This window comes from Primulina tabacum, chromosome 1 (assembly GCF_025594145.1).
Source record: "Primulina tabacum isolate GXHZ01 chromosome 1, ASM2559414v2, whole genome shotgun sequence".
Lineage (NCBI taxonomy): Eukaryota > Viridiplantae > Streptophyta > Magnoliopsida > Lamiales > Gesneriaceae > Primulina > Primulina tabacum.
In genome coordinates this window covers 20,303,192-20,375,280 of record NC_134550.1, presented here as the reverse complement: position 1 = coordinate 20,375,280, position 72,089 = coordinate 20,303,192, and the positions used below count along the sequence as shown (strand labels likewise).

At 39.7% G+C, this 72,089-nt stretch overlaps 1 protein-coding gene and 1 non-coding gene across 4 annotated transcripts; both read left to right on the top strand.

Annotated features, from left to right (window-relative positions):
• Positions 1 to 27,421: 27,421 nt before the first annotated feature.
• On the top strand, positions 27,422 to 65,516 carry LOC142542842 (uncharacterized). 3 transcript variants are annotated; one of them, XM_075649690.1, is made up of 8 exons: positions 62,355 to 62,416; positions 62,509 to 62,829; positions 62,906 to 63,119; positions 63,820 to 63,886; positions 64,046 to 64,153; positions 64,237 to 64,500; positions 64,895 to 65,011; positions 65,101 to 65,516. In XM_075649690.1, exons 5-8 carry the CDS (start codon positions 64,151 to 64,153, stop codon positions 65,287 to 65,289), a joined length of 573 nt encoding a protein of 190 aa, XP_075505805.1. In that variant the 5' UTR covers positions 62,355 to 62,416; positions 62,509 to 62,829; positions 62,906 to 63,119; positions 63,820 to 63,886; positions 64,046 to 64,150; the 3' UTR covers positions 65,290 to 65,516. The 3 variants fall into 3 exon arrangements, 2 of the variants coding, with proteins under 2 accessions (XP_075505815.1, XP_075505805.1); XM_075649700.1 differs by lacking the exons at positions 62,355 to 62,416; positions 62,509 to 62,829; positions 62,906 to 63,119 and adding an exon at positions 55,953 to 56,154; XR_012819593.1 differs by lacking the exons at positions 62,355 to 62,416; positions 62,509 to 62,829; positions 62,906 to 63,119; ... (1 more) ...; positions 64,046 to 64,153; positions 64,237 to 64,500 and adding an exon at positions 27,422 to 27,558.
• On the top strand, positions 47,873 to 47,979 carry LOC142521246 (small nucleolar RNA R71). Its single transcript, XR_012814110.1, has one exon. It is a non-coding gene; the product is annotated as a small nucleolar RNA R71 (small nucleolar RNA).
• Positions 65,517 to 72,089: the final 6,573 nt, after the last annotated feature.

Sequence of the window (72,089 nt, the reverse complement as noted above, 5' to 3'; positions counted from 1 at the left end):
TTTTGAAGTGGTCCGCCTATAATCACATCAATTCATAATCAATAATCGCAGATTAACAAAATAAAAATCTCTGGCATTACACCAGTTCAGCATCATCTACCATCAAGCACTTGATTTTCTCTTCATCATCACTTGAGCTTCTTGGGCTTTCTGATTCTGACTCATCATTGTCAGTTTCAGCCCACTTCGATTTTCTTTCCTTAGCCAGGAGAATTTCATGCTTCTTTTTGGATAATCTCTTGTCATCCTTAGTCTTTCTCCTGTGATCATATGGCTTCTTTGCTTTTTCAATTGATCCTCGACTGTCCTTCTTGGGCTTAGGACAGTCTGCTATGTAATGACTTGATTTGCCACAGTTGTAGCAAACATATGATTCTTCTTTGGGTTGGTTCTTCTGGTATTGTTTTTGGAAGTTTCCTTGATTCTTCCTCATGAATCTTCCAAATTTTTTGACAAACAATGACATGGCATCATTGCTAAGTTGATCAGCAGATCTTTCAGCTGAACCAGTTAGTTCCTGTCTGACAGCAGTTAACGCCGTTGTGGCAGCTGGTGTAGAAGGTTCCCCTTCTCTTGTTTATAGCTCAAATTCATATGCTTTTAGATCGGCAAATAGATCATGTAGTTCGACTTTATTGAGATCTTTCGATTCACGCATAGCCATGGTCTTGACATCCCACTCTTTGGGACGACCACTTACTACCTTTAGTGCCACTTCTTTATTTGAGTACACTTTTCCAAGTGCATTCAATTCGTTGATGATGCAGCTGACTCTTTCATCATACTCGTCCATAGACTCTCCTGCTTTCATCTTGATATTATCAAATTTTTGAACAGCAACAGACAGCTTGTTCTCCTTGGTTTGTTCATTTCCTTCACATACCTGAATAAGTTTTTCCCATATTTCTTTGGCTGTTTTGCACATCTTGATTTTGCTGAACGTGACTTTGTCCAGCGTTTTGTATAAGATGTCATTGGCCACATTATCCAAGTTTGCTTTTCTTTTGTCTTCAGTTGTCCACTCATCTCTGGGCTTTTCTATTCGTTGGGGTGCCCCGTCAGTGATGGCAACTGCAGTGTTTGTTTTCCATATCTTCATTGGACCATCAGTGATGACATACCACATGTCATCATGTTGTGCAGCTAGATGAGCCTGCATTCTTATTTTTCAATCATCAAAGTCTTCTCTGGAAAACATAGGTATTATTTTGAAAGAAAACATATCGAACAATTGTAAGTGAGAATATTCCGAGACAAGATTCAATTGAGCTCTGATACCACTTGATAGGATTGAATAATAGGTAGAAACGTGTTTAGAAAGGGGGGTTGAATAAACACTCACGATGTTTATAACCTTCTTGGAATGAAGTATAAGTTTTGTAATAAACTTAAACTTAAGAATCTTGTTAGTCGATGACAATCAGTTTAACTAGGTATAGTTGCAGAAATAAAACTGACTGAAAGATAGAATAAATGACTGAAATAATAATGCAAGGATTTATGGATATTGGAAGATTTGAATAACTTCTACGTCACTCCTTCTATCACAAGGATAGAATATGCACTAAAAGACTTTGATCAGTACAAAATTTATACAGACCCACTTCAGTTTGGACTTAACACTGCCAAGACTGAAACTCTTAGTTAACAACAATTTTCCCAGTTCTTCGACTGGATTTTAGCACGACTGATATAAGTAATACAGAGGTTTGTGCTAATAAGCTCAAAAATTAGGCTCAAATGCTAAGAATATTTGTAATAAGTGTGAGCTTTTTGAATCTCAAATGAGAGTGATAAATTTAGCAGAATAACAGCAAGCTAAAGAGAATGGATGAATCGTATATTTCAGCTCTCTTATCTCATCTGCTCTTCTTGCTTATTTATAGGCTTTCTTCCAACGGTAATAATAAATAAAATTGGAATCTTTTGTATCCGTTGATTGCCACGTCAACATTCTTCTGATCTTCGTACACTGTATTCTCTGAAACGCGGCATCCCACTACAAGTTACAGTCTGCTTTGTACTATTGTCGGTTGAATGTCCTTTTCAACTGATGATGTGTTCAGCTGAATTGTAGAGCCCGTAAATCAGACTACGTATAAGTCATGCATAATTTCTAGTATTTAGATTAAAATGATTTTTATTGCATGAGTATTTAAATTCTTTTTCTTTTAAATTTAATTATTTTATGCAGTAGTTTAATTGTACCTTTTAGTTAAATAAGTGAGGCCGTACTGGAGTTAAGGTTTTGAGATAAAATTTAATATTAAGAAAACATTCCTAGAATTTATTTAAGATAAATAATAAGTTAATTTAATGTAAAAGAATGTTTAAGGAATTTATTTAAATAATTTGAGTTAAGTAGTAAATAAAGTTCAATAATTAATTTCTTAATTCACTAAAATATTTAATGAGTAGATAAAATACTAAAGATTTAAAATACAATATTTAAGAAATATTTCCCCCTCCATTTTATTCAAATTTTTGGCCACCCCATTTCTAGAAGATTTAGTTTTTTGATTTGCAACTCAACTTTGATTCCTTTCCATATCCACTTAATGTTAGATAATCCCATAATTTTAAACCCTCATTTAATTAAAAATTAAGCAATTTCATACCCTACTTTATCTAATAAAAATCGGCCACCCCATTAGGATATTTAAAAATATTGTCAACTCTCCATCTTTAATTCTTTCCCCAACCTTTTCTTGGGAGATAATTCCCTCACCATTTAATCACCAAAAAATAATTAATTAATCAATATTTCTCCATTGTTCCTAGACCTAAATATCGACCAAGTGCACCATAGAATTTTCCCTCAAAATCTTTTGATATCAAACCATTTCCTTATCTCACAAACTAGAAGATAGAAAGATTATTTCCTTCCTTTATCTTGCAACCTTTCCTTCATCTCTTAGACTCATTTTTTCTCTCACTTTCACCGAAATTCAGAGCAATATCAGAGGAAAAATCGTGAGAAAAATCGAGAGTAAAAAAGAGAAAATTTGTGAGAAAAGAAAAGAGAAAACAAGAAAGCGAAGCACTCCGCCTCCTCCGCGCCGCGTCGTCGTAATCGTTTGTTTTATTTTCAAAACAAATTTCCAGGCATGTTTATATTTCCCTTTACTCTTCAATCAAGCCATATTAATATTTTAAACCATCACACTCATGATTTATTTAAGCAAGAACCGAATTTTCATGACAGCAACTTTCGAAAATGTACAGATTTATTTCGGCCCCTCTTGTTCTTTCACGGTTTGGCTTGTTTCTGTTGTTGCAGGGTTTGGCTCGGGTCCAGGCTCCCAAGACTGTACCTAGGCACGTATAGGGTGCGTCAAGATCACGTTGGTCCATTAGTTCAATCCCTATGCATGCTAGATTTGAGAAAATGACAGCAACACCTCCCTAGTGTCACTTTTCATTTCGTTTTTTCTGTTTTGCTGTCAAAGGAGAAGGTTTCTGATCTTGGCTGCCCTAGGGGCTATAGCCATGATTAAAACCCCCCCTTGGTAGGTCTAAGATGAGACCAAATCGTCCTTTCAAGGCTTGGTCCATGGCTGCATCGGTTTTTCAAACAAAACAAGACAAGCCCCCCCTTCGATCCCCTCATTGTTGCATGTATATGTTTCGAATTTCAGAGGTGGTGTGTATCTTGGTTGGCTTTTTAGCCCATAGCCATGGTTCATACCATACCTCTTGAGGTCTAGATCATTCCATGGCCAATCAAATGGCCACTAGAATGGTCCGTGAGAGCAAGAATGAGAAAGGCACCCGCACGCGCAGATTTGGCTCTCGGGTGGAACGTGTGGCTGGTTTCGGTTGTTTCTTGGATTGTGGTTGGCCTAAGGCCCTTAGCCATGGTCCAATACACACCTTATGATGTTGGTAAGAGGCTCTGGTTCGTGGTTCATGCCCCAATGGCCATTAGCCTCGCAAACAACGCAAAGTAACGCAAGCGCTGCTGCTGTATTTTTGTGACAGCAAGTTGTGCTTCGGTTCAGAGGCTCGTTTGAGTTCTTGGTTGGCATTTAGCCTATGGCCTCGGACTGGACAGTGCCTCATTGAGTTAGTAAGGTCATGTTCTTAGCCGTTTGTGATTTGGTCAAGTTTAGAGGTCGTACAAGAAATTTCGGTGCAATGTGCCAAAGTGACTCACGAAAAAGCGTTTCATTTTTGGCCTCCATTCACCAAAATTTCGAGGTACTGAAATTTTAGAAGCAATATTTCATCATTTTAGGTGTATTTTAATCATGACTAAATGATAGTTTGGTGTTGGTTCGGGTTGGCACGGAGTCATGATTAAATAATAAGTCATTGGGCGTAATTGTCTCGTTTTGGGTTCGATTACAAAGTTGTGGTCAAGTTAAACCATTTGCATATTTTTCATGTTAAATTTAGGTCGCAGCGAGCCTGGGAATGATCCCACCCATTCGATAAAATAATACAGGAATTATAATCATATTACGTGCATAAAAATATAAAAAAATTCATTTTTGAGATTTATGCGATATTACTTGTGGTCACTTCATTATCATGGGATTATTACTTCACTCGGTGGTCACTGACCGGTTCATGTTCATTTATTGGTACGAATATCCAGTCCAAGGGCTGTGATGATCTCTACGCCCGGTATACTGTGGTTTAGTCTGATCAGGCGATCCAGTTCAGTTCAGTTCAGGGGCCACTTGCGTAGAACATATTCTCAACATAAAAATTATGACATGCTATTTCATGACAGGGCTCTATCGAGCAACATTTCACTTATGATTCTCAGTTCAGTTATGCACGTATTATAATTATTCATGACATGATATTTTTACATTGCGCCAGAATCAGGATATTTTTACCATGCATGCAATTTTATTATTATTACTTGTTATTTATGATATATGCATGCTGAGTCTTTAGACTCACTAGAATTTATTGTTGTAGGTACTGATGAGGACGGGACTGAGGGCGGGGACCAGTGAGTCATCTTGGGTCGGCAGTAGTAGGAACCCGAGGACCTCATTTTCAGCATTTACTATTTTAATTCAAACTCAGTTTTTATCTGTTGTTGAATTATTTTAAATTATTATTTTACGAACAATAATTACTTTCGATGTGCTATTTTGAACATTAAACTCTATTTATCTGTTTATTTTACGAATGAGGCATATTACTTATTTTAAAAGAAAATTTTAAATTTTTCCGCAAATTTTCAAGTACGAAATTTGGGCCTCTACAGCTGGTATCAGAGCCTATGTTCTTATAGAGGGTTGTACTACTACTGACCTCGAGAAGCTCACGAAGTCACGTCTTCGGTTTGTAAGTTTTACGTTTACGCACTTTGTTTAAAGCATGAAATATTTTAACAGCATGTTCTCATGAAATATTTTAACAGCATGTTATGATTACGCAGTATTTATTTAAATTTAAAGAAATAATAGAGATTATGCATGTTAGTTACGTATGGGTTATGTATGGAACAATATGCCCCTAGACGCATTCTTGAGCGTACGAGAGATGATGAGCCTCGCCAGGAGGACAGGGAGGATCAGAGACAGGAGAGGAACAGACCTCCACCCCCTCCACCTGACATGAATGCCCAGATTCTAGCAGGGATGATTCAGTTCTTCGCACAGTTTGCGGGGAACGATGATGTGGCAGCCAGGCCAACAGGGCCCAAGGATACTTATGAGCGGTTTATGAGGATGCGTCCGAAGGAATTTTTAGGGACGTCTGATCCCATGATTGCTGAGGGCTGGATTAAGTCTCTCGAGGTTATCTTCGAGTTCATGGAGCTTGGAGATGCAGACAGAGTTCGTTGTGCCACCTATCTATTCGGAGCAGATGCACGCCTATGGTGGGAAGATGCATCAGTAGCTTCGAACTTGGCTACACTGAGTTGGACTGCGCTTCACGGGGGTATTCTACTCCAAATATTTTACTGATGAGGTGCGTTCCAGATTGACCAGGAAGTTCATGACCCTGAGGCAGGGAGATATGACTATTACGGAGTTCATCTGTAAGTTTGAGAGGGGTTGCCACTTTGTGCCCCTAATCGCCAATGATGCTGGAGCCAAACTGAGGCATTTTATGGATGGTCAGCGGCCGATCTTGCGCCGCGATGTTAGCGTGGCTGGCCCTACTACTTATGATGTTGCCGTCTCCAGAGCTCTAGCTGCAGAGCAGGACCAGCATGACATTGAGAGGGATTGTTAGGGTAAGCGACCGGTTCCAGTACCACACCGTCCTCATCCTCCTTAGCAGCAGCATCAGAACAAGAGGCCTTTCCATGGCCCACCCAAGAACAGAGGACTGCGGCAGCAGCAGCAGGGACGTGCAGTCCCGAGGGCCTTTGAGCACCCAGTCTGTCCCAAGTACACGCGCCGCCATCCTGGAGCATGTACATATGGCTCAGGGAAGTGTTACAAGTGTGGTAGTCCAGATCACTTGCTACCGCAATGCCCACAGGGAACTCTGCCTACCCAAGGCAGAGTCTTTGCTCTCCATGCAGCGGAGACAAACCCGGAGACCATGCTTATGACAGGTATCTTACAGCTTTAAGTTTATATTTGAAATTCGATGTTTTGGGAATCTGGGTTAATATTTTGAACATAGAATTGACAATAGGATTGCATGATCTAATCAGTGTCATTTTTGGGAATTTGGTTTAGGAGAACTCTGGCCTTTGCATGTGTATAATTTAGTTCTTGTAACTATTGGGTTCAACTTAGAGTTCCGATCTTTCAGGGAGAATTTTTATAGCGCGCTTAGCTACGAAAGCCTTGATAGATTCAGGGGCTACTCACTCGTTTATTTCGGAGGTCTTTGCTAACTTCCTCAAGGTCAAGACCGTTGGGTTAGATGTGGCGTATTCATTAGTACTGCCTTCTGGAGAGGAGATGACAGCTACCAATGTGATCCGAGACATAGACCTCGAGCTTCATGGCAATCTTGTTTATGCGGATCTTATCGTACTGCCGATGCCAGAGTTTGACATAATTCTAGGGATGGACTGGCTATTGCGGAATAGAGTTTTGATTGACTTCCAGCGGAGATCTGTTCTAGTCCGACCGCCTAGGATGACGTAGTTCTTATTCGAGCCAGACAGGTACTTTCCTTTACAGCGCATTATACCTTGTGTCCAGGCTAGGAAGTTCATGCATAGAGGGTGTCGGGCGTTTTTAGCAACCTTTATATCTGTCCCCGAAGCACCCATTCAGTCAGCTTCAGATGTTCCGATTGTTAGAGACTTCTTAGACGTTTTTCCTGAGGAGTCTCTGGTATGCCACCCGAGAGAGTGGTGGAGTTTTCCATTGAGCTTATGCTAGGTACGGTTCCGATCTCAAAAGCACCGTACCGACTAGCACCGACAGAGATGGCAGAACTTAAGAAACTGATTCAGGAACTTCTGGACAAGGAGTTCATTTGCCCGAGTTTTTCTCCATATGGCGCACCAGTCTTGTTTGTGAAGAAGAAAGATGGTTCTATGAGGCTTTGCATTGATTACCGGGAGTTGAACCGGGTTACAGTGAAGAACAAGTACCCATTTCCGCGGATTGAGGATTTATTTGATCAGTTGCAGGGAGCTTCGATATTCTCCAAGATTGATCTTCGTTCCGGTTATCACCAGTTGAGGGTGAAAGACACTGATGTTTCCAAGACTGATTTTAGGACTCGATATGGCCACTACGAGTTCCTTGTGATGCCGTTCGGTTTGACGAATGCGCCAGCGATCTTCATGGATCTCATGTATTTCAGCCGTATCTTGACCAGTTTGTGATAGTGTTCATAGACAACATTATCCTCTACTCGAAGAATCAGGAGGATCACAGCAGACATCTGACCACAGTTTTGCAGACCTTGCAGAAGCATAAGTTATTCGCAAAGTTCAGAAAGTGCGAGTTCTGGCTAGAGAAGGTGGCGTTCTTAGGCCACATTGTTTCCAGCAGTGGTATTGAGGTAGACCCAGCGAAAGTTGCAGCAGTCGGAGATTGGGTTGCGCCGCAGAATGCATCAGAGATCTGTAGTTTTCTTGGGCTAGCAGGATACTATCGAAAGTTCATTTAGGGATTCTCCTCTATCGCAGTTCCACTCATATCGTTGAAAAAGAAGAATGTGAAATTTGTGTGGAGCGATGAGTGTCAGAAGAGCTTCGATACTTTGAAGCAAGCTCTTATCTCAGCACCAGTATTGGCCATGCCGTCAGGGCCCGACGAGTTTGTTCTGTATACCGATGCTTCGAAACTCGGTCTAGGCGCAGTATTGATGCAGCATGGGAAGGTGATAGCATATGCTTCTCGTCAGCTGAAAATCCATGTGAAGAATTACCCTACCCATGATCTAGAGTTGGCCGCCGTGGTATTTGCCTTGAAGATTTTGAGGCATTATTTGTATGGGGAGAAGTGCCAGATCTTCACCGACCACAAGAGCCTCAAGTACTTCTTTCTGCAGAAAGAGCTGAATATGCGCCAGAGGCGTTGGTTGGAGTTAGTGAAGGATTACGACTGTGACATTAGCTACCACCCGGGCAAAGCTAATGTAGTTGCGGATGCATTGAGCAGGAAGGTCACAGTGATGGCTCATTTGATGATTCAGAGACCTCTTCAGTCTGAGATGCAGAGGTTTGATCTAGAGACTTATCCTCGAGGTAGAGTTCCCCGTCTATCTACCTTGACTATTCAGTCCTCTTTTCTAGATCGTATTCGCAGTGGTCAGTCAGCAGATGAACAGTTGACAAAGTGGAAGCAGAGGGATGAGGCCAAGGGCAGTGTCTTGTATACAGTCAGCGACGGTATAGTGATATATCGCGACAGAATGTGGGTTCCTAATAGTGGTTCTATCCGAGCAGATATTCTATCAGAGGCCCATATGTCGCCGTACTCTATTCATCCTGGGAGTACGAAGATGTACAGAGACCTGCAGTTATTTTATTGGTGGCCTGGTATGAAGAAAGACATCAGACGGTTTGTAACCGAGTGCCTGACATGTCAACTTGTGAAAGCAGAGCATCAGAAACCAGCAGGTATGCTCAAGCCTCTTCCTATTCCCGAGTAGAAGTGGGAGAATGTTACCATGGACTTCGTGACCGGTTTGCCGAAGTCAGTCAGAGGATCAAATGCTATCTGGGTGATTGTTGATCGTCTTACCAAATCAGCGTACTTCTTGCCTATTAAGACGACTTTCACCATGATTCAGTATGCAGAGTTGTATATCCGAGAGATAGTCAGACTTCATGGTATTCCCATTTCTATAGTATCTGACAGAGACCCTAGATTCACTTCCATATTTTGGAAGAGTTTGCATTCAACTATGGGTACGAAGTTGTTGTTTAGCACAGCTTTCCACCCTTAGACAGATGGGAAGTCAGAGCGAGTTATTCAGATTTTGAAGGATCTCCTCCGTGCTTGTGTTATGGATTTCTCTGGGAGTTGGGAGTCGAACTTGCCGTTAGTAGAGTTCACCTATAACAACAGTTTCCACGCGTCTATAGGTATGGCTCCGTTTGAAGCACTGTATGGCCGTAAGTGTAGATATCCTGTTCATTGGGATGAAGTAGGGGAGAGATTAGAGTTGGGTCCGAAAATTATTCAGCAGGCTGCTGATGTAGTAGTCAAGATCCGTGATAGGATGTGGACTGCTCAGAGTCGACAGAAGAGTTATGCGGATCAGAAGAAGAGAGATTTAGAGTTTGCCGTGGGCGACCATGTCTTTGTGAAGATAGCACCTATGAAGGGTGTCATGCGATTTGGGAAGAAAGGGAAGCTCAGTCCGAGATTCATTGGACCATTTGAGATCCTCGACAGGGTTGGGACGTTAGCTTATCGTGTTACTCTTCTGCCGAAGCTGGCCGGAGTACACAATGTGTTCCACGTCTCTATGCTGAGGAAGTATATGGCAAATCCTTCGCATGTCCTGAACTTTGAGCCGTTGCAGCTTACCCCGAACCTGACTTATGAGGGGAGACAAGTGCAGATCTTAGACAGACAGGAGAAGAAGATTCGGAACAAACTGGTTAAGCGAGTGAAAGTCAAATGGCTTAACCATTCAGAGGAGGAAGCTACGTGGGAGTCCAAGCCAGATTTGAGGAGTCGGTATCCCGAGTTATTCCGTAAGTTTTAATTTCGAAGACGAAATTTCTTTTAAGGGGGGAGAGTTGTAGAACCCATAAATCAGATTACGTATAAGTCATGCATAATTTCTAGTATTTAAATTAAAATGATTTTTATTGCATGAGTATTTAAATTCTTTTTCTTTTAAATTTAATTATTTTATGCAGTAGTTTAATTGTATCTTTTTAGTTAAATAAGTGAGGCCGAACTGGAGTTGGGTTTTGAGATAAACTTTAATATTAAGAAAGCATTCCTATAATTTATTTAAGATAAATAATAAGTTAATTTTATGTAAAAGAATGTTTAAGGAATTTATTTAAATAATTTGAGTTAAGTAGTAAATAAAGTTCAATAATTAATTTCTTAATTCACTAAAATATTTAATGAGTAGATAAAACACTAAAATTTAAAATACAATATTTAAGAAATATTTCCCCCTCCATTTTATTCAAATTTTCGGCCACCCCATTTCTAGAAGATTTAGTTTTTTGATTTGCAACTCAACTTTGATTCCTTTCCATTTCCACTTCATGGTAGATAATCCCATAATTTTAAACCCTAATTTAATTAATAATTAAGTAATTTTCTACCCTACTTTATCTAATAAAAATCGGCCACCATATTAGGATATTTAAAGATATTGTCAACTCTCCATCTTTAATTCTTTCCCCAACCTTTTCTTGGGAGATAATTCCCTCACCATTTAATCACCAACAAATAATTAATAAACCAATATTTCTCCATTGTTCCTAGACATAAATATCGATCAAATGCACCCGAGAATTTTCCCTCAAAATTTTTTGATATCAAACCATTTCCTAATCTCACAAACTAGAAAATAGAAAGATTATTTCCTTCCTTTATCTTGAAACCTTTCCTTCATCTCCTAGACTCATTTCTTCTCTCCCTTTCACCGAAATTCAGAGCAATATCAGAGCAAAAATCGTGAGAAAAACCGAGAGTAAACAAGAGAAAATTTGTGAGAAAAGGAAAGAGAAAACGACAAAGCGAAGCACTCCGCCTCCTCCGCGCCGCGTCGTCGTAATCGTTTGTTTTATTTTCAAAACAAATTTCCAGGCATTTTTATATTTCTCTTTACTCTTCAATCAAACCATATTAATATTTTAAACCATCATACTCATGATTTATTTAAGCAAGAATCGAAATTTCATGACAGCAACTTTCGAAATTGTACAGATTTATTTCAGCCCCTCTTGTTCTTTCACGGTTTGGCTTGTTTCTGTTGTTGCAGGGTTTGGCTCGGCTCAAGGCTCCCAAGACAGCACCTAGGAACGTACGAGGGTGTGTCAAGATAACGTTGGTCCATTAGTTCAAGCCCCATGCATGCTAGATTAGAGAAAATGACAGCAACTCCTCCCTAGTGTCACTTTGCATTTCGTTTTTTCTGTTTTGCTGTCAAAGGAGAAGGTTTCTGATCTTGGCTGCCCTAGGGGCTATAGCCATGATTAAAACCCCTCCTTGGTAGGTCTAAGATGAGACCAAATCGTCCTCTCAAGGCTTGGTCCATGGCTACATCGGTTTTTCAAACAAAACAAGACAGGCCCCCCCTTCGATCCCCTCATTGTTTCATGTATATGTTTCGAATTTCAGAGGTGGTGTGGATCTTGGTTGGCTTTTTAGCCTTTATCCATGGTTCATACCATACCTCGTGAGGTCTAGAGCATGCCATGGTCAATCAAATGGCCATTGGAATGGTCCGCGACAGCAAGAACGAGCAAGGCACCCGCACGCACAGATTTGGCTCTCGGGTGGAACATGTGGCTGGTTTCGGTTGTTGCTTGGATTGTGGCTGTCCTAGGGCCCTTAGTCATGGTCCAAGCCATGCCTTAGGATATTGGTAAGAGGCTCTGGTTGGTGGTTCAAGCCACAATGGCCATTAGCCTTGCAAACAACGCAAAGGAACGCAAGCGCTGCTGCTGTATTTTTGTGACAGCAAGTTGTGCTTCGGTTCAGAGGCTCGTTTGAGTTCTTGGTTGGCATTTAGCCTATGGCCTCAGACTGGACAGTGCCTCATTGAGTTAGGAAGGTCATGTTTTTGGCCGTTTGTGATTTGGTCAAGTATATAGGTCGTACAAGAAATTTCGGTGCAATGTGCCAAAGTGACTCTCGAAAGAGCGTTTCAAGTTTTGGCCTCCATTCAACAAAATTTCAAGGTACTGAAATTTTAGAAGCATTATTTCATCATTTTAGGTGTATTTTAATCATGACTAAATGATAGTTCGGTGTTGGTTCGGGTTGGCACGGAGTCATTATTAAATAATAAGTCATTGGGCGTAATTGTCTCGTTTTGGGTTCGATTACAAAGTTGTGGTCAAGTAAAATCATTTGCATATTTTTCATGTTAAAGTTTGGTCGCAGCGAGCCTGGGAACGATCCCACCCATTCGGTAAAATAATACAGGAATTATAATCATATTACGTGCATAAAAATATAAAATAATTCATTTTTGAGATTTATGCGAAATTACTTGTGGCCACTTCATTATCATGGGATTATTACTTCACCCGGTGGTCACTGACCGGTTCATGTTCATTTATTGGTACGGATATCCAGTCCAAGGGCTGTGATGATCTCTACCGTCCGGTATACTATGGTTTAGTCTGATCAGGAGATCCAGTTCAGTTCAGTTCAGGGGCCACTTGCGTAGAACATATTCTCAACATAAAAATTATGACATGCTATTTCATGACAGGGCTCTATCGAGCAACATTTCACTTATGATTTTCAGTTCAGTTATGCACGTATTATAATTACACTTGACATGATATTTTTACGTTACGCCAGACTCATGATATTTTTACCATGCATGCAATTTTATTATTATTACTTTTTATTTATGATATATGCATGCTGAATCTTTAGACTCACTGACTTGATTGTTGTAGGTATTGATGAGGACGGGACTGAGGGCGGGGACCAGTGAGTCATCTTGAGTCGGTAGTAATAGGAACCCGAGGAACTCATTTTCAGCATTTACTATTTTATTTCAAACTCAGTTTTTATCTGTTGTTGAATTATTTTAAATTATTATTTTACGAACAATAATTACTTTCTCTGTGCTATTTTGAACATTAAACTCTATTTATCAGTTTATTTTACGAATGAGGCATATTACTTATTTTAAAAGAAAATTTTAAATTTTTCTGCAAATTTTCAAGTACAAATTTTGGGCCTCTACATGAATGATCAGCAGATAAGTAACCACACAACTGAGTATATCAACTGATCAGTAACCAACTGATCATTCAGTTGACAAAGTAGATTCAGTTCGGCTGATAACTTCAGTTTATCAATTCGTGTGTTCGTGATAAGTTAGTTTAACAGATTGATCTCTAATTTTGTCAAACCACCGAAATTAAGTTTCCAACAAATACATTTATGTTATTAAGAAGCAAACCGAATCTAATTTTCATGACTGTTTGGGAAATTGTTCTCAATTCGGAGAAAAAAATACACACTAATGTCAGTCCTGCTAAACTGACAAAGCATGCAAGATGGTAGGACCATAGTATGCAACCTAAAGTGTAACATGCTGGCTTTTATGTCAAATGAACTGTAGGGACGCTTTGAGGAAATTTTGAATGCTGCTGACATTCGAATGCACGTGCAAGAGTTGCATGGTGCATTAAACTCATACGATGATGCACACTACTTTCAAATAGCTCATGACTACACACATGCAAGATGGGGCTCTAGCCCATGAGCATGGTTTACATATTACTAGGCTTATTGAGAATGTGGTGGGCGTGAAATATGTGATTCATAACGAGTTAATTGATGACATCAAATTGTTGTCTTTTTTTTCCTCATTTGACTGGGTTATGGTGAACTTCAATTTGAATAAAATAAATGATAGCCTTGAACAACTAGTCAATACGCTTATCTTATGAGATCACCATAAAACAGAAAAGTGTTGTTTTTCTAATGGGCCTCTCGTCAGACGAAAAATGTACCACAAGGTAAGGGAAATAAATGTTTTGCCCCTCACAGGAAAAACAATCCCAATAAGAGGCAAACTTTAATGGAAACTTAAAGGTATTACAAAGCCCGATAAGTCCGAACATATTTATTTCACTGCTAGAAGTCCGGACATAAGAAATTGTATGCACCAGAAATGTTCTGGAAATGATGAGTGAATGTCCAAGTAAATACAATTTCAACGACAAACAAAAAGAAAGTTAGATGATCCAAATCCCGCACAAATATGGCATGCTAGACTACGTTACATTTCCCAAAGATGGATGCACAAACTAGTTGGAGAAGGCATGTTTGACTTGTCAGACATAAATTATCTACCTACTTTTAAGTCCTGTGTAAATGGAAAAATGACAAAGGCTCCATTCGATGGAAATGTGAAACGTGCGCATGGTCCACTAGATTTGATCCACACGGACGTTTGTGGCCCGCTAAGTGTTAGCACAAAATTTGGGCATTCCTACTTCATCACCTTTACTGATGACCATTCGAGGTATGGGTATGTTTATTTGATAAAACACAAATCTGAAGCATTTGAAAAGTTCAAAAAATTCAGATCTGAAGTAGAAAATCAGCTAGAATGAAGTATTAAGGAACTTAGATCTGATCGAGGTAAAGAATTCTTAAGTGCTGAATTTTCGGGTTATCTAAAAGAGAATGAGATTCTCTCACAGTGGACTCCACCAAGTACACCAAAATTGAATGATGTTTCTGAACGTTGATGCAAAGGCCCTCGAACTACTTGCTTGAAAATTTGCGGAAAATTAAAAATTTTCTTTTTTTTTTTTTATTAAAAGAACTTAATGGCCTCGCTCATAAAATCACTGGTGAAACAAGTTCAATATTTCAAAATAATTGCAGCGGAAGAAAATAAAGTTTTCCAAAAATCACAATTTAAAAATATCCATCAACTGATAAAAATTGTTTGCGGAAAAACATAACAACTGCTGCACTGAGGTCCTCGGGTGCCACTACTACCGACCCAAGCTGGCTCACTGGTCCCCGCCCTCGGCCCTGGCCTCATCAGTACCTACAACAATCAAGTCTAGTGAGCCTAAAGACTCAGCATGCATAAATCGCAGGTAACGAGTAAAACTCTGAATTTAAAATATGCATGAGTTAACATATCCTGTCCTGAGGCATACTGAAAATAATACGTACTGAGCAATTATAATACGTGCATAACTGAACTGGAAATCACTGTAAAAATATTTGCTCCTTGGAGCCTGTACTGAAATATCTGGTAAAATTTTCTGTTGAGATTATGTTTTACGCCTGTGGCCACTGCACTAAGCTGAACTGATCGGTAACTGGCTACCGGGGAGGCTGAAACTGAACTGAGCTGGCCGGTCACTGGCGACCGGGTGGTACCATACTAAACTGATCGGTCACTGGCGACCGTATAAAAATAACACTCCCACATAGTGAATGAACCACAAGCCATATCGCATAAATCTCAAAAATAATCATTTTCTATTTAATGCACGTAAAATAATTAACTGGCATAATGAAAATGTCCCGTAATTTTACCAACTGGATTGGATTGGATCGTTCCCAGGCTCGCTGCAACCTAACTGTGCCATTAAAATTATGCAATAGCTTAAACTTGACCAACTATGCAATTTACGTTCAAAAGATGCGACTATGACGCCTAATGACTTCGCATTTAATCATGACTCCGAGCCAACCTGAACCGACACTGAACCGACGTATAGTCATGATTAAAATACGCTGAAAAATCATAAAATAATGTTCCTAAAATGATAGGGTCGAAATCTAGGTGGAATGGAGGCCAAAACACGAAACGCTCTTTCGAGAGTCAATTTGGCACATTGCACCGTAAATTCTCGTACGACCTCAAAAATGATCCAAATGACGAACGGTCGAAAACATGACCTTCCTAACTCAATGAGGCACTGTCCAGTCCAAGTCCATGGGCTAAAAGCCAACCAAGAACTCGAACGAGCCTCTGAACCGACACAGCAACTTGCTGTAATTTCCAGCAGCTGCGACCTAGCTTGCATCGCGTCGTTTGCGAGACTTTTGGCCATTGGGGCTTGAACCACCGACCAAAGCCTCTCCACAACGTCCCAAGGAATGATTTGAACCATGGCTAAGGGCCCTAGGCCAGCCACAATTCGCCTCATTCCAGCAACCACCCGAAAGTTCTCACCGAGGGCCCTCATGCGTGCGTGTGTAGTGTTTATGCTATGATCGATGTCTTGCGTCGTTCCAGTGGCCATTTGATTGACCATGGCACGATCTAGACATCTAGGAGCATGATATGAACCATGGCTAAGGGCCATAGGCCAACCAAGATCCACACCAAGCCAACCAACTCGAAGTACATGTGCTGTCAAAACCAAAGGGGCCGAGAAGGGAGGGGGCTGTTTTCACGTTTTGATTAAAAACCGAGGGGCCATGGACCAAGCCACCAAAAGGGCAACTTAGTCACGTCTTAGACATGCTAGGGAAGTGATCCAACCATGGCTAAAGGCCCTTGGGGCAGCCAAGATCAGATCCTTCCTCCTTGACATCCAAACTGAATTTTCGAATCACATTTCTGCACTTATGGGGAACTTGCTGTCATTTCGGTTTTCCAGCAAGTATGGGGCTGGTTTGAATGGACCAACATGGTCCTAATGCATCCTACTACATGTATACAAGCCGCCTTGGGAGCCTGGAGTCGATCCAATACCTGAAACCATCAAAACTCAGAAAAACGTGAAGCTTGTCAAGGGAAGTCGAAAATTCTGCATGTGTGTTCCAAAATATTTTGACATGGATCTCGATTTTTGCTTGCTACAACATGATCATGTACTGAAAATAAATGATAATATGACTTGATTGAGGTTTGAAAGAAATCTAGACATGCCTGGTTTCGTTTCGAAAGAAAACGAACGAAACAACGACGACGCGGCACGGAGGAGGTGGAGCGCTTCTTGTCTACCTTCCTTGAACTCGATTTTCTTGCCTTTCTCCCTAGCTATGGCTCACGATTTTTACCTCTGAAAAGGGTCTTATTTTCACTCAGATTTCGAAAGAAAGGAGAGGGGGAAAAATGGTTAGGAGGGTGAGGGAAGTGGGTGCAAGATATAAGGAAGGATCAAGACCAAGTCCACTCCCTTTGAATTTGAATTTTGAATTATGGTTTGATATCAAATGAGTTGGTGGATGCTTCTAGGAGGTGGTGGCCGAAATTTATCTTGATTCTAGACTAGGATATGTCCATTTATTTAATTAAATTGTGCTCCCAAAAATCCTAGAATTATCCTACTAATTACATGCAAAGAATTGGTCAAAGTTGGTGAGTTGGAAAATGAATCTTCTAGCACTAAGGGTGGCCGAAAAATGCATGATAAAATAAAGGGAAATGTTGATTATCTAGTCAACTAATAATCCTTGAAACCCTTACTAATCCTTTAAATAATTTAGTGAGCTAACCCCTTAATTTAATAACTTAAATGAATTCATTTCTTAATCACCTCAAATAATTAAATTAAATCTTCAAACCTCCCTTTCTAACTTAAATGAACTTAGTTACTAGCTAAATTAACTTCTGGAAATATTTCTCGAATCTTAAATTCTATCTCAAAACTCCAACTCCGGTCCGGCCTCACTGAAAATACTGAAATGCTAAAAATCATACTATTGAACTGAAATAATAAATAATTAACTTCAAATAAATGCATTTAAAATAATCATGCAATGAAGTCAATTAAATTTAAAAAATCTAGAATTATGCATGGCTTATACGTCTACTGATTTACGGGTTCTACAATCCTTCCCCCCTTAAATAAATTTCGTCCTCGAAATTAGAACTCACCGAATAACTCAGGGTATCGACTCCTCATCTCCGACTCAGACTCCCACGTAGCTTCCTCCTCTGAATGGTTGAGCCATTTGACTTTGACTCGCTTAACCAACTTGTTCCGAAGTTTCTTCTCCTGTCTGTCTAGGATCTGCACGGGTCTCTCCTCATAAGATAAGTTCGGAGTAAGCTGCAACGGCTCTAAATTCAGCACATGCGAAGGATTTGCCATATACTTCCTCAGCATGGAGACGTGAAAGACATTGTGTACTCCGGCCAGATTCGGCGGAAGAGCCACACGATACGCTAGCGTCCCAACTCTGTCGAGGATCTCAAACGGTCCAATGAATCTCGGACTGAGCTTCCCTTTCTTGCCAAATCTCATGACACCCTTCATAGGTGCCACTTTCACGAAGACATGATCGCCCACTGCAAACTCTAACTCTCTCCTCCGCTGATCGGCATAACTCTTCTGTCGGCTCTGAGCAGTCCTCATCCTATCACGGATCTTGACTACTACATCTGCTGCCTGCTGAACAATCTCTGGACCCAACTCTGCTCTCTCTCCTACTTCATCCCAATGAACAGGAGATCTACACTTGCGACCATACAGCGCCTCATACGGAGCCATACCTATAGACGACTGGAAACTGTTGTTATAGGTGAACTCTACCAATGGTAAGTTCGACTCCCAACTCCCAGAGAAATCAATGACGCAAGCACGGAGAAGATCCTCTAAGATCTGAATAACTCGCTCCGACTGTCCATCTGTCTGCGGATGGAAAGCTGTGCTAAACAGCAACTTCGTACCCAAAGTCGAATGCAAACTCTCCCAAAATGAGGAAGTGAATCTGGGATCTCTGTCGGATACGATAGAAATTGGAATACCATGGAGTCGGACTATCTCTCGGATATACAGCTCTGCATACTGAACCATGGTGAAAGTCGTCTTAATAGGCAAGAAGTGCGCTGATTTGGTAAGACGATCTACAATCACCCAGATAGCATTCGATCCTCTGGCTGACCTCGGCAATCCGGTCACAAAGTCCATGGTAATGTTCTCCCACTTCCACTCGGGAATAGGAAGAGGCTTGAGCAAACCTGCTGGTCTCTGATGCTCGGCCTTCACTAACTGGCAAGTCAGGCACTCGGATACAAAACGCCTGATGTCCTTCTTCATCCCTGGCCACCAATACAATAGCTGCAGATCTTTGTACATCTTCGTACTCCCAGGGTGAATGGAGTACGGGGACGTATGGGCCTCTGATAAGATGTCTGCTCGGATAGAATCACTGCTAGGAACCCATATCCTATCTCGGTATCTCACAATACCGTCGCTGACTGTATACAAAACACTGCCCTTAGCTTCATCTCTCTTCTTCCACTGTGCCAACTGCTCATCTGCTGCCTGACCGCTGCGAATACGGTCAATAAGAGAGGACTGGATAGTCAAGGTAGATAAACGAGGAACTCTACCTCGAGGGTAAGTCTCAAGATCAAACCTCTGCATCTCGATCTGAAGAGGTTTCTGCATCGTCAAATGAGCCATCACTGCGACTTTCCTGCTCAAAGCATCCGCAACTACATTAGCTTTACCCGGGTGGTAGCTAATGTCACAATCGTAGTCTTTCACAAGCTCCAACCAACGCCTCTGACGCATGTTCAGCTCCTTCTGCGTAAAGAAATACTTGAGGCTCTTATGGTCGGTAAAGATCTGGCACTTCTCTCCATACAGATAGTGCCTCCAAATCTTCAAAGCAAAAACTACGGCCGCTAACTCCAGATCATGGGTGGGGTAGTTCTTCTCGTGGATTTTCAGCTGTCGAGAAGCATACGCTATCACTCTCCCATGCTGCATCAAAACTGCACCTAAACCAAGCTTCGAAGCATCAGTATAAAGGACAAACTCACCGGGCCCTGATGGCATGGCCAAAACTGGTGCTGAAATAAGAGCTTGCTTCAAAGTATCGAAGCTCTTCTGATACTCCTCGCTCCACACAAACTTCACATTTTTCTTTGTCAGTGCTGTGAGTGGAACGGCGATAGAGGAGAATCCCTGGATGAATTTTCTGTAATATCCTGCTAGTCCAAGGAAACTGCGGATCTCGGATGCATTCTGAGGCACAACCCAATCTCTAACTGCTACAACTTTTGCGGGGTCTACCTCAATACCACTGCTAGAAACAATGTGGCCCAAGAACGCCACCTTCTCTAACCAGAATTCGCACTTACTGAACTTTGCGAATAATTTGTGCTTCTGCAATGTCTGCAACACTGTGGTCAGATGCCTGCTGTGCTCCTCCCGATTCTTGGAGTAGACGAGAATGTCATCTATGAACACTATCACAAACTGGTCGAGGTACGGCTGAAATACGCGATTCATGAGATTCATGAAGATCGCTGGCGCATTCGTCAGACCGAACGGCATCACAAGGAACTCGTAGTGACCATAACGAGTCCTGAAAGCTGTCTTCGAAACATCAGCACCTCTCACCCTCAACTGGTGATAACCAGAACGCAGATCTATCTTGGAGAAAATCGAAGCTCCCTGCAACTGGTCAAACAGATCCTCAATCCTCGGCAGTGGGTATTTATTCTTCACTGTAACCCTGTTCAACTCCCGGTAGTCAATGCAAAGCCTCATCGAGCCATCCTTCTTTTTCACGAATAAGACCGGCGCGCCCCATGGAGAAAAGCTCGGGCGAATGAACTCCTTGTCGAGAAGTTCCTGGATCTGCTTCTTAAGCTCTGCCATCTCTGTCGGTGCTAGACGGTACGACGCTTTGGATATCGGAGCCGTACCTGGCATAAGCTCAATGGAAAACTCCACCTCTCTCTCGGGTGGCATACCAGAGACGTCTTCGGGAAAAACATCTAAGAAATCTCTAACAATCGGAACATCTGAGGCTGACTGGCTGGGTTCCTCGGGGACAGATAAAAAGGTTGCTAGAAATGCCCGACACCCTCTATGCATGAGCTTCCTAGCCTGAACATAAGGAATAATGCGCGGTAAAGAAAAGTACCTGTCCGGCTCAAATAAGAACTGCTCCATTCCAGGCGGTCGGACAAGAACGGATCTCCGCTAGAAGTCTATCAACACTCTGTTCCTCAATAGCCAGTCCATCCCTAGGATGATGTCAAATTCCGGCATCGGTAACACGATCAGATCCGCATAAACAAGATTACCGTGCAGCTCAAGGTCTATATCTCGGATAACATTGGTAGCTGCCATCTCCTCTCCTGACGGCAACACTACTGAAAAGGCTGTATCTAGCCCAATGGTCTGGATCTTGAGAAAGTTTGCAAAGACCTCCGAAATAAACGAGTGAGTGGCCCCTGAATCTATCAAGGCCTTGGTAGCGGAACCAGATATAAAAATTCTTCCTGAAAGAGCGGAGCTCTAAGTTGAATCCCACTACAAGATCTAAACTTATAGACATGCAAAGGTCAAGGTTCCTCTAGCTTAATTTCCTCGAAATAAATCTGAGTAGAGCATGCAATCCTATAACAGTTCTAAGTTCAAAATCTAAATCCCGATTCCCAAAACACGGAAATTCAAATAATAACTTAAAGTTTAAAGGTACCTGTCAACAACATAGTCTCCGGGTTGGTTTCCGCGGCATGGAGAGCAAAAACTCTGCCTTGGGTAGGCAGATTCCTCTGAGGACACTGCAGCAACATGTGGTCTGGACTGCCACACTTAAAACACTTTCCTGAGCCAGCCATACATGCTCCAGGATGGCGACAGGAGCACCTGGGACAGACTGGGTGCTCCTGAGTCCTCGGGGCTGGGCGTCCCCGCTGCTGCTGCTGCGGCTGCTGCTGGCCTCGGTTCCTGGGCGGTCCATGAAAAGGCCTCTTATTCTGCTGCTGATGCTGATGAGGAGGAGGGCGGTGCGGTGCCTGGACTGGGCGCTTGCCCTGGCGATCCCTCTCGATATCCCGCAGATCCTGCTCTGCGGCTAAGGCCTTGGAGACGGCAATCTCATAAGTAGCAGGGTCAGATACCCTAACATCCCGGCGCAAGATCGGCCGTAAACCCACCAGGAAGTGCATCAGCTTGGCTTTGGCATCATTCGCTATCAGGGGCACAAAGTGACAGCCCCTCTCGAACTTACGGATAAACTCCGTAACCGACATATCCCCCTGTCTCAGACTCATGAACTCGGTGGTCAGCCTGGTGCGAACCTCCTCAGCAAAATACTTGGAGTAGAAAACCTCCGTAAAGCGGGTCCAAGAAAGTGTAGCCAATGTCAGGGCTACCGAAGCTCCTTCCCACCATAAGCGGGCGTCTCCATTGAACAGGTAGGTGGCACATCGGACTCGGTCTGCATCTCCAAGCTCCATAAAATCAAAGATAACCTCGAGGGATTTGATCCATCCCTCGGCAACCATGGGGTCAGATGCCCCAGAGAACTCCTTCGGGCGCATCTTCATGAATCGCTCATACACAGCCTCGGGCCCTGTCGGCCTGGCTGCGGCTGCGGCTACGGCTGCGGCATTGCCCCCCGCAAACTGTGCGAAGAACTGTGCCATCCCAGCTAACATCTGGGCACTCATGTCCGGTGGGGGCGGTGGAGGAGGTGGTAGGTCTCCCTCCTGTCTACGCTCCTCCCTGTCTTCTCGGCGAGGCTCCTCCTCTCTGTTGCGCTCTAAAATGCGTCTAGGGGGCATACTGTTCCAACATAACCCATACGTAACTAACATGCATAATTCCATAATTTAATACTGAAATACTCAAAATCTTGAAGCATGCTGACAAAATAATTTATGCTATAACTGAAATGCTGAACAAAATGCTGAATTGAAAAACTTCCAGACCAAAGGCGTGGCTTCGTGAGCTTCTCGCGGTCAGTAGTAGTGAAACCCTATACAGAACCACCGCTCTGATACCAACTGCAAAGGCCCTCGAACTACTTGCTTGAAAATTTGCGGAAAATTAAAATTTTTTTTTTTTTTTTTTTTTTTTTATTAAAAGAACTTAATGGCCTCGCTCATAAAATCACTGGTGAAACAAGTTCAATATTTCAAAATAATTGCAGCGGAAGAAAATAAAGTTTTCCAAAAATCACAATTTAAAAATATCCATCAACTGATAAAAATTGTTTGCGGAAAAACATAACAACTGCTGCACTGAGGTCCTCGGGTGCCACTACTGCCGACCCAAGCTGGCTCACTGGTCCCCGCCCTCGGCCCTGGCCTCATCAGTACCTACAACAATCAAGTCTAGTGAGCCTAAAGACTCAGCATGCATAAATCGCAGGTAACGAGTAAAACTCTGAATTTAAAATATGCATGAGTTAACATATCCTGTCCTGAGGCATACTGAAAATAATACGTACTGAGCAATTATAATACGTGCATAACTGAACTGGAAATCACTGTAAAAATATTTGCTCCTTGGAGCCTGTACTGAAATATCTGGTAAAATTTTCTGTTGAGATTATGTTTTACGCCTGTGGCCACTGCACTAAGCTGAACTGATCGGTAACTGGCTACCGGGGAGGCTGAAACTAAACTGAGCTGGCCGGTCACTGGCGACCGGGTGGTACCATACTGAACTGATCGGTCACTGGCGACCGTATAAAAATAACACTCCCACATAGTGAATGAACCACAAGCCATATCGCATAAATCTCAAAAATAATCATTTTCTATTTAATGCACGTAAAATAATTAACTGGCATAATGAAAATGTCCCGTAATTTTACCAACTGGATTGGATTGGATCGTTCCCAGGCTCGCTGCAACCTAACTGTGCCATTAAAATTATGCAATAGCTTAAACTTGACCAACTATGCAATTTACGTTCAAAAGATGCGACTATGACGCCTAATGACTTCGCATTTAATCATGACTCCGAGCCAACCTGAACCGACACTGAACCGACGTATAGTCATGATTAAAATACGCTGAAAAATCATAAAATAATGTTCCTAAAATGATAGGGTCGAAATCTAGGTGGAATGGAGGCCAAAACACGAAACGCTCTTTCGAGAGTCAATTTGGCACATTGCACCGTAAATTCTCGTACGACCTCAAAAATGATCCAAATGACAAACGGTCGAAAACATGACCTTCCTAACTCAATGAGGCACTGTCCAGTCCAAGGCCATGGGCTAAAAGCCAACCAAGAACTCGAACGAGCCTCTGAACCGACACAGCAACTTGCTGTAATTTCCAGCAGCTGCGACCTAGCTTGCATCGCGTCGTTTGCGAGACTTTTGGCCATTGGGGCTTGAACCACCGACCAAAGCCTCTCCACAACGTCCCAAGGAATGATTTGAACCATGGATAAGGGCCCTAGGCCAGCCACAATTCGCCTCATTCCAGCAACCACCCGAAAGTTCTCACCGAGGGCCCTCATGCTTGCGTGTGTAGTGTTTATGCTATGATCGATGTCTTGCGTCGTTCCAGTGGCCATTTGATTGACCATGGCATGATCTAGACATCTAGGAGCATGATATGAACCGTGGCTAAGGGCCATAGGCCAACCAAGATCCACACCAAGCCAACCAACTCGAAGTACATGCGCTGTCAAAACCAAAGGGGCCGAGAGGGGAGGGGGCTGTTTTCACGTTTTGATTAAAAACCGAGGGGCCATGGACCAAGCCACCAAAAGGGCAACTTAGTCACGTCTTAGACATGCTAGGGAAGTGATCCAACCATGGCTAAAGGCCCTTGGGGCAGCCAAGATCAGATCCTTCCTCCTTGACATCCAAACTGAATTTTCGAATCACATTTCTGCACTTATGGGGAACTTGCTGTCATTTCGGTTTTCCAGCAAGTATGGGGCTGGTTTGAATGGACCAACATGGTCCTAATGCATCCTACTACATGTATACAAGCCGCCTTGGGAGCCTGGAGTCGATCCAATACCTGAAACCATCAAAACTCAGAAAAACGTGAAGCTTGTCAAGGGAAGTCGAAAATTCTGCATGTGTGTTCCAAAATATTTTGACATGGATCTCGATTTTTGCTTGCTACAACATGATCATGTACTGAAAATAAATGATAATATGACTTGATTGAGGTTTGAAAGAAATCTAGACATGCCTGGTTTCGTTTCGAAAGAAAACGAACGAAACAACGACGACGCGGCACGGAGGAGGTGGAGCGCTTCTTGTCTACCTTCCTTGAACTCGATTTTCTTGCCTTTCTCCCTAGCTATGGCTCACGATTTTTACCTCTGAAAAGGGTCTTATTTTCACTCAGATTTCGAAAGAAAGGAGAGGGGGAAAAATGGTTAGGAGGGTGTGGGAAGTGGGTGCAAGATATAAGGAAGGATCAAGACCAAGTCCACTCCCTTTGAATTTGAATTTTGAATTATGGTTTGATATCAAATGAGTTGGTGGATGCTTCTAGGAGGTGGTGGCCGAAATTTATCTTGATTCTAGACTAGGATATGTCCATTTATTTAATTAAATTGTGCTCCCAAAAATCCTAGAATTATCCTACTAATTACATGCAAAGAATTGGTCAAAGTTGGTGAGTTGGAAAATGAATCTTCTAGCACTAAGGGTGGCCGAAAAATGCATGATAAAATAAAGGGAAATGTTGATTATCTAGTCAACTAATAATCCTTGAAAGCCTTACTAATCCTTTAAATAATTTAGTGAGCTAACCCCTTAATTTAATAACTTAAATGAATTCATTTCTTAATCACCTCAAATAATTAAATTGAATCTTCAAACCTCCCTTTCTAACTTAAATGAACTTAGTTACTAGCTAAATTAACTTCTGGAAATATTTCTCGAATTTTAAATTCTATCTCAAAACTCCAACTCCGGTCCGGCCTCACAGAAAATACTGAAATGCTAAAAATCATACTACTGAACTGAAATAATAAATAATTAACTTCAAATAAATGCATTTAAAATAATCATGCAATGAAGTCAATTAAATTTAAAAAATCTAGAATTATGCATGGCTTATACGTCTACTGATTTACGGGTTCTACAGTTGAAATCGAACCTTGATCGACATGGTTCGATCCATGATGGGATTCACTGAATTGCCTACATCGTTTTGGGGCTTTGCGCTTGAAAATGCGGCAATATTTTTGAATAATGTCCATACTAAAACAAGGGATAAAACACTATATGAGATATGGATGGGAAGAACTTCCAAATATTCTTACATGAGAATATGGGGATGTCCTGATTATGTGAAGCAGACAGTGGGAGGCAAATTGGATAGCAGATCCACTTTGTGCTACTTTGTAGGATATCCAAAAAATTATGTTGGATATTATTTCTATCATCCCAATTAAACAAAAGTGTTTGTTTCAAGAAATGCCACCTTTTTGAAAAAGAAATTTCTATTAGATAAAAAATGCAAGATGATAGAATTTAAATAAATTCAAGATACTCCCTCAACTATAGAAGTTGAACCCATTTCCCAACAACAAGTAGTTGAAGTACAAGCTCCTAGAAGGTCTGATAGGGTTATTAGACCACCTGCAAGATATACGCTTCTTCATGAACAAGACCAAGATGAGTCTTGTGTTGGATGTGATCCAATGAACTTTAAGGAAGCAATATCTGATACTGATTCAACCAAATGGCTTGAAGCCATGCAGTCAGAAATTGACTCTATGTATTCAAATCAAGTCTGGACATTAGTGGATCCACCTGAGGGAATCGTTCCCATAGGATGCAAATGGATATACAAAAGAAAGATTGGGACGGATGGGAAGGTAGTGACCTTCAAAGCAAGACTGGTTGCAAAAGGTTAACTCAAAGGCAAGGAATTGACTATGAGGAAACTTTTTCACCAGTTGCTATGTTTAAGTCCATTAGAATACTACTAGCCATAGCAGCATGGTATGACTATGAGATATGACAAATGGATGTAAAGACTGCATTCTTCAATGGAGACATCAAAGAAGAAATTTATATGTCTCAACCTGAGGGAAACACATCAGTAGTAAGTGAGCATAAGTTATGCAAACTTCAGAGATCAATATATGGTCTCAAGCAGGGGTCAAGGAGTTAGAACCTCAGATTTGATTGCACAATCAAAGAGTTTGGTTTTGCTAAGAATCCTGAGGAACCATGTGTGTACAAGAAAGTTAGTGGGACACTACAAGAAAAATGATTTTCCGCAGCACGTCATCAACAGCGTGCATTAAAAGCACGCTGCGAATAGTACTTTTAGCGACGTGCACCCATATATGCGCTGTTAATATTGTACAACTGACAGAAATAACGGCGTGCATTAAAATCACGCTGCGGATAGTAATATCCGTAGCACGCATTTATGTGTGCCGTTAATATAATATATAAACGACAGTGTGTGCACGTATGCGCGCTGTTAATATTAGCGTAAATAATTTTTTTAACAGCGAACTAAAAGTGTGCTGTGGAAATTATTATTTACAGCGTTCTCTGACCGCTATTAATAATATTGAAATAAAATTGCGCCAATTTCCCAAATTTATTTCACATCTCCGCGCCTCTTTATTTTCTTTGTAAGCGCACGCCCTTCTCTATTTCCCAAATTGTTTCATGCCCCCACGCCCTTCTCTATTTCCCAAATCCTTGAATCACTCAATCGATCGTCTCTCCTTCACTCAATCGCTCAGTGCTTCTCGGAATCACTCAATCGATCTTCTCACTTCACTCAATCGCTGTGGCTTCTCAGTTCTTGCAAGTATGCTTTCTTTTCTCAATAACTCCATCGAGAATTTTTTTGTATGTAAGTCTTTAGAATGAAAAATAGACAAATTTTTCCTTCTAAAATAACTTAATCGCTCAAGTTATTAATGTTATGTATGGAAGAAAAGCATTACTTGTATGATAGATACAACTTTGCTGTGGGTGTAATAAGAGTTTCCTGTCATTATTGTGTGTTTCTTATTTTAATAATATTTATTCCCAATTCTAGCGGTTATCGCTCGACTTATACCTCTGTTTACTCAAAATTTTCCAATTTCGCAGGTAAATTTTCCCTTTTTAAAATTAATAATAATCGATTTATGATCTGTTTTGTTGTGTTTTTCGGATGATTTTTAGCTGTCTAATGTTGGAGTATCTGTTATTTCTGTATGATTGATTTTTTGTAATCTTAGTCTCTTTTTCGTTTGAATTTGGGGATGCTTTGGCTGTGGTGATTTTACTTTTCGAATGAATATGACTGATTCGTTCCATTGTATTTGTTAAACTGTCATGTTGTTCTTAAAATGACACCTTCATTTCGTCCCATCACTGTCATAGTGTTCATAATACTCTGCCTACTAATCGTCTTGATAATAGTCTTCACTGTCCCTCTCATTGCTATCATAGGGCAAGAAACGCCTTGCGCGTTGTCCTCTTAAGCTCTCTTGAATTCGATCCCTAATGGCCGTTCCCTAAGAAATAAATGTTTGGAATGATACGAGAGAGTTGATGTATCTGAGTTCAGAAACTAGAGAATTTGAATGCCACCCCCAATGAATTGCTAAGACTGCTGCTTACCATTTTATGACAACCTTCTTCAAACATCTCAAGAAATCCGGCAACCCAGCGATCAACATTTTCGACCCAAACATTGGGATGCATGGCAGCTGTTCTTGCAACAGTTTGTATATGCCAGATGGAGTTTCGAAAATGTAAACAAGCTGGTTAGCGTTATAAGTGAACAACAAAGGATAGCAGATAACAATCTAATCATGGATTAGCTAAGTTCAATGCTTAAACCAAATGAGACTTGAAGATAGGGATCAAGACAACCATTAGGTAATAATACAAGCTTTGAGCATATATTGGGGCATTTTCTATAAAAGGCCCTTGCTTAATGTCTCGGCATTGAAATGGCTCAAGGATGCTTAATTAACAACTGATACATAGGTAGGAGTTGGGGAGGTGGCTTTGGTGGGTGTCACAGTGGTGGAGACGAATGCGCGGTCATTGGCTATATTCTCCATATTTTTTACTACATTTTCTATGTTTATTATCTTCCGTTTTTCAGTGTTTCTCTCTTACTTTTTTATTAAAAATATATTTTCAATATTATTGGGGTAAAAAAATAAACCTGCATATTATAATCAAGTCATGAGGAGACAAATAAGCCAACATTTCCATCACTAGAATACCTTCCCCCTACCTTTTCTTGATGCTCCTTAACTTTCTCTTGCAGCTTCTTCAGTCTCAAATTCACACTCTTCGTTTTTCCTGCACATGTTCGGTATAAGAATTTAGCAACTGCCAAAATTAAAATATGCCACATTAGTTTTGTGGTAATTAAATACCAGAACAAAGATGAATTAAGTTGTATCAGAATCAATATACGACAAAGCACAAAAAATATATATGAATCTCCATGCCTTGACATAGCTAACATTAATTCCTTTCTTGTATAGCCACCACTACAAGAAATCTGGTTTTTTGCGGCACGACATTAACTGCGAGAAAAAAAACATTAATTCCTTTCTTGTATAACCTACTTTACAATAATTCAAAATTGAATACTTATAAGAAAAAAATATAGAAAATTTTAGAGAACTGTTTATGTTATTTTCTCGATTTACCCGTATTTGTAATTGTTCTAACTACGAGTTTTAGATATGTACTGCATGACTTTTGTGTTTTTCGAACAGCAAAGTTATTGTTATTGAATTTTAAGAACACTTGCAAGTAACAATATCACATGAGTAATAAGTTAATTGGCTAAATTCAATCATATAATTTGATAAGGAAAATTGCATTAAAAATTTGCGAATTTTGAAAATAAGACATATAGTTCATATTTTCATATAATTTTATTTTGTGATTTGAATTAAATCTACTTTAACAGTTTTGTGGGTAGTTTTTAATTTTTATGGCAGAATTTTAGGTTATATTTTTATTCATTTTCTAATTTTATTTATGAAGTAATGAAAATTATTTGACGTCATATATTAATTTGAATGTTAAGGTTTGGGTCATTTACAAAATGGATAAAGAATGGATTCATTTGCCTTCAAGACTTGTACCCGAGTATGAAGAAGGGGTTCAAAAATTTCTTGCACAAGCCAAGGACTACGCCAAAACACGTGACGTGATATTATGTCCTTGCATACGTTGTAAAAATAAGAAGTATATGACATTTGAAAAAGTGTATGAGCACTTAATTATCAAGGGGTTCGATCCTTCTTACACGATTTGGTTCTTCCATGGTGAAACTGATACCCCACAATTTGAAGGTGAAGGTAGTTTAGGAGAAGTTCAAGAAGCGGAGGATGAAAGTAGAGAGGCATTTCACTTATATAGGGATGTATTTGTCTCAGATGAAGACGTTTGACACACTACGTCTAACGCAAGAGATTATGAGTTTGCTGATTTATTAGAAGATGCAGAAACTCCTCTCTTCCATGGATGTACGACTTATACAAAGTTGTCAGCATCTGTCACATTATACAATTACAAGTCTACCAATGGTCACACTGACAGTAGTTTCAATGATCTCCTTAAGATCTTAGGTGACATGCTTCCAGAAAAAACCACACTTCCACAAAATGTTTACTCAATGAAAAAGTTGTTGAAACCATTTGATTTAGGATATGAGAAGATTCATGCTTGCCCAAATGATTGTTGTCTATTTAGAAAGGAGCTCAAAGAATTAAACTCATGTCCCAAATGTGGTTCCTCAAGATGGAAGGTGGACAAAGTTACCTTCAAAGTTCGTAAAGGAGTTCCAGAAAAGGTGCTAATGTATTTTCCTGTGATACCAAGATTTAAAAGGATGTTTAAATCAGAAGAAATGGCTGAAGATTTGATTTGGCACTCCAATCACAAAAGTCAAGATCATATGATGCGTCATCCAGTTGATTCAGTAGCTTGGGATACAATAAATCACAAGTGGACTACTTTTGCATCAGATCCTAGAAATCTTCGTCTTGGTCTTGCAACAGATGGATTCAACCCTTTTGGTGACCTTAGTTCCAGATGCAGTTGTTGGCCGGTTATCTTGGCCAATTACAATCTTCCACCATTGAAGTGCATGTCGAAGGAAAATCTTATGTTAACATTTCTAATACCAGGACCCAAGCAACCGGGAAATGATATAGATGTGTACTTGGAACCTCTTGTGGAGGATTTGAAGGAGTTGTGGGACATAGGTGTGGAGACATTTGATGCATTTAGCAAGTCAATGTTCAATCTGAAGACTATCTTGATGTGGACAATCAATGATTTTCCAGCTTATGGAAACCTAGCTGGATGTGCCACAAAAGGGAAATTTGGTTGCCCAATATGTGGTGAAGACGTATGTTCTATGTGGCTTAAGAATAGTAAAAAGTTTTCATACTTAGGCCACCGAAGATTTCTTGCTCCTGATCATCCGTTTCGTGAGAAAAAGAAGTGGTTTAATGGGAAAAAAGAGAGAAAAGGAAAACCGAGGACTTTGACTGGCTTAGAAATTCTGAATGCGGTAAAAGTCATTGAAAATGACTGGGGAAAAAAGAAAAGGAGTCAGAATATCAATAATGCAAAGAGAAAGAGAAAAACGCATGATATTTCAAAAAATGTACAAAAATTAGATCAAATGTGGAAAAAGAAGTCAATTTTTTTCAGTTTGCCATACTAGAGTGTGAGTTATTTTGCTCTCTATTCATCAAGTTTTATAAATTTGTTTTTTTGTTCATAAACTTTTATGAATCCTGAACTAATACTATGAAATCTGTTAATGGTTACGTACAGGGACTGCTACTACGTCATAACTTAGATGTGATACATGTTGAAAAGAATGTCTGCGAAAATATCATAGGCACATTGTTAAACGTGAAGAAAAAAAATCCAAAGATGGTGTGAATGCTCGCAAAGATTTGATGCACTTAAACATTAGAAAAGAATTACATCCTCAAGAGAAAGGGGAAAATATGTTTCACTTGCCTGCTGCACTTTACATATTGTCTAAAAAAGAAATGAATGTATTTTGCTCTAGATTGAAGAAAATAAAGTTACCCGATGGCTATAGCTCTAATATTGGTAACTGTGTTTCTTTAGAAGATCATAAGCTTATTGGGCTGAAATCTCATGATTTCCATGTTCTAATGCAACAATTGCTATCAGTAGCATTGAGAAGTCTTTTACCTAAAGGTCCACGTAGTGCTCTATTTTTATTGTGTGCATTTTACAATGAATTATGTCGCAGAGTGTTAGACAGGAACCGTTTAGAACAACTCGAGGATAATATTGCTGAAACTCTATGCATGTTGGAAAGGTATTTTCCACCCGCTTTGTAGAACCCGTAACCAGACTACGTATAAGCCATGCATAATTCCAGTATTTTAAATTAAAATGATTTTATTGCATGAATATTTAAATGCTTTTCTTTAAAATTAATTATTTTATGCAGTAGTTTAAATTTTTATCTTTTCAGTTAATTCAGTAAGGCCGGACTGGAGTTGGAGTTTTGAGATAGAATTTAAGATTAAGAAATCATTTCCAGAGTTTATTTTAGCTAGCTAATAAGTTGATTTAAGTTAAAAAGGAGGTTTAAGGAATTATTTAAGTAACTTGAGGTGAGTAGGAAATAAATTCATTTAGGTTCCTTAATTGAGGTGTTAATTCACTAAATTATTTAAGGGATAGGTAAGGCTCTTAAGGTTTTAAAATTTATCAACTAGAAAATATTTCCCCTCCATTAATTGTTGAATTTTCGGCCACCCTTAGATGAGTAATCAATTCCTTGCCAACTCAACCTTTGACCCTTTCCTTGTTTTATATTAGTAGGATAATCCCTTCAATTTTTTTTCTAGCACCATTTAATTAATAATCAACCTTATCCTAGCCTTGTTTAGTATGTAGGAATCAGCCACACCTCACCCTTAAGCCCTCCAAAAATCATTTGATATCAAGCAATTCAAAATTCAAAAAGAGGGAGACTTGGTCATACCCTTTGTATCCCTTTATTATTGGATCTCCCTCACTCTCCTAACCATTTCCCCTCCCCAATCACCGAAATATTGAGAGAATTTCAGAGCAATTTCGTGGGTTTAGTGAGGAAAACCAAGAGCTCTTAAAGAAAAATAATCGAGTAGCAAGCAAGAAAAGAAAACGCTCCATCTCCTCCGCGCTGCGTCGTTGCGTTTCGTTCGTTTCTTTTCAAAACAAAACCAGGCATGTATATGTTCTTCTTTGCTCTTCAATCAAGCCATATTAATATTTTGAAACATCATACTCATGATTTTTTTAAGGCAAAAACCGAAATATTAATGAACCATTTTCGAAAATGTAGTGCAGAATTTTGTTCTTCTTTCATGCTTCACGATTTGCTGTTTTTGTGAGTACAGGTGGATGGTTTGATTCCAGGCTCCCAAGGCTACATCTAGACATGTTCTAGGATAGATTAGGACCACATTGGTCCATTGTTTCAGCCCCTATGCTTGTTGGAAATCGAAATGACAGCAACTCCCCAAACATGTCCCAATTGCATTCGATTTTCTTGTTTGATGTCAAAGGGAAATGGATCTGATCTTGGATGCCCTAAGGGCGTATAGCCGAACACTTCCCTATCATGTCTAAGACGTGACCAAGTTGCCCTTTTGAGGCTTGGTCCATGGTGAAATCGGTTTTCAAATCAAACAACAAGAACAGCCCCTTCGACCCTTTTAAATTCTGCATGTGTCCTCTCGGTTTTGGGTGTTGGTGTGGATCTTGGTTGGATCTTTAGCCCTTAGCCACGGTTAATACCAAACCCCATGATGTCTAGATCAAGCCATGGCCAACCATATGGCCATTGGTATGATGCATGATAGCAACAAAACAAAATTTCAGAAACATCACCGTATAGATTTTTGTGTTCTTGGTTGAAGCTTGGTGTTGTCCTAGGTGTTGGATTGGATTGTGGTTGGCCTAGGGCCCTTAGCCATGGTTCAAGCCACCCCTTAGGATGTTGGGAAGAGACTCTGGTCGGTGTTTCAAGCCCCAATGACCAATCGTCTCGCAAACGAATCAATGCAAGCGCAAGTGCAGTTGCTGGAATTTTCTTGCAGCAACTTGGTGCTTCGGTTCGGAGGCTCGTTTGAGTTCTTGGTTGGCTTTTAGCCTATGGGATTGGACTGGACAGTGCCTCATTGAGTTAGGAAGGTCATGTTTTTGGCCGTTTGTGATTCGGATCATTTTTGAGGTCGTACGAGAAATTACGGTGCGATGTGCCAAATTGACTCTCGAAAGAGCGTTTCATGTTTTGGCCTCCATTCACCAAAATTTCGACTTGCATCATTTTAGGAGCATTATTTCATCATTTTAAGTGTATTTTAATCATGACTAAATGATGGTTCGGTGTTGGTTCGGGTTGGCACGGAGTCATGATTAAATAGTTGGGCGTAATTGTCTCGTTTTTGGATTCAATTACAAAGTTTGGTCAAGAAAATCATTTGCATATTTTTCATGTTAAATTTAGGTCGCAGCGAGCCTGGGAACGATCCAATCCATGCGGTAAAATAATATAGGATATTTCATTATGCACGTATTATAATTGATCATGACAAGTTATTTTCACATTATGCCTCATGACATGATATTTTATCCCATGCAAATTTTACTATATTATTAACTCGTTATTTACGATATATGCATGATGAGTCTTTAGGCTCACTAGACTTGATTGTTGTAGGTACTGATGATGTCGGGGCCGAGGGCGGGGACCAGTGAACTAGCTTGGGTCTGCAGTAGTGGAACCCGAGAACCTCATTTACAGCACTTGCCATTTTTATGCTCAAACAATTTTTATCAGTTGTTGGATACTTAAATTTGTTATTTTGGCGAGTAATGATTTCTTCCGCTACTATTTTTAAACCTTAAACTTGATTTATCAATTTATTTTGTGAATGAGGCATTTTAATTATTTTTAAAAGAAAATTTTAAATTTTTCCGCAAATTTTCAAACACGAATTTTCGGGTCATTATAGCTTGTATCAGAGCAATGATTCTGTAAAGGGTTGTACTACCACTGACCACGAGAAGCTCATGAAGTCACGTATTCGGTCTGGAAGTTTTATATTTACGCATTTTATTTCAAGCAAGAATTATTTGACAGCATGTTTTCATGAATTATTTTACGTCCAGATTTATTTTATTGTTCAGTATTTGAATTTAAATAATTATGAAATTATGCATGTTGGTTACGTATGGGTTATGTATGGAACAGTATGCCCCCTAGATGCATCCTATAGCGCACTAGAGATGAGGAGCCTCGCCATGAGGACAGGGAGGAGCAGAAGCAGGAGAGAGAATTACCGCCTCCACCACCCCCTCCACCTGACATGAGTGCCCAGATGCTAGCTGGGATGACTCAGTTCTTCGCACAGTTTGCGGGGAACCATGCTGCGGCGACCAAGCCGACAGGGCCCGAGGCTGTCTACGAGAGATTTATAAAGATGCGTCCTAAGGAGTTTTTAGGGACGACGGACCCCATGGTTGCCGAGGGCTGGATCAAGTCCCTCGAGGTTTTCTTCGAGTTTATGGAGCTTGGAGATGCAGACAGAGTCCGATGTGCCACATACTTATTCGTAGGAGATGCCCGCTTATGGTGGGAAGGAGCATCAGTAGCCCTGAACTTGACTACACTGAGTTGGACACGCTTCACGGAGGTATTCTACTCCAAATATTTCACTGAGGAGGTGCGCACCAGGTTGACCACTGAGTTCATGAGCCTGAGGCAGGGAGATATGACGGTTACGGAGTTCATCCGTAAGTTTGAGAGGGGTTGTCATTTTGTACCCCTGATCGCGAATGATTCTAAAGCCAAGTTGATGCATTTCTTGGTGGGTCTACGGCCGATCTTGCGCCGTGATGTTAGGGTGTCTGACCCTACTACTTATGAGGTCGCTGTCTCCAAAGCTCTAGCCGCAGAGCAGGATCAGCGTGATATCGAGAGAGACCGCCAGGGCAAGGGCCCAGTCCAGGTACCGCATCACCCTCCTCCTCAGCAACATCAGCAGCAGAACAAGAGACCTTTTCATGGACCGCCTAGAAACAGAGGTCAGCAGTAGCAGCAGCGGGGACGCCCAGCCCCGAGGACTTCAGAGCACCCAGTTTGCCCTAGGTGCTCACGCCGCCATCTTGGAGCATGTATGTTTGGCTCAGGGAAGTGTTACAAGTGTGGCAGTCCAGACCACATGTTGCTGCAGTGCCCTTAGAGAAATCTACCTAACCAAGGCAGAGTGTTTGCTCTCCATGCTACGGAGAGGAACCCAGATACGATGCTCATGGCAGGTACCTTTAAGCTTTAAGTTTATATTTTGGATTTAATGTGTTGGGTTAAGATTTTTGAACATAGAATTGCAGTAGGATTGCATGCTCTACTCAGTATTATTTTCGGGAATTAGGTTAGAAGAACTCTGGCCTTTGCATGTCTATAAGTTTAGTTCTTGTAACTATTGGGTTCAGTTTAGTGTTCCAACCTTTCAGGGAGAATTTTTATAGCTGGTTCCGCTACGAAAGCCTTGATAGATTCAGGGGCTACTCACTCATTTATTTCGGAGGTATTTGCTAATTTCCTCAAGGTCAAGACCGTTGGGCTAGATGTAGCCTATTCAGTAGTATTGCCTTCTGGTGAAGAGATGGCAACTACCAATGTGATCCGATATATAGATCTGGAGCTCCATGGCAACCTCGTTTATGCGGATCTGATCGTGTTGCCGATGCCAGAGTTTGACATCATTCTAGGGATGGACTGGCTATTGCGGAACAGAGTTTTGATTGACTTCCAGCGGAGATCTGTTCTAGTCCGACCGCCTGGAATGACGCAGTTCTAATTCGAGCCGGACAGGTACTTTCCTTTACCGCGCATTATTCCTTATGTCCAGGCTAGGAAGCTCATGCATAGAGTGTGTCGGGCATTTTTAGCGACCTTTATATCTGTACCCGAGGCACCCAGTCAGTCAGCTTCAGATGTCCCAGTTGTCAGGGATTTTCTAAACGTTTTTCCAGAAGACGTCTCTTGTATGCCACCCGAGAGAGAGGTGGAGTTTTCTATCGAGCTTATGCAAGGTACGGTTCCGATCTCAAAAGCACCGTACCGACTAGCACCGACAGAGATGACTGAGCTTAAGAAGCAGATTCAAGAACTTCAAGATAAGGATTTCATTCGCCCGAGTTTTTCACCATGGGGCGCCAGTCTTATTTGTGAAGAAGAAGAATGGCTCTATGAGACTTTGTATTGACTACCGGGAGTTGAAAAGGGTTACAGTGAAGAATAAGTACCCACTTCTGAGGATTGAGGACTTATTTGACCAGTTGCAGGGAGCTTCGATATTCTCCAAGATAGATCCGCGTTCCGGTTATCACCAGTTGAGGGTGAGAGATGCTGATGTTTCCAAGACTGCTTTCAGGACTCGTTATGGCCACTATGAGTTCCTTGTGATGCCGTTCAGTCTGAAGAATGCCCCAGCGATTTTCACGAATCTCATGAATCGCGTATTTCAGCCGTATCTTGACCATTTTGTGATAGTATTCATAGACGATATTCTCGTCTCTCGAAGAATCAGGAGGATCACAGCAGACATCTGACCACAGTGCTGCAGACCTTGCAGAAGCACAAGTTATTCGCAAAGTTCAGTAAGTGCGAATTCTGGTTAGAGAAGGTGGCGTTCTTAGGCCACATTTTTTCTAGCAGTGGTATTGAGGTAGACCTAGCGAAAGTTGCCGCAGTCAGAGATTGGGTTGTGCCGCAGAATGCATCAGAGATTCGCAATTTTCTTGGGCTAGCAGGATATTATCGGAAGTTCATTAAGGGATTCTCATCTATTGTTGTTCCACTCACATCATTGACCAAGAAGAATGCTAAATTTGTGTGGAGCGAGGAGTGTCAGAAGAGCATCGATACTTTATCTCAGCACCAGTTTTGGCAATGCCGTCAGGGCCACGTGAGTTTGTTCTGTATACTGATGCTTCGAAGCTAGGTTTGGGCGCTGTATTGATGCAGCATAGGAAGGTGATAGCATATGCTTCTAGACAGTTGAAAACTCATGAGAAAAACTACCCTACCCATGATCTAGAGTTGGCCGCAGTGGTCTTTGCCTTGAAGATTTGGAGGCATTATTTGTATGGGGAGAAGTGCCAGATCTTTACCGACCACAAGAGCCTCAAGTATTTCTTTACGCAGAAGGAGCTCAACATGCGTCAGAGACGTTGGTTGGAGCTTGTAAAGGATTATGACTGTGACATTAGCTACCACCAGGGTAAAGCTAATGTAGTTGCGGATGCATTGAGCAGCAAAGTCGCAGTGATGGCTCATTTGACGATTCAGAGACCTCTTCAGATTGAGATGCAGAGGTTTGATCTAGAGTCATATCCTCAAGGTAGAGTTCCCCGTCTATCTACCTTGACTATTCAGTCCTCTCTTCTTGACCGTATTCGCAGTGGTCAGCCAGCAGATGAGCAATTGGCACAGTGGAAGAAGAGAGATGAGGCCAAGGGCAGTGTCTTGTATTCAGTTAGTGACGGTATTGTGAGATACCGAGACAGGATGTGGGTTCCTAGCAGTGGTTCTATTCGAGCAGATATTCTATCATAGGCCCACATGTCGTCGTACTCTATTCATCCAGGGAGTACGAAGATGTAACGAGATCTGCAGTCATTGTATTGGTGGCCTGAGATGAAGAAAGACATCAGACGATTTGTATCCGAGTGTCTGACTTGCCAGTTAGTGAAGGCGGAGCATCAGAGACCAGCAGGTTTGCTCAAGCCTCTTCCCATTCCCGAGTGGAAGTGGGAGAATGTTACCATGGACTTCGTCACCGGATTACCGAAGTCAGTCAGAGGGTCAAATGCTATCTGGGTGATTGTAGATTGATCGAGCAAAACTTGCACAGTGAATAATCCCAAAATTTATTTTATAAATGAAAGCTCGATTTAAATATCGCAAGTACACGATAGTCAAGTTATAATAAACGTAAGTGAATACGAGTATCGTTCCACAAGGACTGCGTTACACTATTTTTTTATTTTCAAGTAAAATTTCTTTAGCAACGATAAATTGAGTTGATGATTAAACTAATGTAAAGTAAACAATTAAAATAATTAAATTGCAAAGAAAACGTGTTCAAGAACGCAATGATTAATTTGGATTAAATCAAATGAGAAATGAATTTGTTGGAAATTATCAGTTCACCTACCACTCGTGTTTAAATAATTACACTCGACTTTTACTCATGCGTTCGACGGAATTCACTAGACTAATTAATATACTCTGTCGAGCTATATTAATACTAATCAAAAACTTGCAGTACTCAAGTGTCCTCAAATATTTAACAGTTCAAGATTGTATTACATTCTATGGAATCCACTAGCTTTCATTCGGGTGAACTATCACTATCGACACGTACCCAATTCCGTATATCTACTAAAATTGTAAATCCGTGGTTTATACTATTTGATCCTATTGTTAACTATTCTATCGAACTCATCAACAACATGAAATAATCAAAGGAAGTTAGCTAGGCTTCGATTGAAACACGAAAGAACAATAGCATAAACAATTCACTAATGAAAACGTCGAGAAATAATGTTAAACACCGAGTACGGGGTAGGATCCCCTCAAATCCCAACAAATCTAGAGTTTAGCTACTGAAATTCATGATAAAAAGCAACAATCAATGTAAGAAATAAAATACTGAATAATGAAAATACTAAAGATGACGATGGATGATGGCCACGACGCTTGGAAATCTCGAGGTCTTCGAAATCTCCTTTGCTCCTAGCCTCCTCTCCAAGAAAAATGATGAAAAGTCTGATAAAAGATGAAAAACGGCTGCTGTTCTCGTGTGTTAGGTTATGGTGTAGGATAGAGTCCCTAGAAATTTGGAAACAAATCTTTCTCAATCTCGCTTCTCGCTAGGGCGGTATATTTTGACCGCCCTAGCGAGAGGTCCTCGAATAAGCATCCTCGAGCATGTCCCTGGTTTCGCTGGGGCGGTCACTTTTGACCGCCCTAGCGAGACACTTGCGCAAAATAATCCTCGGCCAGACCACAATGCTCGCTGGGGCGGTCACTTTTGACCGCCCTAGCGAATCCTCTTCGACATTATGCCAAAGTTTCTCCCACTCTTTGGTTCAATTCCTACTAAATCACCACAAAATACACGAGGTCAGTCAAATGCTAAATAAGGCTAAAAAGATGCAAAATTAAACTAAACAAATTAATATGAAGCATGAATGCGACTCAAAACCAACACTAAAAACACGTAAAAACGAGTCCTATCAACCCCCTCATACTAACCTTTTGCTCGCCCTCGAGCAAAATAGGTTAAAGCACGAGATTCTAAACAAACACAACAAACACAAAATACTCAAACAAGAAATAACCAACACAAGTAAATGTCAATGGTGAGTTAACACTTTTATGCTCATGCCTCAGTGAACTTTCCCACATACAAATCATAATCAAGTCAAATCACAAACGAATACTCATTCTCATCTACACATAAATCTCGACACTAATTTGAACGTGTGTGTGTGTCATGATGGGTCTAGTCATTCGTACTTCAAATAGATCAATCATCCGATCATGCGAGTCACTCAATTAGCACTTCAATACAAGTCTCACTAGCATGCACCCCCGTGTCAATTTATCACTAACCATAATTTGAACTTTATTCGATTCTTAAGTGCAGAGAAGGGTGTCGAAAAGAAGGAAAATAAGCTCAAGTGGCTAACAGTCGGGAGTACACCGATCATTTTCATTGTGCAATCTTCAAGACTTTTCGTCTGACTTTCCTCGTCTCCTTACATCTCCAACTTTTAGCCCCGGAATAGAATTTCATTCTTTTTATTTCGGCTCCCCCTCACCTTACATCTCCACCAATTTTTTCTTTTTCGATATATATATATATATATATATTTTTTGATGCACAATTTTCACACGTGTACTCCCTAGGCTAAGAATATATACTTTGGATTACAGCTGGTTAGGAGTATGATATTTTAATTCAGTGCATTGAAAAAGGAGGTATATGTGAAGTTCAAGGCAAATCACATGTTCTCATTCAAGGTCCCAATTAGTGACTTATTTTCACGGGTTTACATGCTAAATCAACTCATAAATGATGCCTTTCAAGTTAACCACACAAAACCTTCAAATTTCACTATTATTCCTACAAAATTCTAGTCCCCACACATATGTGTTAAAAAAGTTCAACTTTGTGCCAAAATTCATGCTTTAACAATCAAGAGTACCATTCATGAGGTGACCCAATCAATACTTTTGTATACTATCAATTCAACATCATCATTGGCTCATACACTATGTCTTCTCACCATAAACGATACCAAATAAAAGAAATGCAACAATTTAAAACCAATTAACTAAGCAAAAATAACAATCTACCCCCCTCATACTAGAGTTGTGCAATGCCCTCAGTGCACAAAACGAAACAAACACTAAAAACATAAAAAAAACTCATGAATTTAAATGCAAAGATAGAATATGCAAAATAAAAAGAAAGGGGAAACAGTAAACTCCCCTGATCAGAAATCATCCTCCTCCTCATTCTCCGGCGGTGGAACTCCCTCTTCAGCTGCTGGGGGCATATGATACATGTACTGAAATTGGAAGGGTGGCGGGTATGCGGGTGTAGATGGCCGTCCGGAAGTGTCGATGCCTAAATGAGTTGAGATCCCCTGCACCAGGTGTTCGATGTTCTGAATATGTGCCTGATTAACGGCCTGGTACTGCGTCTGATAATGGGCCCAAGCGCCCAATTCGGCGACGCGATCTCGCATGGCATGGCGGCGTGGCTGCGGGGGTGGTGGTACATGTCCTAAGGCCGGAAGTGGTTGAGCTGCTATCCCATAATCGAAAAATACCTCCTCGGGCAGCTCAGCCTGTCTCTTCTCCCTCTTGGATTTATAGAGAGCCTCATCAATGGCTCTCATCGGCGGTAACCACTCATCATCATCTTCGAATATCACCCCCGCTCGGGCACACAGCTCAGTCACTATCGTCGGGAAGTGAAAAGCCAAATTGCTGCTATTAATGCACATGTTAAGCTGTCCGAAAATGAGCCTGCCCACATCAATCACCATCCCAGTACAGATGGCATAGAGAACAACCGCCCGCTCACGCTGCACATCACTCGTATGACCGACCGGCATCAATCTCTTAGACAAGAATGCATACCACAATGCCCCCTCCACCTTCAAAAACTTTTCAAGAATGACCGTGTAAGTCCCCGGTTCTTTCCACGTGGTGCCCGGATAACAGAGTGTGCGAATGATCAAATCATAATCCGGGTTAAGCACCCACGCCTGAAACACCGAATCGTCCACCGACGGTAAACCCAACATATCATTGATCGTCTTGGGATCATACGGGACTAGATGTCCCCTCACAAATGCCTTCGACTCATTTCCCTCCGGAGCATTGGCATAAAATTCACGCACAACCGGAACCACTGCTGCATTCGGTTGTGCTACAAAGGTATTCCACCCTCTTCTTTCTATTTGGGATTCCGAAAATTGACCGATAAGAAACGAGCTAAATCCACGCTCCGGGATTGGTTTCCTATGTAGTCTAGCATGTTCAAATCTCTCCCTAGCTTTTTCATTCACAAACATAGATGGAGTGGAACGAGAACTAGAAGCACCGTGAGTTACCTTAGATCTTTTGGGTGCCATGTAGAGATTGGAGTGCACAAAGTATCCAACCGCCGGAAAATTGTTGAGGGTCACCGGAGAAGCTCACCGGAATATGTGGAAGATGACCGGAGTTGCTTGAAAGACCGCCGGAGAAGAAAATCTTGTAGCCTAAATGCTTCCTCGTGGAGTGTATGGACCAAGATTGAGTCTTTGCCCTGAAAAATCACCAAATAATAAGGATTGAGCACAAAAGATGGAGGGGGGGTGCCGAAAATCGGAGGGGAGTAGTAGGGTTCGAAGTGGGGAGGAAAAGAGAAGAGGAAAGTATTTATAATCTGCGCGACTCGCTAGGGCGATCAAAACTGACCGCCCGAGCGAGAAGTTTTCGGAAAAAAAAATTTTTTGTTAATCTGTGCGACACGCTAGGGCGGTCAAAATGGACCGCCCGAGCGAGAAGTTTTCGGGGAGAATAATTTTTAATCTGCGCGACTCGCTAGGGCGGTATATTTTTCCCGCCCTGGCGAGACGTTTTCGCAAAAGACTTCTTTTTTTTTTTTTTTTTTTAAACGAGTACCCGCTGGGGCGGTCAGTTTTGAAACTGACCGCCCGAGCGAGAAGTGTTCGGGAAAAAAATTTGAATGCAATGCCATGCAACTACCTAAATGCAAATGATGCGATTAATAACTAAAAAAAATATAATCAAAATCAAAATAAGGAGTAGAAGTAGTTCTCAATTTATAGTCTAGAGCTCGACTCTTCACCCATGTCCTCAATGACTGTCATGGAGCCGAGTGACTTCAATTTGTGGCTCAATTGTGCCACCGATATAGTGCTTCAATCTTTGAGCGTTCACATTAATGTCCCGTCCTTGCCATCATGCAACACCACTGCACCCGATGGGAACACCTTGGCTATAGTGAATGGTCCTGACCACCTTGACTTTAGCTTGCCCGGAAAGAGTCGTAAGCGAGAATTGTATACCAACACCACTTCACCCACTTTGAATTCCCTTCTTATAATGTGTTTGTCATGGGCTCGTTTGGTGCGTTCCTTGTAAGATAGTGCAAGATCATAAGCTCTTCCCCGAAACTCATCTAACTGATTCAACTGCAGCAATCGTTTTTCACCTGCAAGAGCAAAATCAAAGTTTAGTGCTTTGGTCGCCCAATAAGCTCTATGCTCTAATTCGACTGGTAGATGACATGCTTTACCAAAAAGCAACCTATAGGTGTTTTAAAAGCAGTACGATACGCCCACAAAGCATCATCTAACCGAATGGACCAGTCCTTCCTATTCACATTAACCGTCTTCTCTAAAATCCTCTTAATTTCTCGATTGGATACTTCAACTTGTCCACTAGTTTGGGGATGGTATGGAGTGGAAACCTTGTGGGTGACACCATATTTGCCCAACAGTTTATCAAAAATTTTGTTGCAAAAATGGGTGCCACCATCACTTATGATTGCACTTGGTGCACCAAATCGATTAAAAATATGTTTCTTCAAAAATTTTAACACCACTTGTGCATCATTAGTGGCACAAGCCTCTGCCTCCACCCATTTAGATACATACTCCACTGCCACCAGAATAAATTTCTTTGCAAAAGACGCAGGAAAAGGACCCATAAAATCAATCCCCCACACATCAAATATTTCACACTCAATAATGTTATTCAAAGGCATCTCATGACGGTTGGAAATATTACCTGTGCGTTGGCATCTATCACAATTGAGAACATACAAACGAGCATCCTTAAAAAGAGTTGGCCAATAGAAGCCACATTCAAGTACCTTAGATGCCGTCCGTATGGGTCCAAAGTGACCACCTACCTCACGGTCATGACAATGGTTCAGAATTTGATTGGTTTCCTCCTCCGCCACACATCTTCTTATCATGGAGTCTGCACAAATCTTAAACAAGAACGGTTCCTCCCAAAAATAATATTTCACGTCTGAAAAGAATTTCTTTCTTTGGTGAACAATAAATTAGGTGGAGGTGTGCCAGTGACAAGAAAATTTGCAAAATCGGCATACCAAGGGTACACATTTACCTCAAGCAATTGTTCATCAGGAAACCAGTCATCAATATCATCGTCACTGCCCTTAATTCTAACATGCTCAAGCCTAGACAGGTGGTCAGCAACTACATTTTCCACACCCTTTTTATCTCGAATTTCGAGATCAAATTCTTGCAATAATAAAATCCACCTAATTAACCTAGGTTTCGCATCTTTCTTAGCAAGCAAGTATTTTAGGATAGAATGATCTGTATACACAGTTGCTTTAGACAGAACAAGGTATGAATGAAATTTGTCGAAAGCAAATACTATAGCAAGCAATTCCTTTTCAGTAGTAGTGTAATTCAATTGAGCATCATTTAAAGTCTTACTTGCATAGTAGATGGTATGAAATACCTTGTTCTTCCTTTGACCCAGCACCGCACCAACAGCTGTATCACTAGCATCGCACATCACCTCAAACGGTAGCTCCCAATCAGGGACAGTCAGAACAGGTGCTGTCACCAAGCTTTCCTTGAGTATCTCGAATGCATGCAGACAAGTAGAATCAAAATTAAATTCAACATCTTTCATCAACAAAGAGGATAAAGGTTTAGCAATTTTGGAAAAATCTTTAATGAAACGCCTATAAAAACCAGCATGCCCTTGGAAACTTCTAACTCCTTTTATTGATGAAGGTGGGGGTAAGTTTTTGATTACTTCCACCTTGGCTTTGTCAACCTCAATTCCATTCTCCGATACCTTGTGTCCTAACACAATCCCCCCTTGAACCATAAAATGACACTTCTCCCAATTCAACACCAAATTGCTCTCCTCACATCTAACTAACACCAAGTTCAAATTCTCTAAACATTCATTAAATGAGGAGCCGAAAATAGAGAAGTCATCCATAAAGATTTCAAGGAAATTTTCAGTCATGTCATGAAAGATAGCGGTCATGCATCTTTGAAATGTTGCAGGTGCATTGCATAAACCAAAGGGCATACGCCTAAACGCAAAAGTACCATAAGGGCAAGTGAAAGTAGTTTTCTCTTGGTCCTCAGGTGCAATTGTGATTTGATTGTATCCCGAATATCCATCTAAAAAGCAATAAAATTCATGACCTGCTAATCGTTCAATCATTTGATCGATAAATGGCAACGGAAAGTGATCTTTACGGGTTGCATCATTAATTGTCCTATAATCTATGCATACACGCCAACCCGTAATAGTTCTAGTGGGAATCAACTCATTTTTTTCATTAGCAATAACAGTAATCCCACCCTTTTTAGGCACACATTGTACAGGACTTACCCACGCACTATCAGAGATAGGATAGATAACACCTGCATCCAGAAGTTTAATTGTTTCAGCTTTTACAACCTCTTGCATCTTTGGATTGAGTCTCCTTTGTGGTTGTGCTAGAGGTGAGTATTTATCTTCCATCAGAATTTTGTGCATGCAGATCGAAGGACTTATCCCTTTTATGTCCGAAACCTTCCAAGCGAACGCTCCTTTATGCTCCTTGAGGACTCCCAAGAGCTTACTCTCCATATCATCTGTCAAAGAAGAGGAAATAATAACAGGCAATTTATTATTTTCTCCTAGATATACGTACTTGAGATGTGGAGGTAATGGTTTGAGCTCCAAAGTAGGTGGCTCCTCTAGGCTTGACTTTTGAGGCATTAAATATTTTCTGTCTCCCAATTCCTCTAGTCTAAGCCTCACTTGCTTTCTCCAAGGTGGAATGGCATTCAAATGAGCTACCATCTCCATCTTTTCCTCGTCTAGCTCGTCCTTCTGCTTTTCAAGAGTGAGAATGGCCTCCAATGGTTCTTTCAATCCATCCTGCACAAAATCACAAACAAGCGAATCCAAGACATCAATACGAAAGCAACTATCATTGTGCATTGTGTGCTTGAGAGTATTGAAAACATCAAAAATAATTTCTTCTTCTCCAACTCTCAGTCTCAATTTCCCCTCCTCAACATCAATCAGTGCTTTCCCTGTAGCCAGAAACGGTCTCCCTAGGATTAAAGGCATCTCTAAATCTTCCTCCATGTCAAGTACCACAAAGTCTGCAGGAAAAATAAACTTATCCACTTTCACAGAACATCTTCGATAATCCCACGTGGATACTTGACAGATCTGTCAGCCAGCTGCAACGACATCCTAGTTGGCTTGGGTTCACCTAATCCCAGTCTCCTAAACACAGAAAAAGGCATCAGACTAATGCTCGCACCAAGATCACATAGAGCTTTATGAAAATTAATGTCACCAATAATGCAAGGTATCGAGAAACTCCCTGGATCTTTTTGCTTCGGAGGCATCTTGTTTTGAACTAAACGGAGCAATTTTCGGTCAAATTCACCGTCATATGATCTTCTAGCTTCCGCTTATTTGCTAAGATATCTTTCAAGAATTTTGCATAACTTGGCATATTCAATAAAGCATCAGCAAAAGGAATGTTAATATGCAATTTTTTAAATATCTCAAGAAATTTACCAAATTGTGCATCTAATTTAGCTTTCTTCATTGCTGCAGAAAAAGGTGGAGGGATAACAATTTTATTATGTGCAATAGGTGTAGATGTAGAGTTAGAAGACTTACCTCCTCGATTTTTCACCTCATCCTCACCGTGCTTGGTCTTTTCCTCATTAGACCCGAGTGTTTTTCCACTACGCAATTCCACCGCCTTCACATGTTCTCTTGGGTTAGTTTCCGTGTTGCTTGGTAAAGTTCCTTGCTCCATATTAGCAATCAGCTTAGCCAATTGTCCAATTTGATTCTCTAACCCCTTTATGGATGCATCTTGGTTCTGAAATCTCGTCTCTGTTGCAGAAACAAATTTAGTCATCATTTGCTCTAAATTGAACTTCTCCTCCCGAGACGGTTCTGGCTTGAATCCTTGGTGCATCACATATGGTGGACCTCTTTGTTGGCGATGTTTGTTGTTTTGACCTCCCCATGAAAATTTTGGGTGATTCCTCCATCCCGGATTATATGTGTTCGAGTAAGGGTCATTTCTAGGACGGTTCTGGAATCCCACTTGTTTTACCGGTGCTCCCTCAGGCACATAGAATGGATTGCCATCTTGGCAATCCTTCACATCATGCTCACCCCCACACTTATCACAGAAAATTTCTTGCAGACGCATAGCCGACCCACTCATGCTCATCCCATCAATCTTTCTATTCAAAGCCTCTAATGTGCTGAAACCGCCGACAAATCATTAACTTGATTAACTCCAGCACCTCGTCTTTGCCTATCAGACTGAGGATGATAGCTACTAGCAGCCATCTCCTCCAATAACTCATATCCTTCCTCCGCCGTCTTTCTCAGTAAGTTACCACAGGCAGCACCATCTATCATAGTACGGTTAGGAGTAAGCAGACCGTAGTAGAAAATTTGAAAAATTAACCCAAGAGGCAGCTCATGGTGTGGACATCTCCTCAACAAGTCCTTGTAGCGCTCCCATGCCTCGTAAAGTGACTCTTGCTCATATTGAGCAAAATTAGTAATGTCGGCTCTGAGCTTCATAGTCTTCGACGGAGGAAAGTACTTGATCAGGAACGCCTTTGCCATATTTTCCCATGTAGTAATAGACCCTATAGGCAAACAGTTTAACCACAACTTAGCTTTATCTCTCAGTGAAAATGGAAATAAACGCAAACGAACAGCGTCATCAGACACGCCATTAAACTTAAAAGTATCACAAATTTCAAGAAAGTCAGCTATATGAGAATTAGGGTCGTCAAGTGCACTTCCCCCAAATTGGACAGTGTTCTGAATCATCTGAATGATAGCTGGCTTGATCTCAAACTTATTAGCTCGGATGACTGGTCTTACGATACTTGGACGTGCTCCATCAAGAGACAGCTGTGCATAATCCAACATCGGTATACGCCTTGGCTCCTCTCTTTGTTGATCGCCTTCCATTCTTTCCTTCGCTCTTTGCTGTTGTAGTCGACGTCTAGTTGTGCGTTCGATCTCGGGGTCAAAAGGCTCAAGCTTAAACTCGAGTGTTCTTCGCATGCACCACAAGAAAAATCTGCAACACAATGAGAGTATCAAATAACAATAAAATAAATGATACTAAAGAATTTAAATGAAAAATAAAAAATTGTGAATCTACAGTCCCCGGCAACGGCGCCAAAAACTTGATCGAGCAAAACTTGCACAGTGAATAATCCCAAAATTTATTTTATAAATGAAAGCTCGATTTAAATATCGCAAGTGCACGATAGTCAAGTTATAATAACGTATGTGAATACGAGTATCGTTCCACAAGGACTGCGTTACACTATTTTTTTATTTTCAAGTAAAATTTCTTTAGCAACGATAAATTGAGTTGATGATTAAACTAATGTAAAGTAAACAATTAAAATAATTAAATTGCAAAGAAAACGTGTTCAAGAACGCAATGATTAATTTGGATTAAATCAAATGAGAAATGAATTTGTTGGAAATTATCAGTTCACCTACCACTCGTGTTTAAATAATTACACTCGACTTTTACTCGTGCGTTCGACGGAATTCCCTAGACGAATTAATATACTCTGTCGAGCTATATTAATACTAATAAAAAACATGCAGTACTCAAGTGTCCTCAAATATTTAACAGTTCAAGATTGCATTACATTCTATGGAATCCACTAGCTTTCATTCGGGTGAACTATCACTACCGACACGTACCCAATTCCGTATATCTACTAAAATTGTAAATCCGTGGTTTATACTATTTGATCCTATTGTTAACTATTCTATCGAACTCATCAACAACATGAAATAATCAAAGGAAGTTAGCTAGGCTTCGATTGAAACACGAAAGAACAATAGCATAAACAATTCACTAATGAAAACGTCGAGAAATAATGTTAAACACCGAGTACGGGGTAGGATCCCCTCAAATCCCAACAAATCTAGAGTTTAGCTACTGAAATTCATGATAAAAACCAACAATCAATGTAAGAAATAAAATACTGAATAATGAAAATACTAAAGATGACGATGGATGACGGCCACGACGCGTGGAAATCTCGAGGTCTTCGAAATCTCCTTTGCTCCTAGCCTCCTCTCCAAGAAAAATGATGAAAAGTCTGATAAAAGATGAAAAACGGCTGCTGTTCTCGTGTGTTAGGTTATGGTGTAGGATAGAGTCCCTAGAAATTTGGAAACAAATCTTTCTCAATCTCGCTTCTCGCTAGGGCGGTATATTTTGACCGTGCTAGCGAGAGGTCCTCGAATAAGCTTCCTCGAGCATGTCCCTGGTTTCGCTGGGGCGGTCACTTTTGACCGCCCTAGCGAGACACTTGCGCAAAATAATCCTCGGCCAGACCACAATGCTCGCTGGGGCGGTCACTTTTGACCGCCCTAGCGAATCCTCTTCGACATTATGCCAAAGTTTCTCCCACTCTTTGGTTCAATTCCTACAAAATCACCACAAAATACACGAGGTCAGTCAAATGCTAAATAATGCTAAAAAGATGCAAAATTAAACTAAACAAACTAATATGATGCATGAATGCGACTCAAAACCAACAATAAAAACACGTAAAAACGAGTCCTATCATAGATCGTCTTACAAAATCAGCGCACTTCTTGCCTATAAAGACGACTTTCACCATGATTCAGTATGCAGAGTTGTATATCCGAGAGATAGCCCGACTTCATGGTATCTCAGTTTCTATCGTATCTGACAGAGATCCCAGATTCACTTCCTCATTTTGGAAGAGTTTGCATTCGATTATGGGTACGAAGTTGCTGTTTAGCACAGCTTTCCATCCGCAGACAGATGGGCAGTCAGAGCGAGTTATTCAGATTTTGGAGGATTTCTCTGGGAGTTGGGAGTCGAACTTGCCATTAGTAGAGTTCACCTACAACAACAGCTTCCATTCGTCTATAGGTATGGCACCATATGAAGCACTGTATGGCCGCAAGTATAGATCTCCTATTCATTGGGATGAATTAGGAGAGAGAGCAGAGTTGGGTCCGGGGATCATTCAGCAGGCTGCCGATTTAGTAGTCATGATCCGTGATAGGATGAGGACTGCTCAAAGTCGACAGAAGAGCTATGCAGATCAGAGGAGGAGAGATCTAGAGTTCGCCGTTGGTGGCCATGTCTTTGTGAAGGTAGCACCTATGAAGGGTGTGGGGCCTTTAGCTCCTAATCGTTATTACAATGCAATCTGATTAGGGTTAACTAATTACAGCGAAAAACGAGTTTAAAATTTCTTTACAATGAGCCCGAAATATTTCTTCTATAATTTAAATACTAAAAATAGTATTTAATCTCATATCATAAACATGCCCACACCAAGTCATAACCATTCATATACAAACAACTCATATTCTCGGGACATGCCTCGGTATATAGATACATATACATATATACTGGGAACAAGACAAAAACATAAAACCTCAGCCCAAGCTGTGGCTCCCTCCAGAAGTACCCTCTCCGGTCTCCTGATATCCTGGAGTACCTGCCATTGTCAACACACAAAGACAACAACAGCCCCCCTTGGGGGTGAGCAAAGCTCCGTATGGAAAAAACCAATCATATATACCACAGATATCTAAACAATGATATATGGTATGCAATGCATGTATGTCGTGGAGGTATTAGGGAATATGCCCATCCACTGAGCACATGTCAGAACCAATCGAATCGCTATCAAATCAATGCTCGAGCTGGCACACCGGCCAATATGGGATACTCGTATGATAGCGTCGGCAAAGCGCCATCAAATCTCAAATCTCATATCCAATCATATGGGGCCACAATTGTCTATGCTTTACGGGTCATATAATACCGGCATAGCGATTGTGTTCACAAACCCCGGAATCCAATCAAATCATATCAGGGTATCCAAGGATCATAGCTCAACGTGCATGTCATGTATCGATGTATGCATAAAATGATGTGTTTTAACAAAACATTTATTTTGTACATCGATATCTCAATCTCAATGTCATGTATGTCACTTCAATCAACAAATAAGGCATATAGACACATAAACTCATTCCAATCAATCAAATCAATCCGACATATATCATATAATACAGATACCTGTCGTATGTTACCCGGTCGCAACATACCTCAATTCTTCGTTTCCAGTTGATGTAGCCTGAAGATATTGATATTACACTTTATCTACATCAATAACATACTCATTCCAATCAATAACATACTCCAAAATCATTAATATGAGTTTCAAATATCATTTTAAACTTCAAAAATTCATATCAAATCAAATTCATATCATAATTCAATTCCGACTTCGAATACAAGTTTCTTGTCGGTTATTCTACTACATATCAGAAATTCAACTTCAAATACATGCTATTCCAGCACTTTGATTCGAGCTGCTGGAACTGAAGAAAATTACCTCAGTCAGAAGCCCTCGACGCGAAGATCACAAATATATAATTTGTTTCGCGTTTAGACAGCGTTTTGAAGTCGATTTGGACGGAAGAAATCGAAATCCTCTCAATTCTCTCGAGATTACCGAATAAGAAATGACAAAAGGAAGAAAAGAACTTAATCTTATCCTCCACCGCTTCGGCGCTCGGGCGGTAGAATTCTCGCGCCCGAGCGCGAGAGGTTCTGCCCCCGAGTTTCAAATGCACCGCGCTCGGCGGTCAAAAATTACCGATCGGGCGCGGCATGTTCTGTCCGAGAACACCCCTTATTCCACACTGGCGCTCGGGCGGTCATTTTCTACCGCCCGGGCGCTACATGTACTGTACCAAAAGTTGGTTTTTGTATTATATTGGCGTCCGGCCTCTCCAATCGAGCTCTTACAACGTCAATTTATATTCGATACTTATTTTCTCAATTTCATTATCATAATAACATCAAATGTCTAATCACATATCAAATTCCTGAATTATCGATAATCATATAGGATTTACGATAATACGATACACGGTCCTTACAAAGGGTGTCATGCGGTTCGGAAAGAAAGGGAAGCTCAGTTCGAGATTCATTGGACCATTTGAGATCCTCGACAAAGTTGGGACTCTAATTTATCGTGTGGCTCTTCCGCCGAATCTGGCCGGAGTACACAATGTGTTCCACGTCTCTATGCTGAGGAAGTATATGGCGAATCCTTCGCATGTCTTGAACTTTGAGCCGTTACAGCTTACTCCGAACCTATCTTATAAGGAGAGACCAGTGCAGATCTTAAACAGGCAGGAGAAGAAGCTTCGGAACAAGCTAGAAAAGCGGGTCAAAGTCAAATGGCTCAACCATTCAGAAGAGGAAGCTACGTGGGAGTCTGAGCCAGAGATGAGGGATCGTTACCCCGAGTTACTCGGTGAGTTTTAATTTCGAGGACGAAATTTCTTTTAAGGGGGGAGAGTTGTAGAACACGTAACCAGACTACGTATAAGTCATGCATAATTCTAGTATTTTAAATTAAAATGATTTTATTGCATGAATATTTAAATACTTTTCTTTAAAGTTAATTATTTTATGCAGTAGTTAAAATTTTTATCTTTTCAGTTAATTCAGTGAGGCCGGACTGGAGTTGGAGTTTTGAGATAGAATTTAAGATTAAGAAATCATTCCCAGAGTTTATTTTAGCTAGCTAATAAGTTGATTTAAGTTAAAAAGGAGGTTTAAAGAATTATTTAAGTAACTTGAGGTGAGCAGGAAATAAGTTCATTTAGGTTCCTTAATTGAGGTGTTAATTCACTAAATTATTTAAGGGATAGGTAAGGCTCTTAAGGTTTTAAAATCTATCAACTAGACAATATTTCCCCTCCATTAATTGTTGAATTTTCTGCCACCCTTAGATGAGTAATCAATTCCTTGCCAACTCAACCTTTGACCATTTCCTTGTTTTATATTAGTAGGATAATCCCTTCAATTTTTTTTCTAGCACCATTAAAATAATAAGCAACCTTATCCTATCCTTGTTTAATATGTAGGAATCGGCCACACCTCACCCTTAAGCCCTCCAAAAATCATTTGATATCAAGCAATTCAAAATTCAAAAAGAGGGAGACTTGGTCATACCCTTTGTTTCCCTTTATTATTGGATCTCCCTCACTCTCCTAACCATTTCCACTCCCCCATCACCGAAATATTGAGAGAATTTCAGAGCATTTTCGTGGGTTTAGTGAGGAAAATCGAGAGCTCTTAAAGAAAAATAATCGAGTAGCAAGCAAGAAAAGAAAACGCTCCATCTCCTCCGCGCCGCGTCGTTGCGTTTCGTTCGTTTCTTTTCAAAACGAAAGAAGGCATGTATATGTTCTTCTTTGCTCTTCAATCAAGCCATATTAATATTTTGAAACATCATACTCATGATTTTTTTGAGGCAAAAACCGAAATATTAATGAACCATTTTCGAAAATGTAGTGCAGAATTTTGTTCTTCTTTCATGCTTCACGGTTTGCTGGTTTTTGTGAGTACAGGTGGATGGTTCGATTCCAGGCTCCCAAAGCTACATCTAGACATGTTCTAGGATGGATTAGGACCACATTGGTCCATTATTTCAGCCACTATGCTTGTTGGAAATCGAAATGACAGCAACTCTCCAAACATGTCCCAATTGCATTCGATTTTCTTGTTTGATGTCAAAGGGAAATGGATCTGATCTTGGCTGCCCTAAGGGCCTATAGCCATGGTTATAACACTTCCCTATCATGTCTAAGACGTGACCAAGTCACCCTTTTGAGGCTTGGTCCATGGTGAAATCGGTTTTCAAATCAAACAACAAGAACAGCCCCTTCGACCCTTTTAAATTCTGCATGTGTCCTCTCGGTTTTGGGTGTTGGTGTGGATCTTGGTTGGCTCTTTAGCCCTTAGCCATGGTTCATACCATACCCCATGATGTCTAGATCAAGCCATGGCCAACCATATGGCCATTGGTATGATGCATGATAGCAACAAAACAAAATTTCAGAAACATCACCGTACAGATTTTTGTGTTCTCGGTTGAAGCTTGGTGTTGTCCTAGGTGTTGGATTGGATTGTGGTTGGCCTAGGGCCCTTAGCCATGGTTCGAGCCACCCCTTAGGATGTTGGGAAGAGACTCTGGTCGGTGGTTCAAGCCTCAATGACCAATCGTCTCGCAAACGAAGGAATGCAAGCGCAAGTGCAGTTGCTGGAATTTTCTTGCAGCAACTTGGTGCTTCGGTTCGGAGGCTCGTTTGAGTTCTTGGTTGGCTTTTAGCCTATGGTCTTGGACTGGAAAGTGCCTCATCGAGTTAGGAAGGTCATGTTTTTGGCCGTTCGTGATTCGGATCATTTTTGAGGTCGTACGAGAAATTACGGTGCGATGTGCCAAATTAACTCTCGAAAGAGCGTTTCATGTTTTGGCCTCCATTCACCAAAATTTCGACTTGCATCATTTTAGGAGCATTATTTCATCATTTTAAGTGTATTTTAATCATGACTAAATGATGGTTTGGTGTTGGTTCGGGTTGGCACAGAGTCATGATTAAATAGTTGGGCGTAATTGTCTCGTTTTTGGATTCAATTACAAAGTTTGGTCAAGAAAATCATTTACATATTTTTCATGTTAAATTTAGGTCGCAGCGAGCATGGGAACGATCCAATCCATGTGGTAAAATAATATAGGATATTTCATTATGCCATTTAATTATATTATGTGCATATAAATATAAAATATTCATTTTTGAGATTTATGCGATATTGCTTGTTGCCATTTTACTATCATGGGAGCATTATATTATCCGGTCGCCAGTTACCGGTCAATTCAGTTATGTATTACCCAGTATAATTTGGCATTAGTCTGATCAGACTTTCATTACTTTACCCGGTCGCCAGTTACCGGTCATGGGAGCATTGTATTATCCGGTCGCCAATTACCGGTCAGTTGAGTTCAGTTCAGTGCAGGGGCCACTTGCATATACCATAATCTCAACAGAAAATTTTTACATGCTATTTCAGTATAGGGCTCCAAGGAGCAAACATTTTCACTATGATTTTCAGTTCAGTTATGCACGTATTATAATTTCTCATGACAAGTTATTTTCACATTATGCCTCATGACATGATATTTTATCCCATGCAAATTTTACTATATTATTTACTCGTTATTTACGATATATGCATGCTGAGTCTTTAGGCTCACTAGACTTGATTGTTGTAGGTACTGATGATGTCGGGGCCGAGGGCGGGGACCAGTGAGCTAGCTTGGGTCGGCAGTAGTGGAACCCTAGGACCTCATTTACAGCACTTGCCATTTTTATGCTCAAACAATTTTTATCAGTTGTTGGATACTTAAACTTGTTATTTTGGCGAGTAATGATTTCTTCCGCTGCTATTTTTAAACCTTTTACTTCATTTATCAATTTATTTTGTGAATGAGACATTTTAATTATTTTTAAAAGAAAATTTTAAAATTTTCCGCAAATTTTCAAACACGAATTTTCGGGTCATTATACGCTTTCTTCACTATCTAGGTTCATTTGACAATTCATTTAGCAAGAGAGGCTCGCTTGTGTGGGCATGCCCAATTCCGTTGGATGTATCCATTTGAAAGGTAATAGATATTAATTTATTTTTAGACCAATATTATGTTATACAAAGAATTTATATTTGCTACAAACACTAGTTTCATGTGAAATTTGTTTTGTTATTTAGATTTATGAAAACACTTAAAGAGTATGTGAAGAACCGAGCAAGTCCAGAGGGTTGCATAGCTGAGTGTTACCTTGCAGAAGAACGAATGTGATTTTGTAGTACTTATATAGAAAAAGCGGCGAGTATTGGTATCCGTTCTAATCGGAATCAGGATATGGAGAATGGATTAGTGGAAGGTCGCCCAATTTCTCAAGGAAAAGAAAAAATTTTAGAAGACCATGTGTTGGAAGCTGCACATCGATATGTGTTGTTCAATACTGCTGAAGTTGAGCCTTACTTACAGTGAGTATAGTTAATTACATATCATATTATCCTTTGTCTATTACATAATTCATATATTCTAATAATCACCCTTTAATGATTTTAAATAAGATGCACATTGAGGAGCTTAAACAACCAGATCGTCGTTTCTTAATTAATGAAACATTGTTACAGAAGCGACATATGGAAACATTTGCTCAATGGTTATCAAAACATGTTTGTGATAACTCATAAGACAGAATTCAATGGTTAGCACATGGTCCAAGAAAACATGTTATATCTTATATGGGTTATATTATAAATGGATATCGATTCCACACAGTTGATGTTGAAAGGTCGACACAAGATAGTGGTGTTTCGATTGAAGCAGATATTGTTTGTCAGTCTAGTGCGAATGATTATTCACATACTGTTGGAAGAGTATTATACTATGGAGTTATACGAGATATTGTTTTACTAGACTACTATTCTTTCAAAGTTCCCGTTTTTAGGTGTGATTGGGCAAATCATGAAACTGGAATCAAAATGGACGATGGTTTTACACTGGTCAACTTACACCAAGGTCTAAGAACTTTTGAAGGCGATCCTTTCATTTTAGCATCACAAGCAAAACAAGTATTCTATTCTAGAGACAATGACGAATCAAACTGGTATGTGTTGCTGAAAACGCCGCCTCGGGGTATGTATAACATGAATTTGCTTGAAGAGGAAGCCTATTGTGGGGACCCGGACGCTAATTCGATTCTTAATCAACTTTGGGACTAATTACACAATTATATTAAACAGGGTCAAAATTTTTTTTTTAAATACAAAGCGGAAACGTTATGTAAATCAATCTGAATTACATATTAAATATAAACATACAAGTCATGTATTGTCTACAATAATCCAACTAGGTTCAACTACATATCAGTGCTGACTCTTAATTTATTTCTGAGCCCGGATCTCCACGCTATCTAGTCCAGTCTCATTTTTTTCTTGACCCTGATCCTGTCCCACCTGTTGTCATTCACACATACAAACAAGACAACAGCCGGATAACTCCGTTGAGAATTACATTCCCAGTATAAATCATTTATACATGCAATCATATAAACAATATAAAAGCATATAACAGATACTCATAACATGTATCAAAATCAGAACATGAATCAAATATTCGTAGCATGTATCATAATCCGGAACATGAATTAATATCAACAATAACCCTTACTCTAAACTTGTACCATAATCAGGAACATAAATCAACATCAATCAATGAATCAATATCCGTAACTCTTAAACTCAGACTAGACTCAATCCTAGTCTAGGGATCCCGATTTCCAGACGTTGGCATTCCATATCAATCACCAGTAATAGAAGAAATTCCAATTATATCCACATTGATATGGTATCGATCACCAGTAATAGATGAAACTCCAATTCTATCCACATCGTTTGCCAATCGTCCAGTGCCTTATACGTGATGGACATTGGCACTTTCGCCAATTTACTATCTTGTGACATCGTGCAATGTGCCCGTGGCGATCCCGTCACTATCAGGTACTTCTGTCACAAGATCACTCGACTAATCCCTGCTTTCTATACATTCATAGAACAAGCATATCCAGTCAAATCAATGAACATAATAATAAGAAGTATGTGATTTAGGGAAACTCAAGTATATCATACTATACTCGAGTCGATCTCCCGGTACCACATTGACTTATACCTTTCTCTTCTCGGTCTGACGAAGACGAAGTCTCAAACTCAACTTTGCCATCTTCAGTGTCGAAGCTTTGGACTCACTGTCTGTCGATATCAATCTGGCAATAACAATATCGAATATACTGTATCAATGTATAACTCAATTCAATACCTAATCTGATCGATATCACGACACCATAATAAAATCTCAATCAATACTGAATCTAATCAATAGCAATTCACTGATGTTTCGACGGCATGATAATACAACCTCGATAACCCCGTCAATTTCAACATTACAGATATAATAATATGGCTCATAATCAATATCAGATAAAATCAAAACCAAATCGAATTCGGTTTCAACGGCATAACGATACCATATAAATATACCACGCAATATAAATCAAAAGATATCAATTCCAGTAACTCATACTCGATAACAATACAAATTTGATATCAAATCTCAACCAAATCGACTCCGAAAATCATAACAAATGCATACACAGTATGTTCTTCTATCTGACTTCAATTATATACTGAGTAGTATATCCAGGACACAATATATCAGTCAAATCACAATTCCCCCAATATCATAATCTCAAACGATATCAGAATTCAATAAAACTTACGTCCCGTTGTAGCTGTCGTCGCTAAGAACACGATACCGAAGTCGGATTACAATTCGAACGGACAGATTGCTCGCTAATTGAATTCTACGATTAAGACTTGAAAATCTCCCCAATCCTTCTCGATTTTCCTTTCCCTGTTCTGAAGGATTTGAAGACTCTTGTATGTATATATATATACACACGTTGCATGTAAGGGGCAAGTGGCACTTTTTCATTCTGCATGACTCGCGCATATGCGCGCCCAAGCCCCGCACATATGCGCCGAGAGTTCTGTCCGAATATTTATCAGCTCGCGCATATGCGCGTCCTCTATTCGCGCATATGCGCGAGACCTACTGTCTCGGCATTCTACCACTCGCGCATATGCGCGACTTCACCCCGCGCATGTGCGCCCAACTCTCTGCCTACCTCGCGCATGTGCGCGGCTCACGTCGCGCATGTGCGCGCAATGTTCTGTTATAGCTCCTCGACTACTGGACACCTCGCGCATATGCGCGCCCTCACGCCGCGCATATGCGCGGGGTCTTCTGCCCTTTCCGCGTATGTGTGCACACTAGGTCGCGCATGTGCGCGAATGGCACCTCCATCGCACATACTTCGCGTCTTTCCCGATCTAATCATTTCCGTCTATATTTACCTTAATTAATCCATAAATCATTTCAGATTAATCTCAGATTACAGTAAATAAAATCCCGGGCATTACATTTCTCCCCCCTAAGATTCGATTTCGTCCCCGAAATCACAGGCAATCAAATCAGATAAAGAAGGAAATGTAAAATAGAATCAGTAATAACTCCTTTCAGTGTAATAACTCTGAACATTGCTACCTCCTATAAGACTCAGTCTTCCAGGTAGCCTCTTCGATGCCCTGATGATTGTACTGTACTTCCAACAACGAAATATTCTTCATTCTGGATTATTCTTCTTTCCTGAATCTCTAATTCCAATCCGGAATATTAATGCAAGAAGTATAATCTCATAATACAACTTGAAGTAATTCTCATAGAATCGATCTCAGAACATTGGCTATACTACATCCGTATATACCAATTACCGACTCATAAAAAATCAATATTATCCTCTATTATCAAATCCGGTACTCCCAGTCAAGGTTACATTCAATTTTCCAGTTTTAAATATCAACAGTCATCATCCGACGTTTACATATTCAAGCTATTTATTTTGAGCTGTCTTCATTTTCCTCTGAATCAGTTTCAATTTCTTTTTCATATCTCTGATTCCATCCGATCCAATCTTAGATATCTCGCATATATTATTCCTATACGAAGGAAATTTGCAGTCCTCACTGTACACTGCCTCGACTGATGCTATTTCAATACTCATCTGATAGCTATTGTCTTACAATCATTCACAAAGTGACAACACATCGCCTCAACTAGTGCTAAAATCCAGCAATACAGTTCCTGGATATCCTCCAGTTCCAGGATTGTTGCTCCAACTATCCGTCGATCTATAGACGATAAGGGAAAGAGTTTATTGTATACTCTGCAAAAAGTACAAAATCAAATGAAAATCACAGTCTGATATAATCAACTTTGGCATTCAGTACAATCTATCCTCTTTTCTGACATAAATCTCCTTCGACTGGTCATATCCGTAAGTTTTTTCATGTACAAATAATATAAGCAAATTCACGCAATCTATTAATAACAATCACATCGCATTACAATCTTGAAAAGATTTCGGTGGTTTCATTACGAAATCTATAGAAATGTACTCCCATTTCTATTCAAGAATCGATAATCGATATAACCAATATCCGGTTTTCCCCTTTTCTGCTACCAGAAAGAATATTGAATCAACTACTGTGCGCTTCTGACCATATCTGTCATTTCAGATTCGAAATATTCGGCACAAACAAGTCGATTATTCACATATAATACAGTATTACCTACCTGATATTCTGATTGACACCCTGTTCTGAATAGTCTGATCAAACTTCTAAACTGCTGTAATTTTCAAAATCAGCTCTGATTCGGCTGAAACTGTATATAATCTCAACGGTTCCCAATAATCTGTATCACATCCTCGACGTTGTTTAAATCAACTGCTATATCATTTTCGAATAAAATGTCCCACAAACAATATAATCTGTCTTCAATACTGTTTTAGAACAATAACAATTCTCAAGCAATTTCACAACAACAGCCACATATACAATAATCTGTTAAACTCAGGCAAGAAAATAAAGAAGTTTCTGACATCGGTATCATTCTCAGCCACTGATCACTGCCTCGGCTGTGCTAATATCAATCGGTATACCATATTCGGATATCACATACTCGGAATACAATCTGTTTCAGTCAAGATTCATATCTGAACAATTTCTTATACAACAATTTCAGTTCTCAGATCCTTCAATACAAGATATTCGATTTATTCAGTCATATGCCACGATTATATCACAAAATATCATAGATAAACGGCATAAAATCATCAGAATACCTCTGAATACCGGATTCATCAACCCATAATCAGAACTGAAGTATTTTACAGAGAAACACACAATCAGATGTAACTTTCGGTCAGTAAATCCTCTAACTGATATTTCAATTCCTTCAAATCAATCAGTATCATTTTGTACGGACTTCTAAAATAAAACCATTACCTGGTATAAAATCAAGGCGGAAATCACTCTCCCTAATATAAGGCAAATCCGGAATTTCATCTAGAAAGACTTTAGCATTTCTCCTGCTACTGACAAATCAGCTCATGGTATATTCATTTTCAGTAATCAACTGAATGCATAAGGAATAACTACATTCCTTTCGATAATCATCGAATCATAATTAATACGGAAATCAAAGGAATTCAAAATCGAAAATCCTTACCGTACATTATTCATTCTTCGGCCATTTCAAGTCCGAATCTTACCATCTCCTGGTAAGAATCTACAATAGTTCTGTTCTTGTCAATACATCAATATCAATAATGCAGTCAAACTCAGACAACACAAGTACAACACAGTATAATTCAATCTTATTCTCACTTCACTGCAGTATACGATATTTACAGAATTCATTGATATCAATCTTTCCCCCAAAAGATAAAGAAATAAATAATACAGTACATACAGACCCAACAGAATAAAGCATATGTCAATGCAATTCATACAGAATCATGTATAAGATGTACGAGAATCTACCTCGCGCATGTGCGCGGCTCACGTCGCGCATGTGCGCGCAATGTTTTGTTATAGATCCTTGGCTACTGGACACCTCGCGCATATGCACGCCCTCACGCCGCGCATATGCGCGGGGTCTTCTGTCCGTTCCGCGCATGTGTGCGCACTAGGTCGCGCATGTGCGTGAATGGCACCTCTCTCGCACATACTTCACGTCTTTCCCGGTCTAATCCATTCCGTCTATATTTACCTTAATTAATCCATAAATCATTTCAGATTAATCTAAGATTACAGTAAATAAAATCCCGGGCATTACACCTATACATCATCAACACCTCTTGATGTGTCCACACTTGAGATTAACATTACTGAGAAAGAACCGTATGCGAGAAATGAGTGTGAGGGAATTGACGTGACTGATCCGTGATTGAAATTTTCGGTTCTAGATTTTATAGTTAATTTACGAGGTTCCATTACACTTTATTTAATGTTGCAATATATTTGTCTGTTTTCTTTTTATTTTTTGCGAAATATCATGTTACATTATGTGTTTGATTGTTTCTTCTTATATAGCAATAAAAAATGAGCAGATTGGGTCAAAAACGCAGCAAGGTATCTGTAGATGAAGTTCTGGTGATATTTTATTATTTTGTTAATTTATTATTATTTTAATTTTAATAAAGTCTCAATTTTACATGATAATATGTCTTTGTGATATTTTGTAGGAAAATATAGCTAATAAGCTATCGAGAGGGGACTCCAACACTCCACCTAATTCATCAGAATATTTGCGTGATAAAAAGCTAATTGATGACACCAAAACTAATAAGAAAAAAGGACGAGGTTCATCAAAGTTTAATTTGGTTAGTGGCCAACAACAGCCCAAAGATCTGGAATGTAATGAGTTTGGACAGGCAATTGGAGATAATTCGGTCAAGTACGCCTCTTTTCTAGGTTGCATGGTAAAAGAATTTGTGCCATATACTTTGGATCGATGGAATGACTTAAACGAGGAAATGAAGAATAAGATGTGGCGTTGTCGTCAGGTAATGCTTATCACTATTTTTGTATTCCTATTTTATAACAAAATATAGAAATATTTTAATGCTTCTTAATGTGTAGTTGAACTATAAAGTTGAGGAGTGAGAGAAACATTCAATCTTTCAAAAAGTTAGGTAAATTGTAGCGTGATAGAAAATCCAAACTCCAAATACTTATACGAGAAGTTCATGATGGTCGAGTGGCTTCACGAGATCTTTGTCTTTTGAAGCCCGAATTTATGGATCAAAACCAATGGGACTTGTTTGTAAAGAAGACACTCTCACCAGCATTTCAAGTAAGTATCAATTCATTGTTATGGATTTCTTCACTTTTTGATACATGCATATAATTGTTATTATTTTTGGGCTTAAATTTAGTAATATATACAATTGGTTGATCAAGTAATTCACTTAATATGATTTGTTGTATTAAGTTATATATGGTGATTTATATGTAGTTATATATTGATGATCATATAAACACTCTGGATGCTGCATGCATTTGAGTTTTGTAAGCAAAGTGTGATTTGTGGTTACTGTGTGGTTACTGCATGGTTGGTGTATGAACAGTTTACTAGAGGAAAGGATTTTGGATGATTTTTAGCTTTTGTGTGGCTGTCAGTAATTGACCCTTCACAGTGAGGGACTTCGACTGTTAGAAAGAGTAGAGGGAAAAAGTGATTATGCATAAAGATGTGATCAGAAAAATACTAAAATAACATACTTGCAAAAAACATTCCAGCATACTAAAATAACATACTTGCAAAAAACATTCCAGCATACTGGTTCATGCATAAAGATGTGATCAGCAAAAAACATTCCAGCATACCAATTCAATATATCAAAATAAACAAAAAAATGCAACCTAGATACCAATAGGCTTAAACTGAACCTTATCTGCAGAGCCCGTGTGCCAAGTATTCTAGCTCTTTAATATTTAGCAATCATGTGACTAATCAATTATATATGAATATGTTATATGTTTTTTAATTTCAGGAAAAGAGTGAAAAATTTAAGGCAATGAGGGAAAAGAAAAGACACAACCACACAATGAGCAGGAGAGGTTATGCTCATTTAGGTCACATTATGATAATTATTATTATTTGAAAAAACTTATGAAAAGTTCTTTTCAAAGATTTCTTATTTTTAATTGTAATGATACATTTTTTGAATTGTGTTCCTAATGAATTTTTCATATTTTTCTATATGCCTCATATTCTAGGAGCAAACAAGTTCTGCTGATATACCAATTACAAGAACAAAAGTATGGGTGGAAGGCCATAAGAAGAAAAATGGACAACCTAGTGGTGAAGCTGTTGGAGAAAAAATGGTAGTAAAATTATTTCTATCAGAAAAAAACTAGTCAACTTAAATTCATTATTTTCTCAAAAATTATTTGTTTGTAATTTGCAGAAAGAAATAGAAGAATGTGCACCTGAATCTCAAAACACTACTAACATTGATGAGGATGCAATTAGCCTTGTATTTGGGAAGGAAATTCGAGGTATAGTGCGAGGAATGAGCTTTGGAGTTACACCTTCAAAAGTTGGAGCATCTTTGCAACAAAATGGAACTATTAAACAACTTCAAAGTATGATGCACAGCCTTCAACAAGAAGTGCAACAAATGAGGTCCATTGTTTTCCAAAATATGAGACAAAAAAATGAGCAAGAACAGGTTAGTAATTAAACGAAATTAGATAAAATAATTTGTATTGATGCTATTGAGAATTCTTGTTTAGTGAACTATGATTTTGTCTTGATCACTTTTTCGTTTATTGTTGAGTAGAAAAATGGTATAAGCGTCACTAGTTTGATTTAGTTTACTTTCTAGCTTTAATGCATTTTTATTTTGCACTTGAATTTTTATATTTAATTTGGTCATAATAATTTGTATATTGTCTTCCTTACTAAATAATTAAATTATATTTTAGATTGAAATTGTTGACATGCAATGTGCTTCTTCTGCACAGTAGATTTTATAGTGACCTCACAGTAGAAGTAATTTAATGAAGCTTCTTACATTGGAGATTTGTTGTTTGAGATATTTTTTGCTTTATCTCAATATGTAGGTTGGTAGTGGTGGCAGTATTGGGATTGGGAATGATATTGGTAGCGGTTGTGATATCAATCGTCCCAAAAAAAAAGGTAATGCTGATAATGTGAACCAACATCAAGCTGCATCTCGGGTAACTATCTTAAAAGTTTGTGTTATCTAAACCACATTTGTTATAAAATAGATATGGCATAATTAATACTTTGTATTGTTTATATGCAGTCAAATTTAAAGAATGTGAGTCATGGAGATATCCCTGAAAATACTAAATGTAAGTTGCTTCACTGGTGTGGTGATGGAGTTGTTGCTGAAGGTCGAATTGCATCCACAGATTCAACGGTAAAAGTGCATCATGTTCCTCTTGGTGGATCTTGTTGGAAAGTTTGGGTTGATAGAGTTCTTGTGGAGTAGGTAGACTTGATTCGACCGAATTCTGAAATGATATTTCTGGATGATGCTGTTGGAAGCACAGTAGCATGGTTTTCTAAATTTATCGTTTTGTATGACTGATACAGTTCCTATTGGTTCTAGAATTAGATACAATATTGCATCAAACCATCATATTACTGAGTATTTTGTTTACTTTATCAAGTTTTTTGTTTTATTGGATAAATGAGAATTGACATTATTTACTTTGTTTTTATGTTATCTTATTACATGCATTTATTCTGGTAATTGGTTGGATGTGGTGTGATAAATCTTTTGAGTTTCGATATTATTGTTTCAATTTTGGTTCATAATAATAAAAATAACGTTAATGTGTTGCACGTTGCTAATAAACCAAATCGATAGCACACTTTGTACAATGTTGAATATGTCAACTACAGCTTGCATTGCAACCTGGAAATAGATCACTACTTTTAATCGCACCATGCAACTAATAGATCACTTATCAACGGCATATTATGCACGCCTTGGATACCTTTAACTGCCGCGTGCAATGCACGCTGCCAATTGTTCAACATAACAACAGCATGCTTACACGACGTTGATAATCTTAACCATAGCGCGCGGTACCCGCTACCGAAAGATAACTATCAATAGCACACTCTGCACGCCGTGATTAGAGTAAACCGCAGCATGCATTGCACGCTGCCAATTGTTGAACATATCAACAGCATGTTTTGCACGTCGTTAATACTTTTAGCCATAGCACGCGGTGCACGCCGCCGAAAGATAACTATCAATAGCACACTCTGCACGCCGTTATTATAATAAACCGCGGTGTAAACCGCACGCTGCCAATAGTTTCAAACTTAAGACGGCTTTCAATTTTGCGACGCGCGACGCACATTGCACGCTGTGAAAACCCACTTTTCTTGTAGTGGGAGTGCAGTGACATTCCTAGTACATTATGTTGATGATATCCTGCTCATTGGAAATTATGTAGGACTACTACAATCAACTAACGTATGGTTAGCAACTAAAATCTTCATGAAAGACATGGGTGAAGCATCATATGTATTGGAAATACAAATCTTTAGAGATAGATAAAAGAGGACGATGGGGCTCACCCAAGCCACTTATATCGATACCTTTCTGAAGCGATTCTCTATGGAAGAGTCCAAGAGAGGATACTTACCAATGTGTCATGGTGTTACTCTATCCAAAGCTATGTGTCCCAAAACTGATGAAGAGATAGAGATGATGACACGTATTCCATATGCGTCAGCCATTGGTAGTATCATGTATGGTATGATATCGACACGTCCTGATATTGCTTACGCTCTGAGTGTTACAAGCATATATCAGGAGAACCCTAGTCCAATTCATTGGAAAACCGTGAAAGATATTCTTAAGTTTTTGAGAAGGACTAAGAACTTGTTCATGGTTTATGGGGGTGGAGAATTGAAATTGGAAGGCTACACTGATTCTAGCTTCCAATGTGATGTAGATGATTCAAAATCGACCAGTGGTTTTGTATTCATGCTAAATGGTGCGGCTGTCTCTTGGAAAAGTTCCAAGCAAGACACCGTTGCGGATTCCACCACTGAAGCTGAATACATTGCTGCATCTACTGCAGCAAAAGAGGCATTTTGGATGAGGAATTTGTCCAAGATTTGGGCGTTATTCCTGATGGAGTTGATCCAGTCCCGTTGTACTGCGACAACACTGGTGCCATTGCGCAAGCAAAGGAAACAATGTCTCATCAGCGATCCAAACATGTACTGAGGAAGTTCCACATCATACGGGAGATTTTGTAAATAGGAGATATATCAGTCGAAAGAGTCCCCTCTGCAGATAATGTTATTGATCCACTTACAAAGCCCTTGCCAGGACCATTGTTTGAAAAGCATCGCGAAGCAATGTGATTAAAATTTATGGGTAGTTGGCTCTAGGGAAAGTGGGAGATTGTAAGAGTAGATGCCCTGCAAGTCAACTGTTGGCTAGGGATTTTATTGACTCAGTTGTAATAAACAATCTTTATTTTAATATAATTCATTATTTCATGGTTTGTTATTTCTTTATCTGTATACCAATGTTATCAAACATAGATAAAGAGATTATATATATGTTAAAGAAAGGTGTATTAGGGTTAAGGTTACAACACACAATTTTGATACAAAAATTTCGAAAAAACCTAGCCTCCATCTTGTAAGTGAGAATATTCTGAGACAAGATTCAACTGAGCTCTGATACCACTTGATAGGATCGATTAATAGGTAGACAATATTTCTTATATATATGTATTAGGGTTAAGGTTACAACACACAATTTTGATACAAAAATTTCGAAAAAACCTAGCCTCCATCTCCTTGGGTTTTTCGAAAATCCTATCTCCCAAGGTCTCTCAAATTTCGATCCCCAACGTCAAAACTTCTTCCAATTTTTCTAGTGCAATTTGGAAGAGAAACAAATCATCTAGTCGTGGACCCGATTAGAAGAAAGGTGTCACAACCTTACTCTATACTTGACATGATTACAATAATAAAAATAGGGTTTGAATGATATATCTATATTATGAAGCAATTCAAACAAGAGGCATCACTTTGACGGTTTATAAAAATTTTGGCATGATGTTCCTTTATTTTGTATACACCGAAAACTCAAGCAATACTATTTATACACACTTATAAACATATTCTCATATACAAACATACTTTGTATCATCATACATGACATGGAACTTGTTTCAAACCCTGACATAAAATTAACTACAATACATATGCGGAAGCTATACAATAAGACGTCCCTGTTCTTGTCGAGGTAAGGCACGACACAAGCATCCATTGGCGAACCGGCATCCTACGTCTCTTCAGTACATGATCCTGTAATACATGAGCTACGTGAGTTTATAAAACTCAATAAGTTGGCACTTGTACGTATCAATATGCGTCGAAGGAACATACATATCAAGTCGTGAACAACAATGAATCTTTAAACCATGTCATATCATAGCATATATTCATGTTCATTTTTGTACTTGAGCCTCATTAGTTGACCTGTACTACCGTGTTTGCTTTATTATATAGCTACTACTGTGTTGGACGTCAGGGAGCAACCTTTGGCAACCCCACGCCCCATGAACATATATTGGCCAATAGCTTTGGTGGACTTAAAACCACCCATGATGTCAACAAGCTCTATATCATGTAAAAATCAGTCCTTTTCCTTTCATGTTCATGTTCATGTTCATAACATAGCACCCATCATCAATAATCATGAGTTTCTTACATATTTAATACATAACAATGGAATATAGTGCTATGTTTTCATCAAAAAGATACTAACAATGTACATATAGCAATAATCAATGGGAAGTATTTGAAATTCATAATATTACTCATGTATTATTTCAAGAACATGCCAACTTACTGTCCAAGCTTAAGAACACTGGTTTGAGACGGTGTATCTCGCTCCTATACTGTCAAATACATCAATAAAACCATCACCATGTATATACTAGGTGAAAATCACTCCTCTACATGTAGAACAACAAAAAGAGAAGAAAACTTACACCTATATGATGTTCTTGTGATGGAGAACTAAGTTCTTACCTCAAAGTGATGAAAGGAATGAAGAAGAGAGCTTTGGAGGAAGATTTATAAGTTTTTCTTTCGTGTCTTGCTGTGAAGGGAAAAGAAAGAACTGATACAATGGCTCAGAAATTCGAAACTTATCCTATTTTAAATAAAGGGCGGCGCTCGGGCGGCCATAAATTACCGCTCGAGCGAGGTACTTTCTGTCCGAAACCAAAAATCCAGAACCATTGGCGCTTGGGCGGTCATTTCTTATCGCTCAGGCGCCACTCTGCCACGCCACCTCAAAGATCGCTTCAGAAATGGCTCTTCCGTTCATAATCTGAAAAAGTGGTAAACATGAAAGTTGTAGCTGTGGGGACCGGGACGCTAATCATCTTCTTAATCATCTTTGGGATTTAATTATCAATTAAATTAAACAGGGTCTAAAAATTTTTCTTTTAAAACACAAGTGCGAAGGGTAATGGAATGTAACTAATATACATCTCAGTATATAAGTACAATAATGTACAACAATTATTCAAACTAGTATAAGGTTCAACCACTAAATTTCAAGTATTAAACCAAGTCTACAATAAGTCCGGAATCACCACTCTAACTCATCTTCTTGACCCCGATCATGTCCCATCTGTTGTCATGCACACATACAAAACAAGACAACAGCCGGATACTCCGGTGAGAATAAATCCCAGTATAAAACATGTATACATGCATGTCATGCAGTTTAATACAAATCATAACACATAATAAGTAATTATGACACATTAGTGAATACAGATAAAACAATATGACTCTTACTTTTAACTCGACTCGTATCTAAGTCTAGGGATCTTGGTGTGAATAAGATGTAACAGGTCTCCCACCTACTCTCCCAATCGGGGTGGCGTTACATCTTATTCCTAAACTTCGGTCTGGTCTGTATTGAAATCTACAATTCGGAGTGAATCTGATCCGAAGCATCGATATCACCGAACGTTTAGAAAATTGGCGTATCTACCAATGACACTCCTATCTCAGTACATATATATAAATCAATATAAAGTACAAACAGAACAAGTATGTGATTTTGTTGTGAAACTCAAATTGAATCTCATTTGAGTTGTGTCTTCCCCAAACAAAACATGAATTATACCTTCTTGTCGTTGGAATCAATTGAGATCTCGATGTCGAATATCAAGTCTGTCAATCAAATCTGAAATGGCAATGTATAGATGTACTCTATCAAGATACAACTCCATTCAACACATATATGCATCAATAATAAATCTCGATACCCCTCGACGGTACAACGGCATAATCTTGTGATACCGGTAACTCAATAACAACATAATCCATATCCACAACTCATAATCTTCATCAAAAGCATACATAACTTCTGAAATCTGTATAATCTTATATACAATATATGCTGAAATTAATATCAATAGCATACGCCATCCGATAATCGATCCGGTTGCGAATATACTATGCTCAATATGTCAAGAACACAATATAACCATCATATTATAATTCTTTCAACAGATGGAATCTAGATCATGTTGAGAAGATATCAAAAGTATACCCTTTTGAAGCCTTTGTCAAGAGGAAAAAGAATCTCAACTTGGATTAAACTTTGGATGGATAAATCTTACACAACCAAGTGATAAAGTTGACAGGAAAGCTTGGAAATCCCTTTCTCTCTCGTTGCTGGTCTGCTGGAATGCTCAAAATGAAGACTCAGCACAATTCTATATATATATATGCCATGTGTCAACATAAGAAACAAAGGTGGATTTCTCGCTTGCAGCACTGCGAGTGCGGTCTCTTTCAACCGCAGGTGCGCTCAAGCTTCGGCATGCCTTTCAAAAAATTCATAAATGTCGACCGCGGGTGCGGTGACCCTACTGTAGCTGCACCGCGAGTGCGTTCTTTCTGGTACTGCGGGTGCGGTGTGGCTACTGTAAAAATGTCCCAACTCTCTGTCCATCAATCGCGGGTGCGGTAGCTTCCTTAGCGCGGGTGCGGTCTTCATTTCTTGCCACATTTCATAATCTCATCTCACTTAATGCCTCTCATTACATGTCATGCATACTCATGTCTTCGAATATCACGTCAATGAAGATTAATAAATCTCAAGCCTTACATTTCTCCCCCTCTTAGATCTGAGTTCGTCCTCGAACTCGCAAGTAATCAATTCAGACATATCAGAAGAAATGTATACAGAGTTTAAATCAGAAACTAATCTCAATGAATCCATTCTGAAATCTTAATCTCATGACAAATTCTGTCTTTCAGATAGTCTCTTTGATGCCCTGTCAACTTACTGTATTTTCAATAATAGAATAGTCTTTATTCTGAAATATCTTTCTTGTACGGATCTGTGATTCTAAATTGGAATAATAATTCAAGGGCATAATATCATAATACCCTTCGAAATAACTCTGACAGAATCAATCTCACAATACTGGCTATACAACATCCGTATATACCAATCAACAGCTCATACCAAATCAATATCATCAGCTGTTATCAAATTTGTTTATCCCAGTCAAGGATATATTAAATCTTCGGCCCCAACTATCAATCGTCACCATCCGACGTTGGCATATTAAGTCTGTCTGGTCTGAGCTATCTTCATTCTCTTCTGAATTAGCTACATTTTCTTTGTCATATCTCTGACCGTATCAAATCTTATCTCAGGTATCTCCGAGATATTATTCTTATACCAAAGAAATCTGCGGTACTCACTTTACAATATATCGTCTGTAACTATTTCATTATCCATCTGGTTATCTGATAACTATGATCGTACAATAATTCACACAGTGACAATATGTCATATCAACTGGTGCTAGCATCCAGCACTGCAGCTCTCTGGATATCTCTCAATATCCGTATAGTACACTCTGGCTATCTGTCAGTCGGTGGATAATATATGAGAGAGATCATGGTATATTCTGCCACAAGTACAAACTCAATTAAAAATTTAAAATCTAATATAATCTACTTCAACATTCTGATCAATCTGACCATTTCTTTGACATCGATCTTTGTCATCTGGTCATGTTTGTACGTCATCTTGTACAAACTAATAGATATAGATTGAACAATCTGTCAATCACAATCATATTATATCACAATCTGGAAAGTATTATAGTGATCTCATTACAAAATTCATCGAATTATACTCCCCATGTCTAGTCAGAAATACACCAATTCTGTAATAACTCTTCTGATTTCTATCTTTCTATC

Coding starts and splice junctions, on each gene's coding strand:
- LOC142542842 (XM_075649700.1), top strand. Junction 64,501..64,894: donor AAAAAAATGAGCAAGAACAG/GTTAGTAATTAA, acceptor CTCAATATGTAG/GTTGGTAGTGGTGGCAGTAT. Junction 65,012..65,100: donor AACATCAAGCTGCATCTCGG/GTAACTATCTTA, acceptor GTTTATATGCAG/TCAAATTTAAAGAATGTGAG.